General features: G+C 44.7%; 1 long non-coding RNA gene across 1 annotated transcript; it reads left to right on the forward strand.

Annotated features, from left to right (window-relative positions):
- Positions 1-12,857: 12,857 nt before the first annotated feature.
- LOC306665298 lies at positions 12,858-47,323 on the forward strand. Its single transcript, XR_013764962.1, has 4 exons — positions 12,858-13,971; positions 44,508-44,624; positions 45,009-47,086; positions 47,118-47,323. It is a non-coding gene; the product is annotated as an uncharacterized lncRNA (long non-coding RNA).
- Positions 47,324-69,051: the final 21,728 nt, after the last annotated feature.

The raw sequence follows: 69,051 nt of genomic DNA on the forward strand, positions 1-69,051 counted from the left end.
CTTCAACATAAGCCTCTCTTGATGGTTTGTGGATTCTTTTCAGAAGAAATGTAGATGCTTATGAAGTCCAACAGCATTTTGTTGGAAGGTAGAAGTCTTACTTTAGAAAGACTATTACATGAAGGCCTGTTCCTTGGAGGATGAGCAGTAAGCCAGACTGTCCTTGTTCTTATTTTAAAATAAACTTACTTATGGACTTGTGATCGGCTCCTGATGGACCATGTGCAGAGCCACTGAAGGTGTGAGCTTTGTGTTGGTGAAACCAACTGAGTAAAAACTGTTTATAACTTTGCAGACCTTCTCACATAAGTACCAGAGTCAATCATTTTTATATTAGTTTATATGTAACATCACATGTGAGCTTTTCTTTTACATTTCTTGTCATTTCTTGTGACCTGGATTGTTAGCTGGCATCCAGACTTCCTGATGGTCATGTTCTGTGGTCTCCTTTTACACCCCAAATTGGAGTAGATCAGAGTCGTTCTTATATTTGATGCTTGTCAAAGGATAGCAGTAATGCTATATTGTATCATAACCAGATTTCCCCTTGAGTACATTTTTTTTTTTTTTTTATCCTGGGGGTTAATCCGCAGAGTGCTCTACCACTGAGCTGCACCTCTAGCCTTTTTTATTTTTTATTTTGAAACAGTGACTTTCTAAATTGCCAAGGCTGACTTTGACCTCCTGAGTTGCTGGGATTACAGGTGTGCGACAATAGTTTAGTAAGCCAAGAACATTTTAAAGCTGTTTCCACCTGTATATAGAGATGTGTCCTTTTTTTTTTTTCTTTTTTTATTGTAAACAAATGGGACACATGTTGTTTCTCTGTTTGTACATGGAGTCAAGGCACACCATCTGTGTAATCATAAATTTACATAGGGTAATGTTGTTTGATTCATTCTGTTATTTTTTACCTTCCCCCCACCCCTCCCACCCCTCTTTTCCCTCTATACAGTCCTTCCTTCCTCCATTCTTACCACCCTCCTTAACCCTAACCCTAAACCTGACCCTAACCCTAACGCTAACCCCTCCCACCCCTCATAATATGTCCCCATCTGCTTATCAGCAAGATCATTTGTCCTTTAGTTTTTTGAGATTGGCTTATCTCACTTAGCATGATATTCTCCAATTTCATCCATTTGCCTGCAAATGCCATAATTTTATCATTCTTCATGGCGGAGTAATATTCCATTGTATATATATATGCCACAGTTTCTTTATCCATTCATCAACTGACGGACATCTAGGTTGGTTCCACAATCTGGCTATGGTGAATTGAGTAGCTATGAACATTGATGTGGCTGTATCACTGTAGTATGCTGACTTTCAGTCCTTTGGGTATAGGCCAAGGAGTGGGATAGCTGGGTCAAATGGTGGTTCCATTCCAAGCTTTCTGAGGAATCTCCATACTGCTTTCCAGAGTGGCGAGATGTGTCCTTTAAATGCATGCTTTGTGTTAAGGGACAAGGCAGTGTTGCTGCACTTACTATATCTCATCTTAACCCTCATTACTTTCTCTCGACTGAAACCCTCCATTTCTCAAGAGCATCTCTACAGAAGCAGAGCTACCTATGAATGCACAGCTGGCCATGAAGAGCTGGCCATGAAGGCAGGAGGTCACCTGTGAATGTTTTTGTCACTGTATCTAAGAGGACCAGGAGTGCTATACATTTTTAAGACTAAATTGTCAGTGTCTGTCCAATCATGCTTTACTTCTTTTTCTGCATTTATTGGACTGCATAAAAGCTGACCTTGGATCGTCATGATATAGGAAAGTGAGGTTTTTGAGGGGAAGTCTCTGAATGCAGTGAAAATCAGCATAAAGAGGAGATATCCTCAGCGTGTGGGGAGGTTGGAGTGACTAGTTGGCAAAGCTTAGATGAACAGTGTATCCACACCTGTTAGTCAGATCAGCACCCAACGACAAAGCCCCGGAAGAGGGAGGGTGTCAGATGTGCTCCTAAGTTTGACATCTGTAACACATGCTGTTTCTGCTTCCTGTTGGCATGTGGTCTTTCCTCCTGAGTGGATTTAATGGCTCCATACACCTACAGCCTAAAAAGCAAAGGCTCCAGGCTTGCCCTGGTGGGGCCCACTCTGCTTTCTGCCAGTGGTCTCCATTAGCTCTCTGGGGTCCTGAAAGTCAAAAACTCAGGATTCAAGTCTCAGCTCCTCATCCATGGACAGTGTCGTGGTCAGATCACATGACCTCTCTGACCCTTCACCTTCTAAAGGGTAGAAAAGGCCATCAACATGTTGACTTTTTTACTGTGATGCTGTGTGAGTATCCTCTAAGGACCTGCATTTAGACCTACTCTGTGGACACACTCTGGAGGTGCAGTGTGTACACACAGGCTCTTTGGAGTTTAAATAAGTATGCCCTTTCCTCCTGTCCTTGTTAGGTGCTAAATTCTTCTTTTTCTGTCCTCTAATATCAAACCCCTTTGGCCTCAAGCAAAGATAATTTGAATAATAGATTTGGGGTGAAAGGGCTCTATAGTAATCCTTTTGAAATTTTGCCAATCCTTTAATTTTTTATGTTGCTTAGTTATGAAGAGGGGAGAGAACATAAAATCTGATTTTTATTAGATGACTTATGTATGCTCAGTATTTTACTCTAGGAGGATATAAAATTCCCTGTTCTCAGATGCTGCACGCCATCTGTTTCCAGAATGAAAAATGAGCAGCATCTTATGCCTCTGCCTGCCTTTGAATGCCAGGGCCCCACCTAGGGAGGAGGCTGGCATTGTCCGCTGACCCGACAGGGCCCTGCCTTCCATGGCCCCTCTTCTCAGTACAGTTTTGTGGTCGCCCTCCACTCTTCTTTGGCCTTCTCATATACTTATTCCAACAGATTTTTCTTGGTTTAATGAAACAGAGAACTTGTCCATCAACTGTGTTTGATTTTTTTTTTCTCCAAAACAAATTTGCTTTCTTTGCTTATTATTATTATTATTTTTTTTTCCTTTCAAAAGGGAGAGCTTTTGACCTGGGAATGTGGCTCAGTGGTAGAGGGCTCGCCTAGCATGCACAAGGCCCTGGCTTCAATCCCCAGCACTAGAAAGAAAAATGGGGTGGGGGGAGAGGAAGTAACCAGAGACTCTTGGAAAACTGAGGTAATCGTGGCAAGCTTACAGATTTTGATGGGAATCAAGAGGAATACAAATTTAAAGATGCCATGGATTATCTGTGTATTGGGCTCTTCCATACATATTAGTTCATTTACCTTTTATCAAAGGCATTAATGAGGGTGAAGGTGCTTGTGACAGTACTGTTCTCAGTGGACAGAGTATCAAGTAACCAGGCTGAAAACATGCTAATAAGCACCCGTAGTAGGCTCCTTAATTGTTCTCTTGCACTTGGCTCAAAAAAAAAAATTGTGTGTGTGTGCCAGCATGTGGGTGGTACTGAAACCAGTGTGGTTTTGGTGAACGCAGTTGTAATTTCTCACCCTTCAGTGATTTTTGTCCTGTAGGGACGCAGGTATATGAACTGCCTTCGAGATGGTTCAGCGTGGCTTTTTGGTACCATGGTGCGGAAGCCATGGTCACCGAGTAGAAACCACACTGTAGACGCTGAATCTTGCTGTGGTCCTGGGCTAGCAGCCGGCAGTGTGACAGATACCCTGTGACATTGGGCAGTGGTGGCGAGCTCTGCTCCAGCTGGGCCTGAGGAGAGAGCAGGGCCACTGGCAGATCGGGGTGTTAGGTAGGTTAGGTATGCCATATGTGTCTATGCTTAGGATATTTTCATCCTGCAGTGGATTTGTTGGGACGTAACCCCATTGTCCGTCAAGGAGCTTCTATACTCTAGGATCAGATTTTTATGTTGCTTTCTGTGCCCAAAATAGCTGCGACTTCACGGCAGAGATGTGCCCCGAGGAACTTTTTCTCATCTTTAGGAATGTTCTTCGAAAATAACTGGAAGGTCAAGGCCATATGGAAGATGACCCTGCAAAACTCTCTGGCCATTACTGGATGCTTGGGGTCTGTAACGTCCGTGCGTTCGGCACAGAACCCCAGCTCTCCACCCCTTGCCCTGTGTGACACCGTGGGGGGGGGCACTGTTACGTTGCCATTCACACTGGAGAGGCTGGAACCCGGGCGGACTCGTCACTTGTCAGCCTCCCAGAGCTGGTGTGGGTTGAGTAGACGGTCCGGCTCCAGGGCGGCCTGCAGCACTGCCTCTGGGCCTGATGAGCTCATGACTCCTGGCCCCCAGAGAACTTTGACTTTGGCCTCAGCTGACTTGGGACATATTTTCATGTGTGTGTATTTATTTCCAAGCTTATATTTTTCATTAATTATAAGTAGTGGACATTTTTTAGGACAGTAGTTGTAAATATACAACTCAAGGCAGAGTAGGAGGGTTGGGGAGGACTTTAGTCACTTGGAACAGTTAGGAGAAGCTCACTGGGCACTCTTCCAGGAACTCAGAGTTTTGGCTGGGCATAGTCACCGTGAGTGTTGAGAGTGTGTGGGATTTTGTGTCTCTGCCTAACGGGGGCCTGGGTCATCTTGGTCTCCCGCTTGAACCACTCGTGGTGAGAAGCAAACCTTGGGAAGGATCACGGAACTTTACGTGCCTCTAGAGGACTGGAGTTTCATGGCGCTCACTTGAGAAGTCCACTCCTCGTGGTAATTTACATGAGGCTGTTTCTGTTTGGAAATTTATTTTCTCTTATAGTTGAAAATGCTCTGTCTTTTCAGTCCTTTCAAGTGGATGGTAGGAGGGAGAAAAGATGCAAATGACACTCTCAGCCTAGCTTCTTTGAGTCTTGGGGTAACCTGGTTGCTCTGTGCCCTCACACTTGTTTATCAAGGTCATGGAACACCTGCTGCGTTCCAGACCCCCCACAATCCTTGGGGATAAAAGAGGACAAGAGTCTGAGTCTGTCCCCAAGGCATTTGGCTTCTGGTGGCAGGAACTCCTGTCCCTAGTAAGTCCCCACGCAGTTCAAGAGAGCTGTACCAGCAGAAGGACTGCTCGGGGCGCGGCGGAGGGAGCGCGGGTGTGTGAGCTAACCTTCTGAAGATGCACGGTAGGGCCGGGTGGGGAGCCTGAGGAGGCGGCAGGCCCGGGGCAGGGAAGGGGCAGGAATTGTCACCACCATCTCACAGCCAGGAAAACTGAGCGCTAGCGGCTTGGCTGGACTCTGAAGGACAGGCCACTGCCGCCCAGGGCCCTGTGCCCACGTCCGGGCTGCTTTGATATCTGGTAAAATTGGGAGGTGATTCTGCCACTCTTCCTCCCCCTCCTCTTCCTGGTCCCTCTCTTCAGCCTCTTCTGGTTGCCTGATGGATCAGAGTGTGAGGTGGGCACTCTCCACAGCAGGCTCGCGTGCCATGCAAACGAAGCTGCCCGCTGTGACCCAGGGCGGTCAGGTTTTCTACCGTTCGTCTCCATGTTATTTTCATGGTTTTCTGTGATTGCAGTAGCATCGGTATCTGTGGTCACTATCCAAGCACCCATGTCACTGCCTCGATAAGCATGACTCCACAGTGTGGGGACTTCCTCAGTTGAGCACCTGAAAGTTGCTAATTTGGGTTTTTACGGGGACAGCAAAAGGTTCACATTTTAATAACATAGGATTCCTGGGAAAATCATGGAGCTGCCTACGTGATGCTAAATGGCTTGTGCCTGTAAGAAACTCTGCAGAAGGCTGAGGTGGGTACGGAGGGTGGTCTGTATGGTTCAACTTACTCTTTCTGCAGTTATGTTAAGAAAATCCAGCTGACTTGTCCAGGATCACGAGGGAGCCAGTGATTTTCCTGTGGTAGATCACTAACACCACAAACCACATGGCAACTGTTCTTGATGAGGATCAGCAGGTAGAGTTTACTTATATTCTCCAAGAAGGTTAATGGGAATATAGTAACTGCCATATTTATTTAGGGAAAAAAAAATCTTTTTAAATGAATAAAATGTCCCTGACGCTAATTACTGTAGTTAAGCAACTTGATTCTGAGCCCTAACTTTTCTTAGTAAACTGAACAGCTAAACCAGCTAAAGACCATAGATAAATAAGTACAGACAACTGGATCCATCGTTCACAGTGTTCTGATTCAGGGAAACTGGGGGAAGATTTAGAGATACTATGATAACTTCACATTCATTCCAGTTGAGGAGAGAAATTCGTTCTTCTTAGCATGCGACAGGAGCTGCCTCTTGTTTTATGATTTGTTCTGTGACGTAAATCTTTATAATTTTTCAACAAAACCTAATAACCAAGGAAGGCAGCATCGTGAGTTTAGCTTCATGAGTACCGAGCACCTGAAGGACCTGTTATTGTGCTAAAGCAGGTTCAGGGCTGCGGGTGTGGCTTGGGGAGTCTGTGCCGCTCCCCACAGCTGCCTGTGGTCTCATCCAGGCCCCTGCTGCCCTGACCCTGGATCTGAGGAGGCACCCTCAGGGCGGGCACCTCGGGAGTCGTAATGTCATTGCCTTCAGGCTGAGGTTCCCTCCATCTGGGCCTCCCCCGCTAATTCAGTCATTCCCCGGATTCTGCCCAGACCTGCAGACTCTCCTGGTGTCCTTAGCAGAGCGCTGCTGTCCCTGCCTCTTCCTTCTGGGGTTGAACAGGGCAGAACTTAGTCTTTTTTTTGGTGCTGGGGATTGAACCCAGGGCCTTGTGCATGCAAGGCAAGCACTCTACCAACTGAGCTACCTCCCCAGCCCAGGACTTAGTTTTTTTAATACATTCCAGTAGGCAGAAGTTTATTGGCTAGTAGAAGTTCTCTTAATTGGCCTGGTTGTAATAAAGATGATCCCGGCCCTCGCTCCTAATGTTTCTCCCCTTTCAAACCAGAGATGAATCACCTGCTCCTACCTCCAGCTTGCTGCTGAGAGATTTTGCCAGCAGCAGCTTTGGGTTAGATCTGGGGAGTGGGCAGGGTTGTAACCACACCGGGCCCTTGCTTTTCTTTTAAATCACACAGGGACAATTTCATCAACCAAGTTTCCCATTCCATTGTTTGTTTTCTAGCCACAGAAGAGGGAACATTTAGCTGAAAAACAGGCTCTCTTTGGATATGTTCTCCTGCTCTGAGGACACACCCCCACTGGTCTCCAGTCATTCCCATGCTCCCAGTCCATAGTCCCTGAATGGACCCTTTGTCACCCATCCTGTGTCTGTTCTGTGAGTGGAAATCTGCCCCAGAACAATGGCTGGCGGAGGTCTGCAGCCTGGGTGGATTTGAGAAGTAGCTTGCCCATCCTGCTGGGGCAGGGCAATCTCCTGGGCCAGGAAGTCACAGCTATCCCTGTCCCAAACTGCACTCTCTCCTGGTTGCCTTCCCAGGAGCTGGTGAGCTCCAGGAAAGCCGGGGAGCTGGCCTCCCACAGCCGCCCCACACGCAGAACCCAGAGCGAGCCAGAAGGATGGAGGCAGGCGAGAGGGGCCGACCAGTGAGAACCACATCAGGGTGAGGCCGTGGGAGGGGAGGCCTTCTTGGCAAGATCGGGCCGTGACCTGAGCTCACACGGAATTACCTCACAGCAAATTATTTTTTACCAAGCACTGTAAATGTTAGCATGACTCCACTGAGCTCTTGGGCTGAGGACAGATTAGTACATCAAAGGCCTGCTAATTAATCTCCAGGTGTGGTTGGGAGCATGGGATCCTCTCTTCCTTCAGGAAAGGGTTAAGTCCCGGCTCCCTTCTCCCCAGCCCTCAGGTGAGCTTCTTTTATTTCAAGCCAATTTAATTTTTACATAGAGTCCTTTTACCTGCAGTTGATTTACTTTAACATAGAGTCTCTGGTTTCAGTGTGTGTGGGGCGGGTGCTTTTGTGTGTGTCTCCATAAGAAGTGGTGAAGGACTTTTTCTTCTTTATAAACATAAAATTCATGTTGAGTCTTCGGGTCCATATATTTGAAAGCATCCTTCTAGGTGAATCAGACTGAAAAAAATTTTTTTTTTTTTTTTTTTTTTTTTTTTTTTTTTTTGACATTTCAACACTTAAATCGCTGGTTGGAGCCTGAGTGAAGTTTGGAGCTAAAATAGGGATTCACAAGGCCCGCACTGTGGTTCTGGGTTGGTTTTAAGCTTCGGCTCCTTGCCTCCCTTTCCATATGTTAAATGTTACTATTTGGAGAGAAGGGATTTTAATGATAGGAAGAGGTCCGTCAGAATCCTCTTCTGCATGACAATAAAACCATATAGAATATTACAATGTGGGGGGTTAATTTCTGAAATAAGTCTCTGGAGCATTTCTCAACCTCTGCGCTATTGACATTTTGGTCTGGATAATTCCTACTCGGAGGGGTGGCGGGCTGTCCTGTGCTTTGTAGAATGTGTGGCAGCACCGTGGGCTTCTACCACTAGACGCCCGTCTCCAGCTGTGGCAACCAAAAATAGCATCATGGAGAACAAAATCGCCCCCAGTTGAGAACCGCCATCAAGGGATGGATTTAACTAAGGAGAAGAGCACAGTGGCGGTGAAGAATCCAGAGCTGTTGTTTTTGTTGCAGTTATTATCTGTGCATTTCCAAAGAAGGTGAGTCTCGAGGAGATGGAGTCTGCCAGTGGAATTCCCATTATGCTACCAATTTTCTAGTCATTTATTGACTGGAATTTGGTTTTGATTAAGGCAATGATTGCAGCTCAGTCCTTGATGCTGTTGTTATCTCCTGAAGAGCTCCCAGGTGTGTCTATAACATGCAGAACTTTCTGGGAAGGGGTGCTGGCACAGCGCTGGTCTGGGGAAGTGTCTGGGGAAGGAGATTCAAATGAGACTCCGTTAAGCCTTTAATAACTGGCTGCGTGAGCTGAGTGGGAGACACGCTGTGATTCAGCATGTTACGAATGGCAGACCAGATGCGCGACTCAAGGACAGGTTTCATGGAGATCACTGCCGGTGGGCGCGGGTTCCTGTGTGACACTGCCGGCCGGTCTCCTGTTCTCACCTGTCCGCACCCCCTGCAAGTTTACTGGTACCGCTGTAGTAGAACGTGAGCTGCCAGACAAGCCAAGTCACGTCACCACTGTGACTTCACACTGAATGTCTCGTCGTCTCTGTTTCCCTTTTCCCTTTTGCTCTGTTCTCCGCACAGGGGCATGTGTGCTTGCCGGCACGTCCTGGCTTTCTCTTCCCGCTCTGGCTTCCCACCCTCCTGCCCTTGCTTTCTTCGCTTCTCCTCTGGCTGTGGGCCCTGTCAGGTGGCCTTGCTGGCGTCGTCTTACCTGTGTTGAACTGTGCTGCCCAGGGATCTCCATTTGTTATGCCTCGGGCGCTCTCTTTAATACTGTCTCTCTGAGGGATAGTTAATGATCTTTGCAGCAAATGAAGGTGAACTGTAGCCATTATTGTCATAATACAGCGGCTCTGTGAACAGATTGGGCTGAGCTCTGAACAGCTGGGGCTGGCAGAGTGAGTCTCGACTCCTCTCGGAAGAGTTCCAGAACTGCCAAATCATCAGACTTGAAGGGGACAGCGGGACAAGAGAGGTGATAGGGACAGTGGTTCCTGCAGGTGCTCTTGGCTTTTGTGCTCTGCCTTTTGGAAATGGATGTTAGTTTGTGGATCTGGCGCAGCTCTGGCTGACGGAGCTCCAGAGCCGCTGCTGTAGACTCAACCGCTTAGGGGCTGTGAGCGTGGCTACTATTCCTTTGCAGGTGCCAAACATGTGATCCCAAAGATGCTTTGGTGTTTCAAATGTGTGACTCTCATGGATTCATTGTAACTGTTATTTTAAGGAGAGTTTTCATTTGCAAAGTTATATCACTCTAACATAAGTTTAATAATGGTCCCCCTGGAATTTTGGATCAATAGTGTGGCTTCCCGGTGGACACAATAAATGGGCAGGTGGGAAAGGGCAGATATCATAAGCCAGTGGCCTGGAGACTCCAGTCCATCCTACAAATGTGGTGTGTACCCATTTGAAGAGGGGGTGTGTGCACGTGGGTGCAAGTATGTATGTTTAAATGACTTGCTGCCAATGTGTATTTATTTACTTACTTACTTACTTTAGGTACTAGGCATCGAACCCAGGGGTGCTTAACCACTGAGCCACATCCCCAGCCCTTTTTATTTTTTGAGACAGAGCCTCACTAAGTAGCTGAGGCTGGCTTTGATATTGCAACCCTCTTGCCTTGGTCTCCAGAGTCACTGGGATTGACTACTGCATGGCTACTGCACCCTGCAGTATTTAAATTTCTTTAATATAAAAGTGCGATTGGTTTTCCCCAAGAAGCCAGCAGATCTGGCTTCACCAGGAGCATGTTCTCCCATGGTCCATGCCGGCTGCGTTGGAGAGGCAGCTACCAAGGCCCGTCCTGGGTAGGCGGGGTGGGGGGGCCTCTGCAGGTGGCTGGGGTTGTCATCCCACATGCTCACAGCTCTCCACCAAGCTGGCTTGTGCAGGAGGCATCCAGTTGGCGTGTTTGGGAAGAACTGGATTTGAGCCTTAGCTTCACTACTAACGCTCTGTGAACTCGTTACTTCTGAGTTGCCTTTTTCATGAGCGAGATGGGCATGTGTTCCTTCACCTCACGTGGTCACTGGAGAGCAGGTTACCTGAGATGGCAAGTTCGATGTTTCTAAAACAGTTGCATACCTACCCAGGGGATTGCTACACACATCCGCTGTTATAATTTTTAGTCGCTGTGTGTCACAGGTGAATCGATACCAACCCTTTAGTGTCACATCGACCATGTTATAAAATTTGACAAGCATTTCCATTACTCAGGACAATGCGGAGGACTCGGAAGTAGACCTTCCATATTTCTGGTTTTGTCTTTCCACGTAAGCTATACGGTGCCTCTCAGGGAATTATCCAGCAGAAGCTGACATCTTCAGGTGGCACTAGCTGAGAAAAGTCTTACCCTTCCGTTCATTTAAGTAGACCCATAGTTTTCTTTTGACTGAAAGTGTAAATTTTGGACCTAAGCTCCCGGCATTTCTGTTCCCTCCTGCCCACCCCCCATTATTCCAATCACACTTAAAACAGGTCCATGACAACCCTGTCAACTGAAGGTGTTCAGAGCCCTCCTGAAAGGAAGGCGGAATTGAGAGTACAACACAAACACATATTTTCCTAAAGTCAGGGTTAGGCTTAGTTTTTGTAAGGCTTGCAAGGCCGCATTGAGAGTGTATTAGCTCTGTGCCCACAGAGATTTTAACATTTCAAAAGATTATTTCTGTATTATTGCATTGGGTTGGCACCTTTTCTCTCTCTAATGAGCTTTGACATCTCTCAGAAGTGTCCAGCACACAGTGGATGCCACTCCAGGTGGGGGTAGGGACTTCCTGGTTATTATGTACATGGTTAACAAACGCAGGGCTTTCCGCCTATTTTTCTACTTCCTGCAAAGATGGGTTGCCCTTAGATGTGGATATTTCGCTGAAGTGCCTGCTCTTGTTGCAGACTGGTGGCCGCTAACAGTGCAGTCTCTTCTCACGTTTCTGACAGTGACTGGGAAACTCGTGTGTGTTCCAGTGAAGTGTTTTTTGGAAAGAAGCAAGGCAGCTAGAAAGTGTAGAAGGAGGAAATGTCCCCACGAGGGTGGAAGGCCCCAGAATGGAAGACCGAGAGGAGAAAACCTCACATCTAGACCCCTGCATCGCCAGGTTCTAGGAACAGAAGTGCGGGCCTACCTGTGGAGCCTCAGTGGGGTCCATACCCAGGCTGGTCCGGGACCACTCAGGTGCCTTTCCATCCATGTTCCCATCTGGCCCTGCTCGCCAGCTGGAGGAGGCCGACAGTGAGAGGGAGAATCTAGGTGTAAAGGGGAGGACAGAGAATGTGTGCTTGACACACTTGTGACTGAATCACCAAATCCCCCAAAGTACCCACCACGTTTCAACCTACAGAAACATTGGGGGCGACCCTGGGCCTGCAGAACTGGAACTGTGCAGAAGTGGCCCTTCTCCTTGGGGTGGAAGACCATCACTGCAGTCTGTAGATCTTCTCAAGATTCCTGAGAAGGTACATGGAGGTGTTCACTAGGCCACGCGCTTATGGCCCTTCAGTGCGTGAAGTTGCTGCCAGTTGCATACTTTGCAAGTACACTTTTCTAGAAGACGCAGATATTTTCTGCTTGAAATCCGTCAGTTTTTCTTTCTTTCTTTCTTTCTTTCTTTCTTTCTTTCTTTCTTTCTTTCTCTCTCTCTCTCTCTCTCTCTCTCTCTCTCTCTCTCTCTCTCTCTCTCTCTCTCTCTCTCTCTTTCTTTCTTTCTTTCTTTCTTTCCTAAAATTGTGGTCACTGCCCCAAACCTCACAGTAGAGGAGGAGAGAGTGAGAGCAGAGCCCTGTGGGTCCTCAGGCCAGAGGGGGTTGTGCAGATCACTTGCCTGGGAGCCTGCATGGCAGACAGGTTCCCTGGGGGCTTCCTGGGGGCGTCCCAAAGGCCTGACATAGGGGATTTGCCCTTGCTGACTTAAATGTCTGTTTTGAAAGTAAGATGTGTAGTCAGAAGGTGGGAAGCTACACACTGGGCTACACTAGACAGGCTGGAGCCCTTCCAGACGCGGAGAGCTAAGGCAAGTGCTCCAACAGCTCCTGCCCCGATTTTTTCTGGATTAAAATGATTTTATGAACATCCTTATAGTTTGCACAAGAGGCAAATTTGCTTAGTCAAGAAAAATAAAGAGCCCAAAGGTGGTGCGATCAGTTGCCCATAGTGCAGTGTCTGTGTGTGTGTGTGTGTCTGTCTGTCTCTCTCTCTCTCTCTCTTTCTCTCATGGGTTATTTCTCTCTCTCTCTCTCTCTCTCTCTCTCTCTCTCTCTCTCTCATGGGTTATTTCTCTCTCTCTCTCTCTCTCTCTCTCTCTCTCTCTCTCTCTCTCTCTCGGGTTATTTCAAAGCCAACGAGACAGCTGCTTCCTTTGCTTGCTGGTTTCCTGGTTGTTAAAGCCTCTGTTGTTTTGTTTTATTTTAAGGCCCGCCCCTCTCGTCCGGGTTGAGGGTACCCAGAGGCTGCAGGTATGCGTGCGCCTTGGCAACGAGCGCCCATGTGGCTTCCCGTGCAAACGCCGAGCACCGCAAACTGCCCGGAGCAGAGCCCACTTCCCTTACCGGCCGCGAGTGTGCAGCAGTTACACCATCACCGACGTCGATCAAGGGAAACCTGCAGGCGGAGTCACACGGTGGGAGCAGGTGTGTGAGCCCAGGGCTCCGACAGGTGCACAGGATCGGCGCGGACCTGCGCATCTTGCCCCAGATGGCAGTTAGCTCACCGTGCAGGCTGTGCCCGCAGTTGCAGGGCCCTCTGAGCCGGCTGTGCCTGGGACAGGACGAGGAGCTGCAGCAGCTCGGTGGAGGGAGCAGGGCCTCTGTGCTTCAGCTGCGCTGCCTGTCCTTTGCTCCCTGACTTGCTAAGTGGCCTGGAGAAGAATCTGGAAGAACCAGTGTCTTCTCTTCTTCCTGTGGTGCTTTGCAGCGAGAACATCTCTTGCAGTGAGAACACTACTCCTTTATAATAGTAAACACGAAAATGCCAGCATTCGCTGATTTACTGAGACCCAGGGGAGAAAGGCAAGGTCCGTGCATAGGTGTACATCACTCTGTGAAACAGAAATGTACATGCATGTGTATATACACGCATGCCTATGCACAGACTGGTGTGCACACGTGTATGGGCATGCAGGCATGTGTGTATAGCAGGAGCTGCACACCAATTTAAAGCAAAATTCAAGTGAGCCCTGAGCCAAAGAGAGAGTATGAACATCTAGGACAGTTTCAAGTGCCTGGTGATAAGGTAAAGGTTTTCCTAAGAAAAAGAAGGAAAAACAACCTGAGCATCTCATTTTAAAACAGAATTCATCTGCTATAGATGGAGCTTTAGGAAATTGCAACCAAACTTTTGAGTTATCTTAATTTTAAAAAAAGATGGAAACTTTAGCTAGGAATTCAATATGTGTTGTACCTTTTACAAAGTTCTTAGTCCTCCAAAGTACTAGCACCTGTTCTTGGATATCTACTTTGAACTGAGGCTTCATAATATTATGCTTATGACTTACACTTAAGTAGGTAAGTTACTTCATGGAAACATGGAAAGACTTGTTTTTTAAATATTAAACTAAGTGGGAGAATGATCACAGAATCCAGTATCATTCTATTTGGGAGAAATTTTGTACACACTACCTGGAAGTTATTTTGTAATGTGAAAGATCAGAAGCAACAAAATGTGCTTACTCTTGGTTCCAGCAACTCAGCTTCGGGCCAGATTTTTCCTAAGACTATGATCAAATATGTAAAAATTTTTAATTAGAAGAATAACACAAAGTTCCTTATTTCTGACACACTTTGGTTAAATGTTTAAACAACATTAGGGCAATCATGCATTTTACTAATAACACACAAGAAAACACTGTGATGTGGGGAGGCATTGGATCAGTGGGATAGATTTTCTGTAATCCTGTTTTTAAAAGAACCCAGCACCATCTGTGGCTCAAATTCATGTATATACAGACAGCAAGTGGGGTTCTTGCTGGATGGTTTGTCTTTATCTTGCCTGTTTGTTCTTAATAATTTTCTAATATTTATGTGTATAACTGCATATTGTATATAGACGAGGACAAACAGGGAAATACCATTTTAAGAGTATATGCTCAGAAGTATTTAGAAATATTTGTAAAGACCAGGAAGAGAAAGAGCTTAAGAGCTTTCCTTTTAATTTTTTTTTTTTTGAGATAACTGCTTATCAGATGTCAAAGATGATTGATTGAAGGGACACATATTTTTGTGCCAGTGTGTGTCAGGCACTGTTTAGGACCCCCTTGTGCTGCTCTATGCTTTTCAGGTGGCGAATTGCTGAATGAGTTCAGCTCCCATGTAGTTTGGTAGCAAAGTTAGTACGCCAGTAGGAAGACACTGTGATAGCAGCATGTAAAAAGGACACTCAGCTCCAGTTTGCTTCATAGTTTTACGTGTGGGTCTCATCTGCTCTGTGCTGCTCACGTGGTGGAACCTTCTCTATCATGTAGGTAGTTGACAACTTCATCTATCTGGAAGCCAAGAGCAAATATGGAAGTCACTGGGAAGACTTGGCACTATTAATGAAGACTTTGAAGAACACTTAAGAGCTTATCTGTGCGTGCTTTGAAAACCTGACCCTTCCTTACTCTGTGGGCTCTCAGCTTTGAAACCGTGTCTCGGTTAATGTTCAGCAGGTGTTCTCTGGAGAGTCAGGGCAGGATCTGAAGGTGGGAGCTTAGTGTGGAGAGGTCAGCGTCCACCCGTCTGGATGCTGGGTCTGCAGAGGGTGAAGTAGGAGGCCTGGAGTAGGGAGGTCTGACAGCAGGCAGCAGGACCCGGGCTCGCGTGGACATGGTCACCAGATACTCTAAATGCGTCTTTGAGCTCCAGGATTGCACCCAAAGGATGCTCTTGTGATGGCCAACCTCTTTGTCCCCCAAATGGTCTTGGAAGTAAACCCTCTGAGCAAGCTCTCCGCACTCCAGCCCTCTCACTGGTATGAGATCAGAAATTTAAAAGTGCCTTCCATAAGCACCCAGGGCTGCAAAATGAAGAGATTTTTCATGAGTTTAGTTACAAAAATAGCAAAAATTCTTGAAAGGAGACGTTTGTGTTGGGTTAGTGCCAGTTTGCAATGTTGTTTTCTGTGTGTGTGTGTGTGTGTGTGTGTGTACAGGGATAATTGCGGCTTCTTGCACGTGGTGTGTTTCTTTCCTGGGGGTGAAGGGGAGAGATCTGACTTTGGACTTGGTTCCATTTCCACTGACCAGGGCATTGGGAGAGTCAGCCCATCTGTTCGCCTGCTGCTGGTTTGCTGTGATTTTGTGGGAAAATCAGTCAGATTCACTTCTCCCCATTTCTGTCTGTCCTTCCCTCCTGTTAAAACAGATAAGGTGCTATTAAGTAATTGCAGTTTGCTGCACAAAGGAGAGGAAAAGAATCTTTGCTCTTCCTGAGACAAGGCCAGAGTGGTAAAATCATTAATTCAAGAAATCACTTCATGTTAAAAAAAAAAAAAAAGAAGGACTTGTTTATAGAACAAGATTGAGAAAAACGTGTTTCAGGCTGGCTAATCTAATCACTCTCGGAGAGCAGCCTGTTTTCTCACTTGCTGGATCACTTCCACTTTATATTCTCACAGGGAACAATGTATTAAGTACAGTATTTAGAAATATTTGTTGAATCCTACTGTCTGATGTTGGCAAGTCCCAAGGAAAAAGAATCTATGTCTTGGACTGCTTGGGCCTTCCGGGGAGGACGGTGGAGTTTTCCCAGAGAGCCTGGCTTCCACTGTGGGAAAAGCTGGCTCGGGAGATAGTGCTGGGGCGGTCCGCTTTCAGAGGGCACTGGGTTTGCTTCAGATTTCTGAAGCAGCCATCGCTGATTTTGAGTCACGCTGTCTGAAGAAACATGTCAGTGCGGTCATTTCCTCCTGAAGGGCTGCTAACTTTAACCCACTCTTCCTGTTGCACAGCAGGCTGAGCTCACCAGCTCCAAAATATCCAGTGTATCAGAACAGAAAGCTTGACAAATGACAGTGGTCCCAAGCTGGGGCCCTCGGCATGTGGCACCTGTGGCTGAGGCGTCTGCTCCTGGGAGGCGCTGAAGTACCAGGACTCTGGTAAACCCCTGAGCTAATTCTCCTTAAATGTGGTCATCCCAGGGCATGGATGGAGTCATTCTGGTTTGTGGTGGAAATAACAGTGAAATATTTTGGACGTCATGTTATGGCCCCCGGGACTTAACCGTGTGCTAAAATAAAAGTGTTTCATTACTGGGGAGAGACGTGATATAAATTCTTTCAGCTTCATGTCGCTGGCATAGAACAGTTTTTATGAAATACTCAGGCAAGGACCTTGCTTGCAGTTGGATTGCACTGGTTGCTTCATTGGGAAGTGGTTTTACCTGCCCAGGTATTTTTGCTTTGGGGTGGTAACTTGGAGGAGGTATTTAACCCCTAGGTCTTCATCTTTACAATGGAGGTAAAAGTAGCAACCTCAGAGAGCTTTTTTAATTAAACTTTTTACTCTAGAATAGTTTGAGATGTTCAGAGAAGTTGCAGAGATAGGAAGAGTGAGTCCGTGTGCCACCCACCGGGTTCCCCTCCTTACCATCTCCCTTGCTGCGTCTGCTTGTGAAAATCAAGGGATCAGCACTGGTACTTGATCAGCACTGGTACTTGATTCCTGAACTTGACTGTTAATTTTAACTTCACGATTTGTTCTTAATGTCCCTTTGGGTTCCAGGACCTCTTCCTAGGTACCACGTCACATTTACTAATTGCATCTCTGGAGACTCCTCTCATCATGGGGTTCCTCAGACTGTCCCTGATTTAGGTGGCCTTGACAGTTTTGAGCAGCCTTGGCCAGGTATTTTCTAGAGTTTTCCTTACTGGGAATGTGTCAGACTTCTTTCTCATAATTCCACTGGGTCATGAGTTTTTGAGGGGAGGAGCACAGAGGTGACATACCCTCTTCGTGTGTCATGTCAAGGGTGTGCCCTGCACCATGACCTGTTGCTGCTCATGTTGGCCTTCACCCCCTGGCTGAGGGTCTGCCACTGCCAGCTTGCTCTTTTTCTTCCTTTCTGTAGTCTAAATCTTTGGAAGGAAGTCACTAGTTTACTTTAGAGGATGGTATTAAGGTTTAAGTGAGATGCTTTAGCTTTTGGCCCAAAGCCAGTGCTGAGAAAACAGTCATCAGCTGAAAAAGTTGCTCTTCTTCATGAGCCCTGGCGATACATAGAAGCCAGTTCTCTTAAGCACTGGTCCCTTACGGTTCAAAAGGCGCTCCTTGCTGGGTGCGGTGGCACACGTCTGTAATCCCAGCAGCTCAGGAGGCTGAGGCAGGAGATCACAAGTTCAAGGCCAGCCTCAGCAACTTAATGAGGCCCTAAGCAACTTGGTGAGACCCTGTCTCAAAATAAAATACATACATATTTTTAAAAAGGGGCTGGGAGTGTGGCTCCCTGGGTTGAAAAGCATCCCTGGGTTGAATCCCTGGTACCAAAAAAAAAAAAAAATTAAAAAGCCACTCCTCAATGTTGATTTAAAAGTTAAAAAGTAAGCGTGCCCCAGACCTTTCATTTGAGATGGCTGTACACAGCGGCACCCTAGGGCAAAGTGCTTGAGTTCAGTCGAGTTTCACCAGAGCAGACTGCGGCACAGGGATCATCCTGCCCTGGCCGTCCCGGAAGACGGGTGCAGGTGAACGAGCTGCCCCTCTTCCTGGGCATGTAGCGGGCAGGAGGTCAGCCGAGCCTGCGTTATGGTGTTGTGCTCCTTCCTTGGTCGAGTCCCATCGCTCTGAGGTGGAATCTAGCATTCTTAGAATAAGCCGCCTGGAGCTCCTCTCTAAAATGAGGCCCTTGTTCTGGGACCTGAAAGGCTTCAGGCCTGTGCAGTTGTTGCCAGGGTAGCTCCCGGAGCTCGGGTGATGGAGCCTGGAGCCCCGTGTGACATGTCTGTTGGAGGAAATGAGAACAGCTGGCCTCCTGTATGAACGCTGTTGGCATGAACTTTTATTTAAGTCTCTCCCTGTATCTAGTAAACAGTGAGCAGCATTCTAACCTTACTAAAAGCCTCCAAGTCCCCTTCCAATAAATTTCCTTCACTCCTCCCCATTGAAAAGTTCAGGGTGCAGGGCAGGGTTAATGTACCAGAGAAGGAATGCTAGGAAAGTATTTCTGAGCTAGAGAAAATAAGGTTCCTCTTCTGTCTCCTTTCCCATTTGACCCTCAGCTTCTCTCTCTAAGATAACAAATTTTTTGGACTGTTTCTTGGGAAAGCAAGATTTGTGCAGACATTCTTTTGCTATTCTGTATGTACTAAGAGAGACTCGTTCGCATTCAAGCGGAGACTCTGTCCCTCAGCGCCTAATGGGGAGAAAAATCTGAATCTACTTTAAGGGACAGGCAATGGTGAAACATTCTCTTGGTCCCCTGTAAATGGCTGGAAGGAAATTCTTTCCACGTCCCTTTACGAGGTGAGTCTTACCACGCTTACCAGAGACTAGCATCCCTCATTCTCCTGTGCAGGACCAGGACACACTCAGGGAACACAGATGATGGTGTCTGTTCCTTTCTTCTGTTATCTTCAGCAGCAGAAGGAATGTCCTCCTTCACTTGCCAGGCTGAGCCCAGGAGCTGGGAGTGTGGCCCCGCCGGATGCCTTTTCTAGGCCCGGCTCGTGATTCTTTGGCGGGCAGCTGTGCGCTCCCTGTGGTGCGCTGAGGAGCGTAAGCAGCAGGTGGGACGCGGATCTGTGTGTCCTGGGAACCCAGGAGTCTTCCTGGGCTCTGCGGTGGCTCCTGCTCTTTCCAGCCTTGGTAAGAGACCTGCGGTCCGTTAGGGGTGCTCCCAGATGTGGTGATGGCCTTCCTTGGGGACACGTGGTGCAGTTGCACTTTCTTGCCCCCCGACTCTGTGACTGGCTTCGGCCCAGGAAATGTGAGCAGAGGTCACAGGCGTCACATCTCGGAAGAGACCGGAAGAGTCACCGCGGTGTTCCTTCATCCCTTCCCGCCCACCTTCACACACGTGTGAAGAGCAGGCAGCGGGTGGTCTGTGAGCGACTGTCGCTGAAAGGACGACCCAGGCGCGTCTGCCACGTGAGAGAGCGAGCTGCGGTCACCTTGTCCTGAGGGCCAGGTGCTGGTTGCATGGCGTCATCGACCCCTGGCTAGGGCAGCGGCGTCTGCCTCTTCAGAGGGGCAGGAGTTATGGCCTGGCTGTTTGGTGGGTGGAAGGGACGTCACCGCTGTGGTGGTGGCGGGTGGAAATCTGTTCACACAGCAGTTGTGGCTGCGCAGACACTAGGTGTCCTTTCTTAGAGGTGCGACCTGTATTCCAGCAGGGCTGGGAAACTCAGGAGCGCCCTTCTCCCGACACCGAGTGTGTCATCGTCACCGGGCATCTTCATGTAATGGAGGACGATTCTAAAGAGGGAAAAACGGGGACAAGACACACACACGTGTACACACACGTGCACATGCATGCACACATGCACACACATATGCGCACACGCGCACACGTGGCCTTACTCTCTCCCAGGAATCGCAGGAGAGATTTTAATCCCACACTCCCGGTGGCGTGCCAGGAAGCACTTCTGGGGTGGACATAATGCTTAATTTATATTTAGGGAATTTCCACTGCTAAATCACAGAGCTTGTAAAATTTACAAAAAAAAGGAGAGGGTTGGAGAAGGGGGGTTACCGGACCCAGGGACGCGGCTGACAGTACTCCTCTTAATGCAAAGCCACCTGAAGGCTCCTGTTGAATCACAAGGCAGTTCCCGTATGGCTTCCGTTCAGGGCCTGGCCGCCCGTCCACTTCAGCCTTGGCTCGGGGCTGCCTTTTCCAGGCCCAGGGCTTCCGGGCTGCCTGCTGGTAGGAAGTGGAACCCAAGCCATCTGCTGGGGGACTGTCCCAGGCTCTGCTTTCTCCCAGGCCTGCGGCCTGCTCGTCTGGCACAGAGGACGCGCCCTCCAGGGCACTCTTGGCTGGCAGAGAGCCGGGCCATCAGGGAGGCCACTCTGAGGCGACCTCCTGCCCCGGCTGGTGCCAGGGCTGTGTTTCAGGCACTCTGCTTGGCCCCCTTCTCCCTCCTCTTTGGTTCTGTTTACAATAAACTTTTTCCCCCAGAGGAAAAACCTAGTGATTATTTGGGTTTTGTTATTTTCCCTTGAAAGAAGTTTCTGTGACCTTCAGAGTCGTTAGTGGGGCAAACCTCCCGTAAATCCTAGAACGCGAGCAGAACGATTCGGGATCATTTGCGCTTTCATGACTAAAATTCCACCTAAAGCCTCTTCCGTGCACCCAGCGTGTCTCCCCCTCTGCTAGCACGCGTCTGGAGTACCAAGCAAGTTTTAGAGAAGGGAAGTTCAGCTGAGGAACGCAGCCTCATTTTCAAAAGGCATCTCATTTTCAAAATGAGATCAATGGTGTCCACCTTCCACGTCTCACACTGTTGGAAAATGATCTTTCCTCGCAAGATGATCAAAACAGCGTGCGTGCATAAGTGGCTCGAGTCCGTGGAAGAAAACCCTGCAGAACCAGGTGCTGGAAAGATCCGTATGAGAGGAATATTTTATACTGGAGAACAAAGGAGCGTGAAGAGTCACAGGACTGCCAGGGCTTTCAGCGAACCAGGCCCATGGCTGAGAGTTACGCCATCCGCAGGCCGGGCAGGGAGGCCCTGGGGCTCAGGGGCGGCCCCGCGAGCCCCTCTTCATGTGAGCCCAGAAGGCACCTGTGGAGTCCAGACACACTAACGGCCAGCGCATGCCAGAAAGGTCTTTCGGAGCCTCAGGGATCGCTCCTGGGACACCCTCTCTGGCCTGTAGGACAGATCTTTTGTCTCATGCACAAAGTGTCCCCAAGTGGTGTCCTGTGGGTTTCTAGCAATGCCTTCTAAAAACTTGACACGTACACAGCAGGCGAGGGTTTTTCTTGGTTTTTAATTGGCCATCACTAATATAGTGACCTTGAATTGATTGTGATCGATCGTAAAACAGACTCCCACCCAATCCCAGCACCAATCCCAGGCCAAAGAAATGTCTCCATGGTTCATCAATTTCTTCCATACGAATTTTGACTATTTTACTCCTTTTTTAAAAAGCCCTATTTCTGGTTTCCTTGAAAACTTTACATAGTATATTTAGAATCTAGCCTATGAGGCAAAGGTGAGGCACTGTGCCCTTTTCTCTAGCTCGCTACCCTTCCACTTTCCAACCCGTGTAAACTGTGTGTGCACTTTCCCGCCACTTAGGTTGTCAACTGCATAACAACTCTAAACCTCACATTGCATATTCAGGCTGATGCTGAAAATTGAAAGCCAGTAATGTTTATGTTATATCTAAGGAAATACTATTCACTACAGGGCCAATTAATATGCTTTGATTACATTCTTTTCCAATTTCATGACCTCCACATCTTTCCGTGAAAGAGGTCAAATGCAAGCAGTTGAATAAAGACTCCTCGTTTCACTGTGACACTGATTGAAACCATACAAGGTTCCGTGTGCTTCAAACTTGACCTCTAACCCTGTTGTACGCCTTCTTAATCCTGAAGTTTTTGATCTTTGTTTTTTCTTGCTGAGAGAAGAAATACAAGCCTAAAAGAAAAAAGAATTCTCTTTCTAGGTTCAGTGTTGTTTTCTCTCATTACACTTTTGGGATCTCTTTTAATCTTGGTGTTCTCAAATTTCATAATGATGTTTGCCTCTTATTAATCCTGCGTGGCACTTGGAGCGATCTGGAAGCCACATCTCCCTTTGGCCCCAGGACCTGCTGTCTTGCCGTTTGGATGAGTCCCCCTAGGTTTTCCCTGTTCTTTCCTGGAGGCACCCTGTGGGTCAATGCTGGGCTCCTCCTCACTTGCTTCTCGGCCTCTCTGGTCTCTCCTGTGCATTTTTCATGGTTCTTTGTCTTCACTTTCTGGGAGACTTGGACTTTCTCTTCTACTTCTTTCACTCACATTTTTAGCAATCAAGTTTTTAATTTGCAAGAACTGTTCTCTCTCATTTTCTGTAGTCTGGCATATGTGTTGAAGTACATTCAACAGTGGTGTGAACACTAGTACCTTGCCAGGGATTCGCCTATTATAAAGAGCAAGATCAGAAAGCCAGGGTTCCCTGTGGGCGTTTCAAGACACTCTCATTACTCTCCAGGTTCATTAGTTGGCCATTCAGAGAACCATCTCAGTTGCTGGTTGGCCATCTGATTTGACTTCTGACTTAATTAATGAAGGGCAAACAGCAGCAATGTACAGAAAGATAAAAACAAAACCCTCAGTAGAGGCCCATTTGAGAGAAAAGACAAAGTCAAAACATCTTGAGAATAGAACACACCAAATGATTACACCAATGAGACTTTGCTGCTGTGGTCGACTAAGGTGAACTCTGGCAAGGCCTAGCTGTCTTTTACACTTTTTAACTTATTGAGTGTATTAGTTCATTTTGCATGGCTATAACAAAAATACGTAGGCTGGGAACTTTAAGGAATTTATTAGGCTCATAGTTCTGGGGCCTGGAAGTTTCAAATAGCATGGTGACCATGTTCCAGCAAGGGTCCCCTGACTGTGTCACAGTTTGGCAGAGAATACAAAGGGAAACGGCCACATGCAACAGACCCTGAGCACATTGAGTGGCCTCTTTAATGACTCATGACCACAAGAATTCACTCACCACTTATTCCTACAAGACCCAGCCCAGCCCTCGAGACCAGCATTAGCTCCCAATATGGTGGACTGAGTTACCTTCCACTGGCCCCTCCGGCACTGCCACACTGAGGTCCAAGCTTCTAGCACGTTCCTTCAGGGAACAGACCTTTCCCACGCCGTACATAGAGAGCTATGGAGCTGTCTGCCATTGTCGAATGGTGACTTGCTGTTGACGCCTATGTCAGTATTCCTTCCCAGAGCGTCTGCCAGCCACCGCCGAGTCAACTGTAGCTAGCAATAGCTATTGTGGCTAAAAACAAAACCAGAAGCTCTTCTGAGTCCCTTGCACGTGAGAAGCAGAATCTCACTGTTTTGGCTTTGGTAATTTAATTAGCATGATGTGGCCTTGTATCACTCACTGGCACTTACGTATAAAGCAAAGTCGAGCTGTTGCAAAAGCTACTCTTTCAACCTTCGTCCTCCTCCTCCTCCTCTTTGCCAACTTCCTTGCCCCCCCCCCCACCATAGTACAGGTATATGAATATTCCCAGTCCAACTGGCATCTGAATATTTTTAAATCATTTTCTATTATGATAACATGGGATTATTTCCTGGGGTGTGGTCTGAAGTACATTAAGACATGCTGATCAAATGATGGATTGCATCCCATGGTAAACAAAAAATACGGCAGTGAAAACGCATTTAGAAGGATCACCTACTGAGCACCATGTCTTGGCCATGCCACACGTTGTGGAGTGTGAGTGTCTTTCTCCCGGGGTCAGGTGCTAGCTGGGAGCTGCAGCTGAGGGTCAGCCCCAGCATCTCCTGGACGTATCACACTGCACCTTGCTGGCCTGGAAAGACCCACATTCAAAGCTGGAGGTACAGCTTTTGCTTGCATATGGCTTTCTCATCACCTGAAGTCACAGAACTCAGGAAAAAACCGTCATCAGACTCAGTTGAATATGCTTACTGTTGGTTAGAGGTTGGGCTGTGCTTGTTTTATCATTTACTAGTTCTATTGAAACACCTGGTCTTAGTTGGTAGGAGATACGAACGCGACTTCTTCTGTGTTAATAATAGTAGGACCTTCCTTGTTAGGACTTTCATTGGAGAGGAAAGGGTGTTTGTTTATAGCCTTGAACGTTCCCCTGAACACTCAATTCTGTGACTTATTTAAAATCTCTCATGATGTGGCATGGAAACCTGTGTTTGAACACTTTGGATTCTGAACCTGGTGTCAGAGCAGGCCTTAACTGAGTGAGCGAACTGGGCACTTTGTCACTTCTGCCTTCAAACTGCTCTACACAAATATATAGAATTTGACAATTTCACTCAAAGAGAAAGCAGCTGGTCCTACTTATGATATCTGAGTTTCCATTTCAATTTTGAAATGCAGCTGTTGGTTTACGTTGGCTCTGGAAAACTCTGAAAGCAATAATGTGCCTTAGAATGAGACACTGTTGGTCAGTTTCTCATCCATGAAGAGTTTTATTTCCTGCATGAACTTGATGTTTAGAACAACTCTGTGAGAAGAGGGACCTGGGGATGGGAAACTGGGCTGCAGACAGAGAAGTGGGACTGATACTCTGGTTGGGCATTGGTGGTTGCGTGTTGTGCTCTAATATTGATAGTTTCATCATATTTAAGTTTTGTATTTTAGAGATAAAAATTACTTTCTATATTTAACCCAGTAAAACTACCTTCAGCTTCCAAATAATTAACCTTTAAACATTTTGTGTACAGTGAAGGCGCGAGGTGAAGGCATGTTGGGTGTAGTGACCTGTCCATCAGCACACCTCCTGGGAGGAGTCCCGGGGTGCACATGTAAGAGGCATGGAGACAGGTTTAATCCATCAGACTTTTTAAATAAAGGAAAATGAAACTCTTATTTCAGGTTTGATGTAGATATGGACTCTATACCATTGTGGGATTTCGGTGATTAAAGCAGTCAGTACAATAGAGGACCCCAGATCTTGGCGCAGACGTGTCCTGAGCACGTGGAACTTCACAGCCTCTTGGTAGGATGGTGCTGATAATTGCATGATCGCTTTTGTTTTCCTTTGGTGGTAAGAGCTGGCAATAATTTATCCCTTGGCTTTCAGTCCAGCTTGAGTGTCAATAAGCAGCTGAACTGTCCAACAGGAAAAGGGCCTTCCTGTTCTCCCAGGAGCTAATGTCCAGATCTAGAAAGGGGACCTGGAGAGGGGACCAGAGCCGCCTGGGAGCTTTCCCACAGTCGGGACCCTACGAGGAGCTCATTACACGCCTGGCTCTGTCTGCTCCGTCAGCAGCACTGGTATCTCCATCCTTACCAGGTTCCTCTGCTGATGACTATGCTTTCAATTACCTTGGCTGCCAATTAACAATAATAAATAAGAAAGACAGATGATGAAGGCTGCCCGAGAGTGCAGCCCGGGATGGGGGTCCCACCCCAGCACAGCTCCAGACCCCAGAGATGGGGGTCCCAACCCAGCACAGCTCCAGACCCCAGAGATGGGGGTCCCAACCCGGCACAGCTCCAGACCCCAGAGATGGGGGTCCCACCCCGGCACAGCTCCAGACCCCAGAGATGGGGGTCCCAACGCGGCACAGCTCCAGACCCCAGCGATGGGGTCCCACCCGGCACAGCTCCAGCGCCTCTCACATCCCCTGTGGTGTCCACAATGGGAAATCTCCTCATTTTACCTCGCCAGGTTCCCGATTCTTGTTTCCCTGACTTCTTGCATCTCTAAGTAACTTGCAAGATCATGGAGACCATGTTCGCTGCGGTGGAATTGCTGAGAGCCTTTGTTTCCACCTGCTGTCCCGAGGAGTCCTAGGGACACAGGCACCTCTGGTCCATGGAGGGCAGAGGCAGGAGGAGGGAGCCGGAGCATTCCCCAAGCCGGGTTGAACTCTGTCCAGGAAGGGGTAATGCCGTCTCCGCGTCACTCATCAACTGCACACACCCAGTTCGGGCTGCCGTCCATGGAGAGCTTTTGTCCCTAATTCCTATCTGTACGAAACCTTCGTCGTCACCTCGAAGCCAGAGATATGAGTTGATAAATGTTCTCTGACACTGTAGAAAGACTTGCCTATTGAAAGTGAGGCGAGCAGTAGGTTCTCTGTCCAGGCGTCTCCCGCCCTGGGAACGGGACATTCATCAAGAGGACGCCTGCTTTCTCTGAGCCTGCTGTCCCTGGCTTGGCAGAATTGGGGGGTGATGGGACCTTTCGGAGGTAAGGTCTAGAGGGAGGTTTTACCCTCCCAAGGCGATTGCAGGACCCTACCCTCTTCCTCTTCCACTTCTCAGCCAGGAGGTGGGAAGACCTTTCCATCCTTCACACTCTCTGCTAGATGTGCTGATGACACAGGTCAAAGCAACAGGGTCACCCAACTGTGGACTGAAACCTCTGAAACTGTGAGCCCAAATAAACCTTTTCTCTTTTTAAGTTCATTAGCTAGATATTTGTTATAGCAATGAAAGCTGACTGACAGACATTTTTTTTCTCTCACTAGATTACCCAGTGGTGGCCAAAAGAAACGTAATGTGAACCTAAAATGCATCTCTTACCAATAAGTTTAAAATGTCGAGTAGCCACATAAAAAGCTGTAAAAAGGCAAAATAGGAGATTAATTTTAATAGTCTTATTTTAAATCAATATACCCAAGATACTGTGATTTCAATAAGCTGCCAATGCAGACTTACAGAGATATTTTACAGTCTTTATTTCCCACTGTCTTTGAATGCTGGTGTGTTCACTTGAGAAGCACTTGTTGCTACCTCTGGCTCGTGGCTGCCATCGTAGACAATGTAGGGATATAGGTTTAGAGAAGGCTCAGAATTCCACCTTCCCTGCTGATAAACATCCTTCTGTAGAAGCACTACCAACACTGGTAACAGAGCAGTTATTTTTAAGGTAATCTGTGACAGTGATTTACTCTAAGTGGGTTCATTCTGCTCCTTGCTGCTGTCTGAGGTTCATCAGCGATTCTGAAGAGCAAAGTCTTTCTGCGTCTCTCATTTCCTGGACCCCACTGTCTCCATCGACTTATCCATGTGCTTACCAGACTTCGGAACTACTTGGGTTGAGCCTCCCCTGCTCCCAGTGGCCTGCATGGGCCTTCTTCCCTTTCTCTATGCTGCATCAGGTTTCTCAGTGTGAAATAATTTGGAGATGGTAGTGGGCAAAACCCTAGCCTGTAAATACAAAATTAGCAAAATTAGTAAAATAGTCATTCTTCACAACTTAAATATATATATGTATATTTCCTTATTTATCTGTGATATCTGATTTTCCCCAGGAGATAATTATCTGGAATTTGCATAAGAAACAGAGTTGGTGTAAGTACAAAAATGCCTAAACTTTTAAGTGACTTTTAATGGACTTATGAGGACATGGAGTCTGGGAGTTGAGGACGTGGAGTTTGGGAATTGAGGATGTGGAGTCTGGGAGTTGGGAAACGTGGAAACATACAGAGGCGTCAGACTTCTGAGAAACTTACAATGCTTGGCAGCTGGCACCATGACAGGGCTCCTCCTTTGGCCTCTTACACCAGGAAAAGCAGCATTCCCGTCCCTTCGCCTGAGCCAGCCCTTTGGCTTTTACACCCTGAGTGACCCAGGCCTCCGTGGGAGTGCCCAGCAGGGCACACAGGATACCCCCAGGGAAAGTTGACCCTGGAACCGGATGAAGGAGGTGATGGTAAGAGTCATAGAATCCAAGTTGTCACCGTTTCTGTGACCACTTGGGATGCCCGGAGGCTGGAGGGTGCAGGTGTGTCTGAGGCGTACACAGAGGCAGTTAGGACTTGATTGGTGACTGCCAGGCACCGCCAGCAGTTGAAATAGCGACTCGGTTGTAAAGGGGCCGTTCCTGCTCTAAGCCTCTGTAGATTCACAGATGAAGTCTTAGTCATTATGTTTGAACCTCAGCCAAGAAATTTCAATTTCTTCAAGGAGGGGCTTTGGCAGATGTTACGATAGAAGGGTCAACTTACTTTTCTGGAATTCCCTGAAATGGAACACTCTGGAATCAAGTAAAGAGGAAGACCGTCCTTGTCGCTTATGGTCGCGAGTCTCACGTCAGGAGAAGCGACTCCTGCATACCTCCTCCTCCAGAAAGGCCGTAGGTGGGGCTCCCACCGCTGCCGCTCACAGCCAGCGGGGGTAGGAATTGCTCGTTCCTCATTATTCGCTGGAAGAAACTGATTCCAGCCGCGCTGCATAATTGGCCCAGGGTCACACAGCTGGAAGCTGGTGGAGCTGGGACCTGCGCCCAAGCCGCCGGGCTCCGGGTTCCCGCCTCAGTCACCACACAGAGCGAACGTCCAGGCGCACGGAGGACAGGGGCCTGAGCAGCGTGCACACCTGGACTCCTGCTAGACGCCCCACCGGGTTGAGACCTGCCGCCCGCCTCTCCTGCAGCCTCCTGAAAATGACACGCGGGACCTTATGAACTTCAAACCGGAGCTTTTAGAATCCTGCGTTTTAAGACACCATATTCCCCGTACAGCCGAGACCACAGCCCAGACCTCTGATGGCTGACTGTGTGCCTGAGGGAGCAGGGCGTGGCGGGGCAGCTGGCCCGGCCCACGCGGAGCCCGGGGTCAGGAGGGAAATCTGGGCCTCTCTACCGCTCGGTGCTGGCCGTGGGCCCGCTGGTCACAGAGGTTCCATGGTGCGAAGCTTGCGGAGTCCCCCCTGAGCCTTCCTTGGTCCCGTCCTCTTTCTCTAAAGCAGCTTCCAGCTTGCCTCCGATTCCCATCCACATCCAGCCTCTCACCCTCTGGGCTCAGTTTCTGTGTTTAGTCTTCCCAGTGTGGAAGTCAGTTTTCCTAAGTGGCTTCTGACTTTGGCCGGCCCTTGGGCACTGGGTCCTCGGTGCTGCTGGGGTGAGAACCACACCGGAGCCCACCCGCTTGCCTCTGTTTCTCCTGACCAGATGTGCTGGGGTGGGGGCTTACTCAGCGCCTTCTCCCTAGAGGTCTCCAGAGGCCCGTGTGGGCTCATGGCTCCCACCCACTTGACACTTTGCCCACCACATTCTGTGTTTCTTCCAAGGACTGAAATGTGACGTTTCTCTGACAGCATGGGAGACATTCGCTTGCTGTTGCTCTCCAGGAAAAAAATCTCATAATCTAACTAGACAAACCTTCACTGAAAAATTAGACCAAATGGCATTTGTAAACTCCGAGGAAAGCATTTTTCTCCTCTGAAGTATTCCCTAGCTGGAAGTGTTAGGAACTTTACATACACTGATACCAGTTAGGGTTATGGAAAAAACGAGAAGCCATAAACAGCTGGACATGCTGTCAACACCGAACCCGGTTGACCTAATTTTTTCCCTAGCTCTGCTTGCTGAGAAACTTGGAGCCTTCTTAACTCACATTTATGAGTGAGAAACATGGGTGGATAGAGTTTATTTCTTAAAAAAAAAAAAAAATAGCTGGAGCTCTCACGGGCTTCTTTTCGCTCCTTTGGTAATTTCGAGTGAAGGAAATACTATTTGGAGACGCAGGTTGCGTGATGTCCTGCCTCCCCTTTCTCGAACTGTGCTCACACACGTAGCTAAGTCAAGGTACAGTTCACCTTGTGCCTCATGCAGTTGGTGTTTAATTTGTTTTTCACTCGTGATCTAAATCCATTACCCAATGAAACATCTCATCTTAAGAAACAAATACCATCTGCCTCTTTGGGGTTCCCGGGGAACCAGGAAGAAACTGCAGATCTGCCGTGTTTGATTTTAGCATCGGATCAAACGTTAGATGTCCGGGGCCAGCCAGGCTGCACGAACGAGACTTTCTTTACAGTGTCCTTCTGTTCCTTAATTGGCCCTCTACTATTTAATTTATTGTAAATGAACTCTGCATGCCGTTTATGATGGAGAACTGGTAATGAAGGTATAAATATAGCCAGTAACTTATTTAACATACTGTGGGCTCTTGGTAAGCAGAGTGGCATAAATAAAATATTGAAACACAACTGAGCGGAGTGTTCTGCTCTGTGGTTGATAGTAAATGTGGCTAACTTTATTGTTCAATGTGCCACCTTTGGAGAATTTGGCATCTCTGAAGTTGGATTTTGAATCTAATACATTTTAGACAGATGATCTCTTTCTTGTTTTTAAAAAGCATCCTTACTATAGAGGCATGCTTATTTTATGAGTGCCATGAGTTAAAACAGTTCCATAAGTGATACTTACCTGTGCACCTTGCACACTGCCATGATTTTCGTGGGTGCAGTGCAACTCCAGAGCCACACCCCCCTGGATGTTTACCACGAACACACTAGCCTCTTGGGTAAGTTACTTAAGTAAATTCTGCCAATCCTAAATTTTCACTTACATAAAGTGGGGCTTTATATATTTGAAGAGTCGTTATGAATCGGCGATGTAATACAAGCAAGCTACTTAGGCAGTGCCTGGGCCACCCTGGTGACTGAACAGGAGCTACGGTTACATGTGCCCGTTGCAGTCTGTTCACCCTGGAGTGCAGGTTGGGTTGCTGTCACCTTCTGCCTGTGGTGAACTGTACTGCTGTGAACGTGTGTGCGCACACATCGATTCCAGACCCTGCTTTCAGTTCTTGGTGTTTCCCAGGTGTGGAATCACTAGGTCATATGATAACTCTCTGGTCTCTGGGGGAATCTCCAAACTGTCTTCCATATTAATTCTCCCGTCTTACCTGCCCACCAGTAGTGGATTGGGGCTCCTATTTCTCCACTTCCTTGCTAATAGTTATTTTGTGGGTCCTTTTTTCCTCCCTCATGGCCATCGCAATGGTTATGGGTGGTATTTCATTGTGGTTTTGATTTGCATATCTCTGGTGGCTGGTGATGTCGAACATCTTTTTATGTGTTTATCACCCATTTGTGTATCTTTGTAGAACTGTGTATTCTATGCTCTGTACATTTAAAAAATCTCAGTGTGTCAGGTGCAGTGGCACACACACCTGTAAGCCCAGTGGCTCAGGAGAGGAGCAGGAGGGTCACAAGTTCAAAGCCAGCCTTGGCAACTGAGCATGACCCTGTCTCAAACCATGAAAGGGCTGGGGTGTGGGCCAGTGGTAAAATGCCCCTGTGTTAGATCCTCAGTACCAAACAAGACACACACAACAAAAATCCTGTTTATTTGGATTTGTAGGGTTTTTTAAAATATATATTCTGTCTATATTAATTTCCTCTGAGATACATGAATAGCAGGTGTTTCTCCCATTCTCTGGTTTGTCTCTTTACTCTGATGATAGTGTCCATTGATGCACAGAAGGTTTTTAATTTTGTAGTTTAACTTATTTTCTTTGTTGTTTGTGTTTTGATATCATGTCAAATAAATTATTGCAACCCTCGCCCTGCCAAAAAAAAAATAAAATTAAATAAAATTAAAAATTAAAAAAAAAAAAAAAAGTAGCAGGGGAGTCCAGATAGTTTCACTGGAAAATTCTCTCAAACATCTCAGGAGTAAATAATACCAATCTTATGCAAAATTTCTCATAAAATAAAGGAAGTGAGAATGCATTCTTTTATATATCAGGCATAATTCAGGAACCAAATAAGATTTTAAAAAAATGTTATAAAAGGAATTTAGTAATGTATAATTGTGGAAATGTATCATGACCAAATTGAATGGAAAGTGAAACTCTTAGAAATCAATCTGTGTAATTCACCAAAACCACACAACAGAGAAAAGCCATATAATGATTTAAATAATGTAGAAAAATTATTGAGAAAATAGAACAACTGTTTATAATAAAAACTTGAAGCAATGTAGGAATGGTTGGGAACTTTGATACAGTGAATCTGTGAAACATCTCTAGCTCCATGTGTAATGGTGGAATATAGGACGCTTTTGCCCTAATATTGAGAACTAGGTTCACTCTCACCTCTTTCAATTATTATTTTGTTGGAGATTATGGCTAATGCAATAAGAGAAGAAAATTTTAAAAAATAGTTTGGAAAGAGCAGTAAAACTCTTTTTGGATGACATGGTTGACAGCAGGGTATCTTAAAGAATGTACAAATCAACTGTAGTCTAAAAGAACTTAGCAAGATTTCAGGGTAAATTGTTTACATACGAACAAATGTATTTTTACATGTTAGTACAAAGAATTAGAAAAATGATTTTTAAAATTTCACTTACAAGAACATGATGAGACCAATGCCTAGAAATAACTTTAATAAAACCCATGCAAAAATCTCGACACAGAACACTAAAACTTTGCCAGAAGTAATTTAAAATGACCTCACTATATAAAAAGAGTTTTCATTAGGGATTAGACGTCATAATATCCTTAAGGTATTGTTATTTCTAGATTCAATGTAATCCCAACTGAAGCACCACCAGGTTTCTTCTTTGTTTTGGGAACAAACTGGTTCCAAAACTTATAAGAAAATATACTAGAGCTGAAATGTCCAGAGCAACCTTGGAAAAGAAGAGCAAAGTCGGAAGGATCACATTATATGATTCTATGACTTATTTTAAAGCTATAATAATCAAAACTTTGTGATACCTACATAAAAAGAGACAAATAGATCAAAGGAACAGAATTGAGAGCCCAGAAATAGATCCCCATTCATATGTTGACAAGAGAGAGAAGAAAATACTTTTAGGTGTAGCAGTGGCCTAATGGGAACCTCAATCCCTACCTCACACCATTCACAACAACTAACTTGAGATGAGTCACAGACCTAAAAGCAAAATGATAAAGCTTTCAGAAGAAAACATGGGAATGCCTTTGCATTGTGGGGGGCAGTCGAAAATTTCTTAGGCCACAGAAAGCAAAAACCATAAAAATTGACAAGTGAGACAATCAACTGGAAAACTTGAACTAATTGAGAGACATTGTTAAGAAACTGATACAAAAGAAACATATCTGATGATGGGTATGCAGAATGCATAAAGTATTTCTACGGCTCAGAAATGAAAAAAATTCAGTAAAATGGGCATGATCTCAGATACTTCACAAGGGAAGATACACACATGGGAAATGAGCACATGAAATAAAATTGCCTCTACTCAGCATGCTCAGGAAATGCAAATTAAACCACTGGGAAAGACCTCAATGAGAAAGGCTAAATTTATGAAGACTAACAGCAAAATGTTGGGGAGGATGTGAAACAACTGGAGCTCTTACCTTTTGGGTGAGTGTGTAATTTCGCAACCACTTTGGACAAAAGCCTGGGAGTTTCTTATCAAAGTCTATCCACCTGTCCTCAACCTACAGTTTCACTTCTAGGTATTTTCCAGGGAGAAACAAAAGCCTGTGATCCACAAAAAGACCTGTACCAGAACGTTCACAGCAGCATGCTCAGCTGTATTTAGAATAGCCAAAAGTGGAAACAACCCGCACGTCCATCAAGATAAAAGTAGAAAACTACGGGATCATAAAGGCTATTTGTGAACCATAAAAAGAACAAACTACTGATTCATGCAACAACATTGATGGATCACCCAAACTTTTATGCTGCACAAAGAAAAAACTTACATAAAAGAGAAACAAACAAAAGTGGTTCCAATTAAATAAGTTTCTTGAACTGGAAAAGCTAATTAAGGATGAAAATCAAACAGGGGGAGTAGAGTAGAGATTGCCCAGGAAATGTGATGCAGAGAATTTGGGGTACGGGGGTGCTGTTTTGCCTCCTGATGGAGATTTGTGCCATACAGGTGTAAATATTCATCAGAACTTCTCCACTAGCACATTTAGAATCTGTGTGTTGTACTGCAGCTGAATTTTGCTTATAAAACACTAAGGAATTGTGAAGTGTGGGAATAGAGTTTACTGATATTTGTAACTTTGAAATGAATCAAAATTAAAAATCAGTTGATCAAAGGAGAGAGGGAAGATGCATAGGTATAGACAATATAACCAAATGTTAATTATGGACTCTGGGTGGTGGGAAAATGGAGTTCCTTCAGCTAATTCTCTCAATTTTTCTGCACATCTGAAAGTTTTATAATAAATATGTAAGGGAAGCAATTATTTGTATATTCCAACTTTCAAGGGTCGAAATGTGTGTGTGAGTGTGTGGTATTGTTGTTTCGGTCCTGGGGAGTGAGCCAGGGGTGCTTCACCACTAAGCCACACCCCCAACCCATTTTATTTTTTCGTTTGAGACAAGATCTTGCTAAGTTGCTTGGGGCCTTGCTAAATTGCTGAAGCCGGCCTTGATCACCTGATCTTCTCACCTGGGCCTCCCGAGTCACTGGAATTACAGGCATGCCCGCGGCTGCAGCCTGTGATTTTGTTTTTATGGGGTAAGGCATTGACTCCTCATCCTGAGAATCCCAAGTTTAAAGGACAGAGGTGGTGTTACAGTCCAGTTAGCCACCGCCCTGCAGGGCAGGCCCTTTCTGTGCAGTTTTTTCAAATCAAACACCCAGAGCCTGTCAGGTGAAATAGGAAGTGAACGTGGAACCTCACCTTTGCCTGGAACCTCTGTGGTCACCCTCCAATTGCTTTACTAAGTTTATTAACTGACCTTTTCTTAGAAATTATCCTTGAGGGAAGAAATTCTAGCAGTCAGATTATCGAGCACACGTTGGTTAAATATCCATAAAAGATACTGAGATGAAATGAATTATTATAGCTCTAGTTTCTCAAAGAATTATTTTTCTTCCTGACCTTGCTGCACTGGGAATTTTAGATGCAAAAATAAAAGACCCTGTATCTTGGAATCCTAAGCCCATGCCTGTGTGTTTTTTATCCTCCCTGTTCAGGCAGAGATTCAGGAAAGCCTTGCAGAAGATGAGTATGTGTCCCAGCACAGACAGGCTCAGGGAAGACTGTACAACCACTGGACTCTGATTCCAGGCTGGACCTTCGCTGGTTTTGTACCCTACACACCTCCTTAGATTTTCATCCTTTCATCCTGCTTTCCTAATGAGGCAGAATTGCAAAGTTAAAGAGTTAAAAGATAATCAAACCCCACCTCCACACTTTTTTGGTGAGAAAATAGGAGCCTGAAGCTTTGCTCCAGCTGACAGAGCTAGATAGAAGCAGCGCCATGTCTTAAAAAGTTCTCCTCACCGATGGGTAATGTAACACTCTATCACATTTACCTCCTTTGGATAGCTATGAAAACACTTCAAAAATAAACGTGTTGTAAGTATGCAAAGTGTTAGCAATATTTCTTTAAGTGAGGATGTATGTAATAGTGTATGTATATTTTTACCCAGTGAACATTGGTCCTTTGGATTATAATATGAATACAAAGATTTTCTGTTAAATCTATAATTTTGCCATGTAGGAAATCTGCATGTAGGAAAGTGGCCCCTTTGGTAAAATTCTTCATTTTTGTTAATACTCTACTCACTACTGCACTGCCCTTTCTATTGATTATGTGCAATATTCAATATGTGTAATAAATTATGAGATTAAGCATTTCAGTTGTAGGTGTCCCACTGGGACCTGGTTGAGTGGAAGTACATAGAGCAACACTGCACAGTACTGCATTTTGAAATAAGAAGACTTTTGCAATACTGTAACTGAATACAGTGGCATCTTTGTCAAGCGCATTGTTTTCTTTTCCTCCTTAGAAATCCAAAACCATTTTGAGTTAAAACAAACTAAATGAAATTTCCTTAAACCAAATATGCATTTGCAGCTTTAAAATTGTGGACTGTCTTTGTGTTTTGCAGAATATATAATATATATATTACAATCTTATTGAGGTGTAATTGAAATACAGTAAACTGCACATATTTAAATACCATCTCATCGGTTGTGACATGTTTGCACACTGAAACCACATCCACAATCAAGATAAAGAACGTTTCCATCATCTCCCAAGCTTTCCTCAGAGGTCCTCTGCAGTCTTTCTCTCTTTCTAACTCCACCCCACAAGGGATTTGCTGAGTTGCTTTTTTTTTTTTTTGGTATAAATTAGATTGCATGTTCTAAGAACTTCGTATCCATCCTGACTCTCTGGTGTTATTCTTGCCTGGCTTTTTCACTGTGAGGTTTGGGGAGTCACGGGTGTTATTGTGCATGCTGGCCTTTCCTTTCTTTTCTTTTCCCCTTTGCCCATCAGTGTTCATTACGTGCTTGAATACATCTTCCCAGGCTTTTCCAGTCTCTCCTGCTTGTTGGACATTTGTGTCGTTTATCATTAACGGCTATTCAGGTCAAGTTGCATGGTCATTGTGTACAAGTCTATGCTGAAAAGATTTTCTTTTCCCCCAGTGGATGGCCTTGAACGGGGTGGCCATGTTCATGAGTCTATTTCTGGACACTGTTTTAATTGGTAGAGCACACTTTTCCTGAAACTCACTTTCTTGATTATTAGCTTTATAGCAAATCTTGAGGGTGAAGTGATTTGTCCAACTTCTGATCATCTGGGTCTTTTGATTTCCATATCAGTTTTAGAATGAAATCATAAGTTTTACCGAACAACAACAACAACAAACCCTAATCACCCTATCCTGAATTTGAAATTATCTTGAATCTTAGACCAGTTCGAAGAGAACTGCCTTCCATGGACATTGTACATCTCTCCATTTATTTATATATTTAAAAATATACAACAATTTGTGGTTTTTAGTATAGAGATATTGTATATTTTTCCTTATATTCATTTCAAATTATTTTTCTTGCCCACTACTGTAAAAGAGATTTGAAAAAGCTTTTGCCCTTACTATGTCATTATGGAATACTTTATAAAATTAACCTTTATTCTGCACTTTGCTAAATTTTTTCATTACTTTGTCTAGATTTTAGAGGTTCTTTGTTATTTTCTATGCAAATAATCATATACTTTAAAATAATGGCAGTTTTTTTTCTTTGGGCCATTATCTCATTTATTTTCTTTTCCCTTTTTTACTTAATAGCTAAGTCCTGTGGTAAGCTGTTGAATAGGAATATTGAAAATTGCCAGAATTCATCATTTTGCCTGGAATTTTTCCTACATCCTTTCATTTTCCCTTCTTATTTTTTTATCTTGTGGGAAAAATTTTTCATCTTTTACCTTTAAGTGTGATATTGGCTGTTGGTTTTATGTTGGTGCCTTTATTCGTTTAAGGACGTTACCTGCTATTCTTAATTTACTAAGATGTATGTGTGTGCATGTGTATGTATGTGTATGCACTATGAACTGTTTTTGAATTTTGTCAAATAATTTTATATTTAGTAAAATGAGCATATGGATTTTCTGTATTTTGGTAATATGAATGATACGGATTAACACATGTTAATCTGACTTTGCATTCCTAGTGAATGCCTTCTTTAATTATGATGAATTGTGTGTGTATGTGTGAGAGAGAGAGATTGGGTTACATTTGATAAGATCTTGATAAGGATTTTTATATCTATAAGAGGAATGTAATTTTATTTTTTTGCAATTTGTTGGATTTTGGTATTAATGCTATGCTGATAATGATCCCAATTTCCTTACTTTCTGGAAATATTTTTAAAAATAAGTATAATTTCTTCCTTGAAATTTTGCCAGAATTCATCATTTGGCAATGGAATTTTCCCTCTGTCCTTTCTTTTTTCTCTTCTTCTTGTTCCTTCTTTCGGTCTTTCTTCTTCTTCCTTCTCCTCCTGGGGATTGAATCCAGGGCCTCACATATGCTAGTATGCTACCTTTGAGATACAGCCTCAATCCTTTTTGTTTTATTATTTTTTTTTCCTTAACCCTTTTCCAATTTTTGATTTTTGAGACAGGGCCTCACTAAGTTGCCCATTCTGTCCTTGAATTTGTGACCCTCCTGTCTTAGCCTCCTGAGTATCTAGGATTACAGGTGTGCACCAGCATACTTGGCTTGGAGTTTTTCTTAAGCATGATATTTGATCCTTTAATTTCATTTGTGTGTGTGTGTTTTCATTGTTTTAACTTTGGTGAGTATACTTTTCTAGAATCATATATCTTTCATGTAGTTTTTAGTATAATATTATTATAGTATCCTAGTCTTTTGAAGTTTCTTGGATCAGTGAGATGAACTCATTTATTCCTGACACCTGTACTGGTGATTTGTACCATTTCTCATCTTCTTGAACATTTCAGCTAAGGTTTTGTCAATTTTGTTAATGTTTTCACGTGACTAAGCTATTAGATTTCTTCTGTTTTATTTTTAATTGATATCTGTGTTTTACTATTTTTTCCCTTCTCCTTTGAGAAATTAAATTTGTTCCTTTGTTAAAACTTTTTATGGTGGGATCTTAGGTCATTTATTTCATGTTGTCTTTTCTAAAATAAACATTTGAGGCTATGTGCTTCTCTCTCAGCACTTCTTCAGTTTCATCCCACAACTCTGGAATATTTTGTTGTGTGCAGTTCAAAGTAATTTCTGATAATCTTCTATATTTTATCTATGCATTATTTCAAAAATTTTTTTTTTAATTTATACATCTTTGTACTTTTCCTAGGTATTATTGTTGTTTTCAGATTTGCATTGTGGGTAGAGTGTATACACTGTATGATTTCTATTATTTTTACTATTGGGACATTGTCAGTGGCCCACAATAGCATCTGTCTTGGTGAATGTACCATTGCACTTGACCATATATTCTGAAGTTGCTGGAGGAAGCTTTTATAAATGTCAATGAGACAAGGATAGTCAGTTATGCTATTGGGAACTCACGTGTCTTCTCTGCCTTTCTTTGAGGCCTGTGGGTTACTCAGGGAGGGACACTGTGGGGTGAAGTGCTATTGCTTCCCTAGCTATCCTAAGTGTGTCCATGCTTGTAGACTTTGTGAACCAGGCACATTAACACTGATGACTCTGCATGCTGAGCTGCCTCCGTGCCCTTTGACACACTCCCTTCAGTCTCTGGAGATAGTCTGTCTTTGTCTGATCTCATATTCAAGTTCCCCCCTCCTTGCTTGTTAACTGCATAATGTATGTATATTTTTTTCATTTACTACTGTAAACCATTTTCTTTATATTTAAGCACCCTTATAGCCGATGTGCTTTGTTTCTTATTTTTCTATCTATTCTGCTACTCTGAATACGTCTCTTGACCATGGTTGCATTTAAATTCAACATGGAATTGTCTGTTTTCTGTTTCTCCTCCTTTTCAACCCCCACATTCCTCTTTCCTCCCATCTTTTAGATTTTTTAAATATCTTTTCACACTCCATTTGAATTCATCTAATGTTTGTATTTTGGTCAAATCTTTTTATCTTTGAATATATTTTCTCCAAGAAGATTTACTTTATACATACCAAACTTTTCAAGTCTATTTAGAGTTCATACTGTACCATTTCACATAAAACAGAAAAAAACAATGTTATAGATTATTCCTCAGTGACCCATATGTTATAGTTTTCGTATATAGCTATATGCATTGGAAATCCCACTAGATATAAAAATATCTTAAATAATTATATGTATATAAAGGACTTAAGAAAAATACTGTTTGTACTTACCTAAAAATTTACCATTTCTGTTGCTCACGGTTCATTCTCAAAGATCCACGGTTCCCTTGGGTACCATTTTCCTTCAGTGTGGAGAGCTTCCATTAGTAATGTTATATACCGAGTCTCTTGGATGAATTATCTTACTTTTTTTTATCTGAAAGTACATTTATTTTAAAGAATATTTTCACTAGTTATAGAATTTGGGGTGGCCCCAGAGTGCTACCACCAGGCCTACATGGGGTCTACTGAGAAATTTTTAGGATTTTAATCCATTCCCTGAGTATAATGAGTGGACTCCATATTCTTACAGTTTTTAATAATTATTCTTTATATCTGGCTTTCATCAGTTTGTCTATGACACAGCAAAGTGTGGTTTTTTGAGTTTGTGAATTGCTGAGCTTCTTGAATCCATAAATTTATGTGTTTAGACAAATTTTTAGACAAAACTAATTTTTTTCCCTCAATTTCTCTGCTTTTTCTTGTACTCCCATTACATGTTTAAGACCTTTGGAAATTGTCCCGTGGGTCTCTGAGGCTCCGTTCACTTATTTTACTCTTTGTCCTTTACTATCATTTTCTGTTCTTTAGGTCAGATCATTTGTATTGATCTGTGTATAAATTTGCTGGTTCTTTTCTATATTATTTCCATACTCCTTTTGAGTTCAGCGCCGAGTTTTTATTTTAAATACTGTACTTTGGACTTCCACAATCTTTCATTTTTTTATAGAATATTCTCTACTGAGTATACAATTTCATTAATTTCAAGAGTATTTTTCTTAAATAATGGATCATAGTTGTAATCATTGCTTAAGTGTCATCAATAGCTCAATCATATCATGCTTTTGTCTTTTCTCTTGAGAACTCATCACATTTTCCTGGTTCTTTGTATACTAAGTAATTTTGGAAGATATGAATATTGTGGACCTTCTGTTCTGTAGAGTTCATTGGAACATTCCTATTATACTCTGTGGAACAGTCATGTTTATTTTAGAAGGTAGTCAAGTTTCTTAAATTCAGACTGCATTGCATCTGTCTCACCTTCTATGACAAGTGGTTAAATCTTAGTTCTCTAAGACCTGCCTTACTGGTCTGTCTGTCCTATGCTTGTGTAATTCAGTGGTTAGAATAAGATGTGTGCAGAAGGTTCAAGTCTGTTCAGCTCCCAAAGCCTTTGCTTTCTTCATGTGGGACAGTTTCATGCATGCTTAACTTAGCTCATTCTTGCCTCTCTTCTTTGCAACTGGGGACCCTGAGGGTCATACTACACAAGAAAAAACAAAGGTAAAAAGTGATATGGGAAGCTCATCACTTTATAAGGTCACTTTGTAAGTCTTATCTCTCGTCCGTGATCTTCCTGCTTCTGAGGAGCCTCAGATGATTCACTCTGACACTTTTTTTAGAAATTTTAGTTGTGATCAGTATGAGAAAGGAACCATAGTGAGCTTACCCAACATGGCTGAACAGGAACCCCTACTGAATTATAACTCCAGAAAAGAAATGCTTACAAGTCAAAGCATAGAACACATCTATTAAAATTAGCCCAACAATCAGGGCAAAAGAAATTCACTCTTTATGAACAAACTGTGCGGGAAAGAAGAGAAGTTATTACAGACTGCGTCCATTTTATAGGCACAGGCTTGCATACACAGTGTTTAAGAAAATAGCTGCTGTGTGCTGTGTTACTTTACATTTCACATCCCACAGTTCTCTGTCCTCATTTGAAAGGCGTGGAAGCTGATGCTCCACTTTCTTCTTCCACTAGTTTTTTTCTTTTTCTTTGGACTTTTTTTGCAGTGCTGGGTTGGTACGCAGGACATATTGTACATGCTAGGTAAGTGCTCTACCACTGAACTGCCAGCCCTGCCTGCCCCACTGGATCATTGAAGAGAAAATTGATTTTATACATGAAGTATTTGGAACCATCAGAATCAAGCTATATATAAAGTGACATTATTTAATGTTTAATCCTTGGATATCCTTTGAGGTAATTTAAATATAAGTTTTAGTTAAGAATAAAGACTTTAAAATTAACATCGGTGACAATATTTCCTTTTGTCTAGTGCAAATGGTTAGCTGGTGACAACTTCCTTATGAAGTTGAGTTTACATAATGATAAAACACAAACATCAAAGGGTAAATTACTTCGTTTGAATGATGTGCATTATGGAAGCGGTATGGTAGTTTTTCCCTTAGAATGTGATCAGGGGCTGATGTGAATCACACATTCCGTAGTTTTACCTCTTTTGGTAGGCAGTAGTGATTTTTAAGGAAATGAAGAATGGGGGCAGCAAGGCCAGTTTATATAACAATGAAGTCAGATTGTTCTTTAGAAAATAAAGGATGTATGGACATGTGATAACACAAAAGCTTTTCCATATGCTTAAGATGCCCTTCTGACCCCAAATTGGATTAAGTTATGTAAATATGACTCAGATAGGGAGCACATTGCAGTTCAGATGAAAGAATTACCTTGTGGGTACTTTCCAAGAGTTTATTATTCTTTTTTGTCCCTTGAAATTATGGGTAAAAAAATAGCAATTATCAGAATTTCTTATTTTTTAAATGATGAACTATTTGCTTAAACATTTTGTTATATGACTCCAAGGGTTTAAACATACCGGATTAGTCTTTAAATTATCATAACCCATGACTTTAATATTTTACATTGAAAAAGTTAAGATACGATTTGCATGCAGTGAAATGCACAAATCGTATATTAAAATTCATTGTCTCTCACTTATGTAAATACTAGAAACCTCCTTGGAGATGAGGACCACCTGAGGTTTACTCCTCCCTCCATCCTGGCACCCAGCACTTGGCCTCGGAACATGGCGGACACACTTTCTATGTTGAATGAGCTCAGCAACCGCCTTTTGTCTAGGGTTTGCATTTGCCTTGCCCAAGTTGTGTTCTGCTATGGAAACATAACACAGGCTTTGCTTTAGCTCAGGAGTTTACTATTCCCTTTATGTCTCAAGCCTTTTGTTTAATACATGAGCTGACTTACCCTAGTTCCTGTTGATATAGAACAGGCTCTTGATGAAAATATACACTACCGGCAACTTATAAGGGATTTCTGTTTTATGAGTTTAATAGCATTGTTAAAATTCACTGATGTGTCATTGAGAAAAACAACTTTAAGTGAATACGATATACACGCATGCTCGTAATTCATCTTCTAGAGTGTATTGTATTTAACACACTCTATACTTAGTGTGTAAATACAAATATCATTTATTTTTATTGTTGGTAAAAAGAGACGATACCTGTTTCATACAATTAAGAGATATTGAAATTATGCATGATTTTTTCATTATTACTAGGATTTCCATGTTGAATCAAAGGTCATTATTCTAATCGCCTCAGACTCTTTTTCCCCCCCTAATAGATCTTTGCAGTGCCCATCTGTCTGTGGCTCATGATGTAACCTTTCTTGATAGGGGCAGGATGGCAGATGGACAGCAGATGGGAGTTTTGCCCTGCCTCGTGGTTCAGAGCTTGGCCCAGGCACGAACTGTCAGAGACTGTCAGTTTGTCGTCTCAGCTTGTGGGCTCCAGCATTGTGCTCAGCATCTAAACCAAGGGTCCGAATTAATGCAGAGCCAGACCAGCTATTTGTCATTGCTACTAGTTAACGTTAATGACTGGCAGTGCAGGCAGGGGCACCCCGGGAGTCTATAAAATAACCAGGTGGGAAATGTCCTTTCTACCTCACTGTGTGCTAAATCACCAGTACTTCAGCATCAGCTCCTTCTCAAGACAGAGGTTGCATAAGTAGGAAAACAGTTGTCATATAGGTTTTTGCCTATTTTTCAAACATAACTCAGCTTCCCAAAAGTCCTTGTGTCTATGCAAAATCACATGAGGCAGCAAGTTAGAACAGAGACAGACAGTGGCTTGTGTTTTATCTGAATCACTGGACCATTGTCATCTTTCAGAAATCCTAAGGGTGGTGAGTGATTGAACTCAGACTGACGACACCATTTGGAATGGTCACTGTGACTGACTGCTCTTCCCAGTGTTGGAAGGTGGTTTGTGAGGATGCGAGTCTTTTCAAGGAGAAAGAAAAGGCTTTTAAAAACTTTTATTCTGAACTATCAGCATTCTCTTTTTTACTTATTCTTAATGTGTGCATGAATCTGCTGCTTGACAAGTGACTTCATTTCAGAGAAATAAGAGTGGAGTAAACCCAGGAGGCTGGGCCAGCCCTCCCCATGGAGGGTAAGCCATGACCGTGACCATGAATAAAAGATAGTAAGTCAAATTGGGCTGAGCCTTGATTTGGGGGGATTTTCCCTGATTTTATTTAGTTTCTTCAGGTTTTGAGCTTCACCCAGATGATGATATGCCATTTCCTCAGAGCAGCTGTGTCCCAATTCTGATTAGTAATTCAAGAGAATTTATGTAAGGAACATGTGACCAGAAATATCTAAATAGATGTCCGCAATAAATACAGAAAAACATGCCTTCTCTCTGCCAGGGCTATGCCTGTCTTTCCACCCAGATGTAGGCCCGCTGCTGAGTTCTCCCTTCTTCCCTGGCGCTGAGCTCCGTGGAGATGGTGCTCTGTGTTCAGATAGTGTTTCTATTGACACAGCAGGTAGATGCTGCAGCCCTACACGCTGGAATGTTCTCCTGTCTTCTGGGAGCGGAGAGTGTTTCTGCAGGTGTGTAATCACGACGAGGCTCCAGGTTATGTGAATAATGTTGGACGGTTGTAGTCAAACAAATTATGTTTGCATTAGTTCAAGAGATTCCTCAATCGAATTTGGAGGCCTGTAGTGCTGACCACCTCAAGGCCCTTTAAAATCTGGATTCTAGTGGATTGTTAGGCAATCTTGTGCCCGAACCTTGAGTAATCCCTACATTATAAAATAACGCAGTGCATTCATTAGGTATTCTTTTTTTCTCTTCAGTTTTCTTCTTTTGTGTTATATTTACATTTTAAAATTGTGAGCTTTCTGTGTTTGTACTTGTTTGTTTGTTTGTTCGAAATTATCCATCAGTTTATATATTGCACAGGTAACCGAAGTGGAATCTTGAAGTTATATCTGTGGTTTCCTTGAAACGAACTCATTTATTTTTTACGTTTAAGGGAATCTTGAAATAGAAAGAAATCCTGTTACGGCACGGGCTGGAATGGCCTAAAGGACTACTGCACCCTGCTAGCTGTAAATGTACTTCGACGTGGGTCCTGCTAACATGATTTCAGGTGAGCTGTGCACAGGATCTAATTAGTTATAAATCTGTAAATGCTCAGACAGGGGCTGACTTGAAATTCTCCATCTGACGGAGATTGCCAGGGTACGCTAATCTCAGAGAGCTGCCTTATAATGAATTCCCGTTAGCCATGGAGTTAAGGGAAAGCCATGAACTTGAAGAACGAAGCAATCCCTGTGACTTAGCTGGTTAGACAGAAGCTCTGCTTTTCCAGGGTACTGTCTGCCTACCCCCCATCCCCCCACCCTTGCTTTGGGAAGATAGTTCTTAGACCAAAGATTACAGCACAGTGAGCTGTCCTACAGAAATATCTAAGCTGCCATACCTTGACTGTCATCCATAAACAGCTAATATCTTGTATTTAATCTTCCTTTAGATTATATAGTGTTGATGGATCACAAAGTGCTGCTTCTCCTGTGGGTTTTCAAACCCTCCATTACACAAGTAGAGAAGAAATCTAAATAACCAAGAAAACCAGTCAAAGCTCAGTGTCCAGAGAGAGTCACTGCCGTTGGATATATTGTGGGAAACTAGAAGAAAGCCCTGCTCTTCAAGGAACTCATATTCCAACAGGCGGTACGGGCAGCGAATAGACGCATCCTAGAAAGTCAGGTCTTAACAAGTATCTAGGCGAAGACCGGTCAGGAAGAGTGAGGAGGAGGTGCCGGTTATGGAGGATACTCAGAGAAAGCCCCTTCTCCTACGCCTGTGCGTGTTCCTCTGTCTTTCACATTTACCTTTTGATTTGATGTGATTTAGAGATGTATACTATTAAGCACAAGTTTGATAAATTTCCATAACATATAGACTAATGCCACCTGCACCCCTCCCTCTGGATGTCTAGAACTTTCTATTTCTGGAGGAAGATCGCTCCTGCCTCTCCCCGAGTCCAGTCATCCTTGTTGCCCAGGGATGACCATCCTTCTGATCCTCTGGCTGTGGACTGGCATCGCAGGAGTGGCAGGGCAGGGCATGCACGCTTCCTGGCTGGACTCTGGTTCCTCTTGGGTTTGCTGATGCCCACATGGCTGTGCTCCATTGCAGTCCTTCCTTTCACCGTGGTCTGTGGATGTGTGGACCCATTGTTGGTTGGCCCATTCTCTGGCTGATGGACAGCTGGACTCTTTCCCTATTTGCCCATTATAAATCAGCTGATAGGAATATTTTTGTGCCAGATTTTTTCTGTGTATATGGACTTACCTTGCTCTTAGGTAAATACCAAAGTGTAGCTATTGAACCTTATAAGAAGCTTGCACACCAATTTCCAAGGAGATTGTGTCCTGTATCACCTAACAACAGTGCAGAAGCATTCTGGCTTTTTGTCATCCTCGTGAACACTTGGTGTCCTCGGTGGTCAAGTCTCAGCTCTGGCATGGGTGTCCAGTGGTATCTCGTGGCTGGGTGGCATTTCCGTGGTGACTAATGATAACAAGCAAGTCCCCTGGTCCCGCTGGCTCTTCATCCACAGTCCTTTGTGCAGTGCCTGTTCAAGTCTTCTGTGTGTCCTTAAATTGCGTTGTTTGTGCCTGCACTGAATGGTAGGAGTGGAAGTCCTTTGTCCCACATGTATATTGATGTTATCTTATTTTCCTAATGATATTTTCCCAAGAGTGAAAGTTTTAATTTTGATGAAATCCACTGTTACATTTTTCTTTTATTCAATATTTTCTTGTACTGCCTGATATTTTTGCCTTCTTCATATCACAAAGATGTTCTTTTGTTTCCCTGTAGAAGGTTTGTAGTCTTATTTTTATGCTTAGACCTTTGATAACCTAGGACACATTTTGTGTGTGTGTGATATGAGGTATGGGGAATGGTTCATTCTTCCCCCAAATAAAATGTTCCAGCCTTTCCATTTGAGAAGACTTTCTTTTATTTGTTGAAACTCTTGGGGGCCTTGACTGAAAATCAGTGTTTTGGGCTTTTACTTAGGGTGTAATGCTGAACAAAAGCAATGTTGCTGCCCTTAAAACAACACAAAATGGTAGAAAATGTATAAACACGTGACTTCTTGAACCTGTAAGAGTGCACAGGCCTCAGGGAAGCCAACTAAGCTAAAATCTAAGCAAGGCCAGGTATCTCCTTGGAGCAGGAGGTACCAGCCCTTGCTTGCCTAGAACAGGTTGTGTAAGGTCACTGGTAAGAAGAATTCCACTAAAGTGTTTAACAAACCGATAGAGGGGAAGTGTGGGCTAGGAAGGGTGCAGATCAGGGGGTTTCTACTCATTCACAGGCTCCTCCTCACTGATGCACTGGTTTGCAATAGAAAGATTGGACAGGGTCCCTTCCTTGTGTAGAGGCCTGAGAGGGTGCATCAGCTGGGGAGGAAAGGGATAAAGTCCCACTTATATCACTCCCCCTCTGTCCTGTGGAATAAAATCCTAAGCCACAGGAGGAAGAGCAACCACCCTGTTGTCCTTAGCCCTGGTAAAAACTCACAGTAGCCAGGGGAAGGTGCAGAACAGTCTCTCCACACCTGGGGAAGGGGCAGAAGTACAGGTAGGGATGGAGTCGGACCCACAAGGTCAAATTGCCAAGACCTCGGACTCAGTCATGGGCCCAGTGAGTCAGCCTAACAGACAGCACAACACCCAGCTCCATCACCTGGGCAGCAAGTAACGACAAGCTAATCACTGGCATGATCCCCAGTTTTCAGATTGGAAACTAAGTCAGAGGAATTAAGTGAGTGGCCCAAAGTCTCACCGCTGTAAATGGAAAAACAGAGACATGAGTCCTGATTGACTGGGCCAAAGTCCTCATGAGCCCCTTGTATGCCAGAGGCCAGAGGGTAGGGATGTTGAAAGGAATGTGACAGATCAGAAGGGTGGACCACTCAGACGTTGATGGAGGTGGCCAGGGCAGTGTGATTTTAATAAAGAGGATATAATCAAGATCACATGGGAGAGAGCCGTTGAAGCAGATGACAGGAGAAAGGGGTCCCCTGGATTTAGGGGAGCATCTGTAACTTGAGCGCTATCAGTTCCGCTAGAACTGTGAAGACAGAAACCAGAAGCCACTGGATACAGAAATGAGCATGGAGTGAAGAAGACGGGTCAGTAATAATAACCCATTTTCCCCAGAGGCTTGACAAGAAGAGAATTGGAGCCCAGGGCAGGAGTGGCCTGGGGACAGGATTGGGCTCTAAGGACAAAAGGGACTTGAGCCTGTTTACAAGATAAGATAAAGAAGCCCACAGAAGAGTGGAGGGGGTATTGGAAGTCTCGCTGAAGTTCCTGGGATGTGTTTTGTGGGAGTGTCCCAAGAATAATTCCCTTAGATTTTTCTAGCTGCTTATGATACTTCAAAAGATACACAGTTTGCTCATTTTCAATATAGTCCTTATGTGAATTAAAGATGAATCTCTATGTAGAGACACTTATTAAGCTTCACATTTCCCTGTGTAATTTTCTTTTTTTTCTGAACGTGCTAGCCAGGGAAGAGTTCTTCATCTTTGCTTGATGTGTGTTGATACACACTCTGTCAGAATACAGCTTTTTGGTAGTACTGCAGTAAACAACTGTCACTCTAACATAGTAATGTGTAACAGACACAATAGCTCCATCATGCCGTCTTCCCTGACATAAAGAAAGTGACTTGGAAAGGAGAGCCTGAGAAAGCAGGTAGACATTTAGGTAGCATGGGTTTAGGGTTTCTACTGAAATCTCTAGATAGATCACAGCAGTCTTTGAAGACAAGGATGTATAAACTCACAGGCCCCAATCACTGATGCCTCAGAATATTAAACCATGGCAAGAGTGTGCATTTTTTAAAGTTTACTATCAACATTTGAAAGCATGCGACAATTTTGAAAAATTTCAATCCCATATTTGACAACTCCTAGTGGCTCCAGAAGTCTTAGAATTTCAACGACAGTTGCAGAAGTTTCATCTGACGTCAGAGATTTACTCTTGATGTTCAGTTGTTCTGCACGATCTAGAAGGCATCATGCCAGATGGGAGCACAGGAAGTATCCTTTCTTTCCCCGATGCTTCTAAATCCTTGACTGCATAAGAGCAAATCCTCGGGTCCGTTCCCATAATATCCATCTTATTCTAAATACTCACCGTCTCCACTGATACCAGTGGTGTATGTTTGTTATTTTTACTCCAAACAGGTGAATTGGTTTTGTTTATGTCTGTATGTTAAATATTAACACATACTACTGGAAAAGTAAGGTTTTCATTTGGAAATTGAATTGACATTGGGAACTTTGGATTGGCTGTCACCCGTGCGTCACATGAAAGAACTTGGCCACATTCATCGGCCATATTTGGCCTAGTTTTCTGCATATGTTTGCCAAATGCAAAAGCCAGTTTATTGCTGGAGGGCACAGAAACCTGGAAGAAAGGCTTGGAACTTGTGCCATTTAACCCACCAGGTACCTTGCTTTTGCCTGATATTTTGCCTACAGAGGTCTGATTACACCAATAAAATACGAATGGGAGGATGGGGCTTCCCTCACCCTCCACCAGCTACAGAGTTTTGCAGAATGCTCTCGTCACACATTTTGGGAGAGCACCACTATAAATTTAAAAAAAAAAAAAAAAAAACTAAAAATGTGATCTCTGCTGTGAAAAATGGTTGAACAAATGAATCAATCAGCACACATACGCCGTATTTAGAGGGTCTTGTTTCTTGGAGAAGTCATCATTTCAACTTAGAAACCATGAAATATTTGTGTTCGTAGGAAGTTAGTCTCCAGTGTAAAGTATTTCAGGATTCTTGACAAATCAGTCACACAATTAAAGTCATATATTTATGGCTGATTCAAAACCCCCAAACAATGGAGATGTCAAAGCCTTGCGCATATTGGGTGTTTACACATGAATAAGCAAGATGGCAGACATTGTTTTCAAGCAGACCTGTTCTTTTGCCTTTGCAAGTTTTTGGGTAGTTCTTCAACTTGTAATTTCCATATAACATTTTTTTCATGTTTACATTAGCATGTGATTAGCATATATATAATTCCATAGTGGGATCTGTAAATGCCTCCACCCCTCCCGGAGGAAAAATGGCTGTGGGTGTTTTATTTCCTCTACTAAAATATTTCTGAACTATTCGGTATTTAGGGAATAATTGTACTTTTTCTTTTTTAATTAAAATTAATGGTTTAAGTGATACATCAGCCTATTAAGTTCCATTTTTAAATCAAGGACCTTAATGTCTTAGAAAAGGTATTTCAGTTTCAGCTTTTGGAGGAACAGAATTTGATGTATTTATTTTACCATATGTGGTGTTTGAATACAGTAGTTACTCTTTAGCTACCAAAAAAATTTATTTGCATTATTCTCATCTAACCTTTATGTGACCAGATACTTAAACACTAACGCGGTCTTAGCATCCCTCTGGAGGGAGTCTCAGATAACTGGTAAATGTCATAGTTGAGGAAAATGAATGAGTAAAACATGCAGGAGAGAAAACCAGTTGAAGTCTCATTTCATTGGCTGTACTGTCTTTCACCCAATAGAGATGCATAAGAATTATGAATGGGCCAGGCACAGTGGGCACACCTGTACTCCCAGCAACTCGGGAGGTTGAGGCCGGAGGGGTCCAAGTGCAAGTCCAACCTCAGCAATTTGGTGAAACACTATCTCAAAATCTACAAAAAGGGCTGTGGATGTTACTGAGTGGTATTACACCCCAGGTTCAATCCCAGTACAAAAAAATCTGAGAAAGAATTGTGAAGTTTTACATACAGGTATAAAGAGATGTGTGTTTATAGTGTAAATATATATGGAAACGTGTATGTATATCCACATACGGATATACATGTATAGTTATATGTATGGACGTGTATATATTGATATATATAAATTATACATATGTATATTTAAATATAGTCCCCAACGGCCTCTTAATCATACACAGCCTTTGCAACCCACTTTGGGTCAGCTCAGCTCAGCAAATCATTAATGCACAGGTTAATACAGATGGAAGGCTCGTGCGATCCCCCACACGGGTACAGCCTGCAGAATAAGGCAGTTGTGGTTGCTCTGAGAGGAGGCGCGGGTAGGGCACTGAGATCCTGGGAAACCAGTGAGGAGCGGGGGGGGTGATGAAGAATGCCTGGTGGCGGCTCCAGGGCCTTTCGCTGCGCGCTCTCTTTCTGTCTTCTCCTCCTGGTTTGCAGGCTGAGGAGGCGAGCGTTTCTACCACCCGAGTCATCGACCACATCTCAGCTTATGTAATGAATCTCTTACCTGCAGGACTTAGGTGTACTCCTGTGACCATTGGAGGTGAGGAGGAAACAATGGATTGGGGTAAACCCTGTGGCACTAGTCACACGACACCCACACAGCCCTGGATTTGAGCAGGGACAATGATCTTGCTAGATTTCCTAGCACAGTGAATTATTTGTTACATCAGAAGTGTTCAGTAAATGCTAGTGGAATGAAGAAGAGCGAGTGAAGAAGTTTAATGGTGCGCCAGAAATCTCCTTGTCTTCAACAAAGCTTGTGTGTGCACATGCATGGCTGTGCTCTGAAGTATTTGGCGGGAGTGTCTATTCATATTTTCTTCTTTTGGATTGACAGATCTCTTAAAGATTCTTCTAGTGAGGAGAATCCTGGGGTAACAAATACAGATCCTTGAGCTTAAATTTTGGTGTCACCTGGTTCATGCTGTGCTTCATTTGGAGAACCCTTTATCTTCTCCAAGTCCCCTTTCTTCATCTATAAAATGAGTTGATAATGTTTACCCATTCAGTTGTTAATTCCACAAAGTTATCTTTCTTTGTTCAGGAATCTCTTGGAATTTCCCATAGTCCTAGAATGTCTAATGTAGTAAGGATGAAATTTGAAACATTTCATGATGATTTTTAAAATTTCCTGTAAATTTACCCTGCAGCTGCATACTCACGGGCAGAATAGCTTTTACTGTTTTAGGAGTAGGGTAGATGATTCTAGAAAGTTCTAAAACAAATGTCACTGTCAGAAGTTCTTTAAAAAAGTCAGGATTTGTTGAAAATTCTAAAGCTTCCATTTATATATGAAGGAGAAAACCTGAGAATCTAAGACTGGAGTTTATGTACATGGAGGCACAATTGCATAGGAAGGGAAGACCCTTCCAGGGGAGCAAAACAGTGCCCAAGGACACATAGAGGGTAGGGATCAAGAGCAAGATGATTAAAAACAAAACACAACTCTTGAGATCATGTTTGTCAGCTTCCCATCACTGTGACAAAAGAACCTGAGAAAATCAACATATAAAGAGAAAAGTCTGATTTTGGCTCATGGGTTCAGAGGTTTTGATTTATGGTAATTTGGCCCATTGTTTTGGGCCAGTGGGAGGCAGCACATTATGGCAGAGGTGGAGCAAAGGTGCTTGCCTTGGGGCAGTAGGGGAGCAAAGAGAGGCAGGAGGAGTCTAGCCTCCCAGTTCCCCACCCGGGAAGGCACGCCTGGTGACCTGACTGACTTCTGCTACGCCCACCTCTCAAAGCTCCCGCCGCCTCCCAGTGACTCTGCAGGCAACCAGGCCTCCAGCATCTGGTCCTCTGGGGAATAACCCAGCTCCATGGTTCAGTGGTCAAGCGGGGCTCGAGCACTGGAGTGGGCTCCCGTCCCCTCTGGAACCCCCAGAGAGCCTCACGCAGTGTCAGAGGAACCACCTTGGCAGAGGCAGTAGGGGTAAAACGTGACCAGCTGGAAAAAGCCAGTCTAGTCTCCTCTCCCCCAGGTTCCCTAGAGTCAACCCAGACATCCTGCTGGGTGGGGATGAGGAGCTGGGCTCACAAGCACAGTCCTGACACCTTGCCGGCCGCAGCGGCACAGCAGGGAAACCCTCTGCAGGACCCCAGGTCTCTCTCCAGCTGAGGTCCCCTCAGGGGACACAGGGGCTGAGATAAGCCTGGTCAGTCAAGGGAGATGGTCAGAGCAATCGAGGTCCAGTACTGACGCCAAGGGCACTAGTCCTGACTTCTAGGAACGCGGTACAGGGAGGGCAGAGACTCGGCGCACAGTGTGACCACGCAGGACCTGGGCCTCACCCAGACCTCACAGCCCACACCGGAGGCAGTAACGGGAGCAGGCGGTCCTCTGTCCGCACCCCAGCATCCCACGGACCTTCTATTGAAGAGATACCTTGAGTCAGGAGCAGAGGGAAAACCAAAACCCCAAATATTTACCAAATCCAATTGTCTGTTTTTCGAAGAACCTGATTTAGAGCAACGACACCAGCTTAAAGTTTTTGTTTTGTGTTTTTAACGCCACATGAGTTACTTTCTAGCAACATGAAGTCAATCGTGATGGGAAAAAACATTTTTTAGAAAAAATGGCTTTTGCACATCTGTGTTATAATGATTTCAAATCAACTCACTGGTCTGCCTTCCTCCTCGTTTATAACTTACACATGTAGCGTGTTCTCCTTTGTAATTGATGTGCTTGTAACGTTTTATGGAGCGCAGACAGCCTTCACGCGGAGCCTCGCATCTGCTCCCCACCACAACACGGGGTACCGTCAACATTATCTGCTTACCTTTCAGGTGAGGAAACAGGAACTTTGTCCAGGAGCTGACAGCCCATGAGAGAGAGAAGTGGAGCCACCTTCAGCTCAGAGTCTCCTTCCACGGTCGGTAATCACCACAAATGCCCTTATAGTGGGCCTCCTTATCTCTCCCTCTGGAAACCACGTGTGTGCTATTTGTAACCATATGGCCATATGCTTATTTTTTAGGTCCTTTTACACATTTTTTTTAATTTAAAGAAATACTGCCTCAAAGTTTTATCAGGATGCATTTATAATGGAAATACCCTCTTGTTATCTAGCCTGCAACTGATTCTTTCAATTTGATTTGTTTTGACAAAATCTTTCTAGAAGAATCTGTACAGGTGACAGCTTTGGAGTACCACTAGGCAAAACAGAAACAGTCCATGGAAAACTTCTGATCTCTTCACATCCTAGGAAAGATGGAGAGAACAACAACAACAAAAAAAAATCAATGTTTTATAAATTCAAGGTCAATATTCTATGTCACTGTCAATAGTGTGTGAGTTCAAAGGATTTGTGTCACTATTAAATTAGAAATGATCCACTTTTATGTATCATAGATATGTCCATACAATGGTCAGAAAGAAAAGCAGGTCACAGAGACTAGACAGCAAATGTATTCTGTAAGACAACTGCAAACAGCAGGTGGGCTTCAATACCAAGTAGGAGAGATCACCTCACCCTCCAGCTATTCATTTGCCTTCAGCATTGGTGAATTTATGGCTTTCATTCTTGACCCAGAGTCCTGCAGAGTTGTGTCTTTGCCCTGCTTTATTAGGCGCAGTTGAGAAAAAAGAGTGTTACTTATCCGTAATCTAGATCTTCCATGGTGGATGCGTATTGGTCTAACTGGGAGAGAAGGTATAACTTTGAGCTCCTCCGACATCTCCCCTTGGCCTGTGTTTGCATGCTGTTTGTTACCTTCCATCGTAGTTTTTTTTTATCCACACTATTGAGTCTAAGTGAATCGGCTAAGATATTGGTCATGATTGTGGAAAGAAAGATCCTTAGGCTTTCTCCATGGTGTTTTTCATTGCAACTATGTTCTGTAAGCAGCTGGGTTTATGAACACTGACATCTGTGTGTTTCTCTGAGTGGTGCATTTTTATTCCTTGCTTAAGAATCTTTATTTTCCAATAGGGTTCAGTGGACCATACAATACCCTCCACCAGTCATAGAACTTGCTATTAAAACAATTTCCTTTAGGATGGTAAGAGAGTGGGTTGGCCCTTTTATATGACTTTTCAAAGTCAGACTGTACTGTCATTAGAGTACTCTAAATTTGCATCTTACATTTATTTGCAACTTTTTTCTATTTAGTATTTTTGGAGTATTCACACTCAAGCAAACTTTCTCCAGCCCACCTCCACTAATCGCCACTAATGAAAAGGTGTGGAGTGAGCACGCCCATGTCTTCATGTGCCTGCAGGGGCCAGCTTTCTCCTCATTATCGGATACAGAAACAACACATTCTTAAAGGTGTGCGAATTAAATTGAATCTACTTATCTATCACATTAGAAAAATGACAACACATCACATATACTATCTAAAGTGACTTGTTGGAATATTGGTAGCTTGATTGGGAGAGTATTTCTACCGGTAAGAAACCCAGAGTTACTATTTGTTAATGAACTCAACGTCCTTAATGTCCACAGCTCATTTTACCCATGGATGGCGACTCCACTGTGCAATGTGTAAATGTAATGAAAAGTATCTTTACCTGTGTTAAAAAAATTGCAAACCCTCATTGAATTCACAGATGTGTTGTGTGGTTCACGTAGGCTGAAGTTACATAACCTGAGCTGTTATTGGGTCAATGAGATGGGGTCGTGTTGGGACATTGTGAGAGAACACAGGAGATGGGACCTAATGAGTGCGCCCCATTCCTTCAGATGAGGCTTTGCTTTTCTCTTTTATGTTTTGTGCATTTGACATGCAATTGCTTCTTCCTCTGGTTCTCCGTTTCCACTGAGCTCTCTCAGAGTTACCATCTCTTTTCTCCACTATTTAAGTCTCTCCCTGTATCTAGTAAACAGTGAGCAGCATTCTAACCTTACTAAAAGCCTCCAAGTCCCCTTCCAATAAATTTCCTTCACTCCTCCCCATTGAAAAGTTCAGGGTGCAGGGCAGGGTTAATGTACCAGAGAAGGAATGCTAGGAAAGTATTTCTGAGCTAGAGAAAATAAGGTTCCTCTTCTGTCTCCTTTCCCATTTGACCCTCAGCTTCTCTCTCTAAGATAACAAATTTTTTGGACTGTTTCTTGGGAAAGCAAGATTTGTGCAGACATTCTTTTGCTATTCTGTATGTACTAAGAGAGACTCGTTCGCATTCAAGCGGAGACTCTGTCCCTCAGCGCCTAATGGGGAGAAAAATCTGAATCTACTTTAAGGGACAGGCAATGGTGAAACATTCTCTTGGTCCCCTGTAAATGGCTGGAAGGAAATTCTTTCCACGTCCCTTTACGAGGTGAGTCTTACCACGCTTACCAGAGACTAGCATCCCTCATTCTCCTGTGCAGGACCAGGACACACTCAGGGAACACAGATGATGGTGTCTGTTCCTTTCTTCTGTTATCTTCAGCAGCAGAAGGAATGTCCTCCTTCACTTGCCAGGCTGAGCCCAGGAGCTGGGAGTGTGGCCCCGCCGGATGCCTTTTCTAGGCCCGGCTCGTGATTCTTTGGCGGGCAGCTGTGCGCTCCCTGTGGTGCGCTGAGGAGCGTAAGCAGCAGGTGGGACGCGGATCTGTGTGTCCTGGGAACCCAGGAGTCTTCCTGGGCTCTGCGGTGGCTCCTGCTCTTTCCAGCCTTGGTAAGAGACCTGCGGTCCGTTAGGGGTGCTCCCAGATGTGGTGATGGCCTTCCTTGGGGACACGTGGTGCAGTTGCACTTTCTTGCCCCCCGACTCTGTGACTGGCTTCGGCCCAGGAAATGTGAGCAGAGGTCACAGGCGTCACATCTCGGAAGAGACCGGAAGAGTCACCGCGGTGTTCCTTCATCCCTTCCCGCCCACCTTCACACACGTGTGAAGAGCAGGCAGCGGGTGGTCTGTGAGCGACTGTCGCTGAAAGGACGACCCAGGCGCGTCTGCCACGTGAGAGAGCGAGCTGCGGTCACCTTGTCCTGAGGGCCAGGTGCTGGTTGCATGGCGTCATCGACCCCTGGCTAGGGCAGCGGCGTCTGCCTCTTCAGAGGGGCAGGAGTTATGGCCTGGCTGTTTGGTGGGTGGAAGGGACGTCACCGCTGTGGTGGTGGCGGGTGGAAATCTGTTCACACAGCAGTTGTGGCTGCGCAGACACTAGGTGTCCTTTCTTAGAGGTGCGACCTGTATTCCAGCAGGGCTGGGAAACTCAGGAGCGCCCTTCTCCCGACACCGAGTGTGTCATCGTCACCGGGCATCTTCATGTAATGGAGGACGATTCTAAAGAGGGAAAAACGGGGACAAGACACACACACGTGTACACACACGTGCACATGCATGCACACATGCACACACATATGCGCACACGCGCACACGTGGCCTTACTCTCTCCCAGGAATCGCAGGAGAGATTTTAATCCCACACTCCCGGTGGCGTGCCAGGAAGCACTTCTGGGGTGGACATAATGCTTAATTTATATTTAGGGAATTTCCACTGCTAAATCACAGAGCTTGTAAAATTTACAAAAAAAAGGAGAGGGTTGGAGAAGGGGGGTTACCGGACCCAGGGACGCGGCTGACAGTACTCCTCTTAATGCAAAGCCACCTGAAGGCTCCTGTTGAATCACAAGGCAGTTCCCGTATGGCTTCCGTTCAGGGCCTGGCCGCCCGTCCACTTCAGCCTTGGCTCGGGGCTGCCTTTTCCAGGCCCAGGGCTTCCGGGCTGCCTGCTGGTAGGAAGTGGAACCCAAGCCATCTGCTGGGGGACTGTCCCAGGCTCTGCTTTCTCCCAGGCCTGCGGCCTGCTCGTCTGGCACAGAGGACGCGCCCTCCAGGGCACTCTTGGCTGGCAGAGAGCCGGGCCATCAGGGAGGCCACTCTGAGGCGACCTCCTGCCCCGGCTGGTGCCAGGGCTGTGTTTCAGGCACTCTGCTTGGCCCCCTTCTCCCTCCTCTTTGGTTCTGTTTACAATAAACTTTTTCCCCCAGAGGAAAAACCTAGTGATTATTTGGGTTTTGTTATTTTCCCTTGAAAGAAGTTTCTGTGACCTTCAGAGTCGTTAGTGGGGCAAACCTCCCGTAAATCCTAGAACGCGAGCAGAACGATTCGGGATCATTTGCGCTTTCATGACTAAAATTCCACCTAAAGCCTCTTCCGTGCACCCAGCGTGTCTCCCCCTCTGCTAGCACGCGTCTGGAGTACCAAGCAAGTTTTAGAGAAGGGAAGTTCAGCTGAGGAACGCAGCCTCATTTTCAAAAGGCATCTCATTTTCAAAATGAGATCAATGGTGTCCACCTTCCACGTCTCACACTGTTGGAAAATGATCTTTCCTCGCAAGATGATCAAAACAGCGTGCGTGCATAAGTGGCTCGAGTCCGTGGAAGAAAACCCTGCAGAACCAGGTGCTGGAAAGATCCGTATGAGAGGAATATTTTATACTGGAGAACAAAGGAGCGTGAAGAGTCACAGGACTGCCAGGGCTTTCAGCGAACCAGGCCCATGGCTGAGAGTTACGCCATCCGCAGGCCGGGCAGGGAGGCCCTGGGGCTCAGGGGCGGCCCCGCGAGCCCCTCTTCATGTGAGCCCAGAAGGCACCTGTGGAGTCCAGACACACTAACGGCCAGCGCATGCCAGAAAGGTCTTTCGGAGCCTCAGGGATCGCTCCTGGGACACCCTCTCTGGCCTGTAGGACAGATCTTTTGTCTCATGCACAAAGTGTCCCCAAGTGGTGTCCTGTGGGTTTCTAGCAATGCCTTCTAAAAACTTGACACGTACACAGCAGGCGAGGGTTTTTCTTGGTTTTTAATTGGCCATCACTAATATAGTGACCTTGAATTGATTGTGATCGATCGTAAAACAGACTCCCACCCAATCCCAGCACCAATCCCAGGCCAAAGAAATGTCTCCATGGTTCATCAATTTCTTCCATACGAATTTTGACTATTTTACTCCTTTTTTAAAAAGCCCTATTTCTGGTTTCCTTGAAAACTTTACATAGTATATTTAGAATCTAGCCTATGAGGCAAAGGTGAGGCACTGTGCCCTTTTCTCTAGCTCGCTACCCTTCCACTTTCCAACCCGTGTAAACTGTGTGTGCACTTTCCCGCCACTTAGGTTGTCAACTGCATAACAACTCTAAACCTCACATTGCATATTCAGGCTGATGCTGAAAATTGAAAGCCAGTAATGTTTATGTTATATCTAAGGAAATACTATTCACTACAGGGCCAATTAATATGCTTTGATTACATTCTTTTCCAATTTCATGACCTCCACATCTTTCCGTGAAAGAGGTCAAATGCAAGCAGTTGAATAAAGACTCCTCGTTTCACTGTGACACTGATTGAAACCATACAAGGTTCCGTGTGCTTCAAACTTGACCTCTAACCCTGTTGTACGCCTTCTTAATCCTGAAGTTTTTGATCTTTGTTTTTTCTTGCTGAGAGAAGAAATACAAGCCTAAAAGAAAAAAGAATTCTCTTTCTAGGTTCAGTGTTGTTTTCTCTCATTACACTTTTGGGATCTTTTAATCTTGGTGTTCTCAAATTTCATAATGATGTTTGCCTCTTATTAATCCTGCGTGGCACTTGGAGCGATCTGGAAGCCACATCTCCCTTTGGCCCCAGGACCTGCTGTCTTGCCGTTTGGATGAGTCCCCCTAGGTTTTCCCTGTTCTTTCCTGGAGGCACCCTGTGGGTCAATGCTGGGCTCCTCCTCACTTGCTTCTCGGCCTCTCTGGTCTCTCCTGTGCATTTTTCATGGTTCTTTGTCTTCACTTTCTGGGAGACTTGGACTTTCTCTTCTACTTCTTTCACTCACATTTTTAGCAATCAAGTTTTTAATTTGCAAGAACTGTTCTCTCTCATTTTCTGTAGTCTGGCATATGTGTTGAAGTACATTCAACAGTGGTGTGAACACTAGTACCTTGCCAGGGATTCGCCTATTATAAAGAGCAAGATCAGAAAGCCAGGGTTCCCTGTGGGCGTTTCAAGACACTCTCATTACTCTCCAGGTTCATTAGTTGGCCATTCAGAGAACCATCTCAGTTGCTGGTTGGCCATCTGATTTGACTTCTGACTTAATTAATGAAGGGCAAACAGCAGCAATGTACAGAAAGATAAAAACAAAACCCTCAGTAGAGGCCCATTTGAGAGAAAAGACAAAGTCAAAACATCTTGAGAATAGAACACACCAAATGATTACACCAATGAGACTTTGCTGCTGTGGTCGACTAAGGTGAACTCTGGCAAGGCCTAGCTGTCTTTTACACTTTTTAACTTATTGAGTGTATTAGTTCATTTTGCATGGCTATAACAAAAATACGTAGGCTGGGAACTTTAAGGAATTTATTAGGCTCATAGTTCTGGGGCCTGGAAGTTTCAAATAGCATGGTGACCATGTTCCAGCAAGGGTCCCCTGACTGTGTCACAGTTTGGCAGAGAATACAAAGGGAAACGGCCACATGCAACAGACCCTGAGCACATTGAGTGGCCTCTTTAATGACTCATGACCACAAGAATTCACTCACCACTTATTCCTACAAGACCCAGCCCAGCCCTCGAGACCAGCATTAGCTCCCAATATGGTGGACTGAGTTACCTTCCACTGGCCCCTCCGGCACTGCCACACTGAGGTCCAAGCTTCTAGCACGTTCCTTCAGGGAACAGACCTTTCCCACGCCGTACATAGAGAGCTATGGAGCTGTCTGCCATTGTCGAATGGTGACTTGCTGTTGACGCCTATGTCAGTATTCCTTCCCAGAGCGTCTGCCAGCCACCGCCGAGTCAACTGTAGCTAGCAATAGCTATTGTGGCTAAAAACAAAACCAGAAGCTCTTCTGAGTCCCTTGCACGTGAGAAGCAGAATCTCACTGTTTTGGCTTTGGTAATTTAATTAGCATGATGTGGCCTTGTATCACTCACTGGCACTTACGTATAAAGCAAAGTCGAGCTGTTGCAAAAGCTACTCTTTCAACCTTCGTCCTCCTCCTCCTCCTCTTTGCCAACTTCCTTGCCCCCCCCCCCACCATAGTACAGGTATATGAATATTCCCAGTCCAACTGGCATCTGAATATTTTTAAATCATTTTCTATTATGATAACATGGGATTATTTCCTGGGGTGTGGTCTGAAGTACATTAAGACATGCTGATCAAATGATGGATTGCATCCCATGGTAAACAAAAAATACGGCAGTGAAAACGCATTTAGAAGGATCACCTACTGAGCACCATGTCTTGGCCATGCCACACGTTGTGGAGTGTGAGTGTCTTTCTCCCGGGGTCAGGTGCTAGCTGGGAGCTGCAGCTGAGGGTCAGCCCCAGCATCTCCTGGACGTATCACACTGCACCTTGCTGGCCTGGAAAGACCCACATTCAAAGCTGGAGGTACAGCTTTTGCTTGCATATGGCTTTCTCATCACCTGAAGTCACAGAACTCAGGAAAAAACCGTCATCAGACTCAGTTGAATATGCTTACTGTTGGTTAGAGGTTGGGCTGTGCTTGTTTTATCATTTACTAGTTCTATTGAAACACCTGGTCTTAGTTGGTAGGAGATACGAACGCGACTTCTTCTGTGTTAATAATAGTAGGACCTTCCTTGTTAGGACTTTCATTGGAGAGGAAAGGGTGTTTGTTTATAGCCTTGAACGTTCCCCTGAACACTCAATTCTGTGACTTATTTAAAATCTCTCATGATGTGGCATGGAAACCTGTGTTTGAACACTTTGGATTCTGAACCTGGTGTCAGAGCAGGCCTTAACTGAGTGAGCGAACTGGGCACTTTGTCACTTCTGCCTTCAAACTGCTCTACACAAATATATAGAATTTGACAATTTCACTCAAAGAGAAAGCAGCTGGTCCTACTTATGATATCTGAGTTTCCATTTCAATTTTGAAATGCAGCTGTTGGTTTACGTTGGCTCTGGAAAACTCTGAAAGCAATAATGTGCCTTAGAATGAGACACTGTTGGTCAGTTTCTCATCCATGAAGAGTTTTATTTCCTGCATGAACTTGATGTTTAGAAAACTCTGTGAGAAGAGGGACCTGGGGATGGGAAACTGGGCTGCAGACAGAGAAGTGGGACTGATACTCTGGTTGGGCATTGGTGGTTGCGTGTTGTGCTCTATATTGATAGTTTCATCATATTTAAGTTTTGTATTTTAGAGATAAAAATTACTTTCTATATTTAACCCAGTAAAACTACCTTCAGCTTCCAAATAATTAACCTTTAAACATTTTGTGTACAGTGAAGGCGCGAGGTGAAGGCATGTTGGGTGTAGTGACCTGTCCATCAGCACACCTCCTGGGAGGAGTCCCGGGGTGCACATGTAAGAGGCATGGAGACAGGTTTAATCCATCAGACTTTTTAAATAAAGGAAAATGAAACTCTTATTTCAGGTTTGATGTAGATATGGACTCTATACCATTGTGGGATTTCGGTGATTAAAGCAGTCAGTACAATAGAGGACCCCAGATCTTGGCGCAGACGTGTCCTGAGCACGTGGAACTTCACAGCCTCTTGGTAGGATGGTGCTGATAATTGCATGATCGCTTTTGTTTTCCTTTGGTGGTAAGAGCTGGCAATAATTTATCCCTTGGCTTTCAGTCCAGCTTGAGTGTCAATAAGCAGCTGAACTGTCCAACAGGAAAAGGGCCTTCCTGTTCTCCCAGGAGCTAATGTCCAGATCTAGAAAGGGGACCTGGAGAGGGGACCAGAGCCGCCTGGGAGCTTTCCCACAGTCGGGACCCTACGAGGAGCTCATTACACGCCTGGCTCTGTCTGCTCCGTCAGCAGCACTGGTATCTCCATCCTTACCAGGTTCCTCTGCTGATGACTATGCTTTCAATTACCTTGGCTGCCAATTAACAATAATAAATAAGAAAGACAGATGATGAAGGCTGCCCGAGAGTGCAGCCCGGGATGGGGGTCCCACCCCAGCACAGCTCCAGACCCCAGAGATGGGGGTCCCAACCCAGCACAGCTCCAGACCCCAGAGATGGGGGTCCCAACCCGGCACAGCTCCAGACCCCAGAGATGGGGGTCCCACCCCGGCACAGCTCCAGACCCCAGAGATGGGGGTCCCAACGCGGCACAGCTCCAGACCCCAGCGATGGGGTCCCACCCGGCACAGCTCCAGCGCCTCTCACATCCCCTGTGGTGTCCACAATGGGAAATCTCCTCATTTTACCTCGCCAGGTTCCCGATTCTTGTTTCCCTGACTTCTTGCATCTCTAAGTAACTTGCAAGATCATGGAGACCATGTTCGCTGCGGTGGAATTGCTGAGAGCCTTTGTTTCCACCTGCTGTCCCGAGGAGTCCTAGGGACACAGGCACCTCTGGTCCATGGAGGGCAGAGGCAGGAGGAGGGAGCCGGAGCATTCCCCAAGCCGGGTTGAACTCTGTCCAGGAAGGGGTAATGCCGTCTCCGCGTCACTCATCAACTGCACACACCCAGTTCGGGCTGCCGTCCATGGAGAGCTTTTGTCCCTAATTCCTATCTGTACGAAACCTTCGTCGTCACCTCGAAGCCAGAGATATGAGTTGATAAATGTTCTCTGACACTGTAGAAAGACTTGCCTATTGAAAGTGAGGCGAGCAGTAGGTTCTCTGTCCAGGCGTCTCCCGCCCTGGGAACGGGACATTCATCAAGAGGACGCCTGCTTTCTCTGAGCCTGCTGTCCCTGGCTTGGCAGAATTGGGGGGTGATGGGACCTTTCGGAGGTAAGGTCTAGAGGGAGGTTTTACCCTCCCAAGGCGATTGCAGGACCCTACCCTCTTCCTCTTCCACTTCTCAGCCAGGAGGTGGGAAGACCTTTCCATCCTTCACACTCTCTGCTAGATGTGCTGATGACACAGGTCAAAGCAACAGGGTCACCCAACTGTGGACTGAAACCTCTGAAACTGTGAGCCCAAATAAACCTTTTCTCTTTTTAAGTTCATTAGCTAGATATTTGTTATAGCAATGAAAGCTGACTGACAGACATTTTTTTCTCTCACTAGATTACCCAGTGGTGGCCAAAGAAACGTAATGTGAACCTAAAATGCATCTCTTACCAATAAGTTTAAAATGTCGAGTAGCCACATAAAAAGCTGTAAAAAGGCAAAATAGGAGATTAATTTTAATAGTCTTATTTTAAATCAATATACCCAAGATACTGTGATTTCAATAAGCTGCCAATGCAGACTTACAGAGATATTTTACAGTCTTTATTTCCCACTGTCTTTGAATGCTGGTGTGTTCACTTGAGAAGCACTTGTTGCTACCTCTGGCTCGTGGCTGCCATCGTAGACAATGTAGGGATATAGGTTTAGAGAAGGCTCAGAATTCCACCTTCCCTGCTGATAAACATCCTTCTGTAGAAGCACTACCAACACTGGTAACAGAGCAGTTATTTTTAAGGTAATCTGTGACAGTGATTTACTCTAAGTGGGTTCATTCTGCTCCTTGCTGCTGTCTGAGGTTCATCAGCGATTCTGAAGAGCAAAGTCTTTCTGCGTCTCTCATTTCCTGGACCCCACTGTCTCCATCGACTTATCCATGTGCTTACCAGACTTCGGAACTACTTGGGTTGAGCCTCCCCTGCTCCCAGTGGCCTGCATGGGCCTTCTTCCCTTTCTCTATGCTGCATCAGGTTTCTCAGTGTGAAATAATTTGGAGATGGTAGTGGGCAAAACCCTAGCCTGTAAATACAAAATTAGCAAAATTAGTAAAATAGTCATTCTTCACAACTTAAATATATATATGTATATTTCCTTATTTATCTGTGATATCTGATTTTCCCCAGGAGATAATTATCTGGAATTTGCATAAGAAACAGAGTTGGTGTAAGTACAAAAATGCCTAAACTTTTAAGTGACTTTTAATGGACTTATGAGGACATGGAGTCTGGGAGTTGAGGACGTGGAGTTTGGGAATTGAGGATGTGGAGTCTGGGAGTTGGGAAACGTGGAAACATACAGAGGCGTCAGACTTCTGAGAAACTTACAATGCTTGGCAGCTGGCACCATGACAGGGCTCCTCCTTTGGCCTCTTACACCAGGAAAAGCAGCATTCCCGTCCCTTCGCCTGAGCCAGCCCTTTGGCTTTTACACCCTGAGTGACCCAGGCCTCCGTGGGAGTGCCCAGCAGGGCACACAGGATACCCCCAGGGAAAGTTGACCCTGGAACCGGATGAAGGAGGTGATGGTAAGAGTCATAGAATCCAAGTTGTCACCGTTTCTGTGACCACTTGGGATGCCCGGAGGCTGGAGGGTGCAGGTGTGTCTGAGGCGTACACAGAGGCAGTTAGGACTTGATTGGTGACTGCCAGGCACCGCCAGCAGTTGAAATAGCGACTCGGTTGTAAAGGGGCCGTTCCTGCTCTAAGCCTCTGTAGATTCACAGATGAAGTCTTAGTCATTATGTTTGAACCTCAGCCAAGAAATTTCAATTTCTTCAAGGAGGGGCTTTGGCAGATGTTACGATAGAAGGGTCAACTTACTTTTCTGGAATTCCCTGAAATGGAACACTCTGGAATCAAGTAAAGAGGAAGACCGTCCGTGTCGCTTATGGTCGCGAGTCTCACGTCAGGAGAAGCGACTCCTGCATACCTCCTCCTCCAGAAAGGCCGTAGGTGGGGCTCCCACCCGCTGCCGCTCACAGCCAGCGGGGGTAGGAATTGCTCGTTCCTCATTATTCGCTGGAAGAAACTGATTCCAGCCGCGCTGCATAATTGGCCCAGGGTCACACAGCTGGAAGCTGGTGGAGCTGGGACCTGCGCCCAAGCCGCCGGGCCTCCGGGTTCCCGCCTCAGTCACCACACAGAGCGAACGTCCAGGCGCACGGAGGACAGGGGCCTGAGCAGCGTGCACACCTGGACTCCTGCTAGACGCCCCCACCGGGTTGAGACCTGCCGCCCGCCTCTCCTGCAGCCTCCTGAAAATGACACGCGGGACCTTATGAACTTCAAACCGGAGCTTTTAGAATCCTGCGTTTTAAGACACCATATTCCCCGTACAGCCGAGACCACAGCCCAGACCTCTGATGGCTGACTGTGTGCCTGAGGGAGCAGGGCGTGGCGGGGCAGCTGGCCCGGCCCACGCGGAGCCCGGGGTCAGGAGGGAAATCTGGGCCTCTCTACCGCTCGGTGCTGGCCGTGGGGCCCGCTGGTCACAGAGGTTCCATGGTGCGAAGCTTGCGGAGTCCCCCCTGAGCCTTCCTTGGTCCCGTCCTCTTTCTCTAAAGCAGCTTCCAGCTTGCCTCCGATTCCCATCCACATCCAGCCTCTCACCCTCTGGGCTCAGTTTCTGTGTTTAGTCTTCCCAGTGTGGAAGTCAGTTTTCCTAGTGGCTTCTGACTTTGGCCGGCCCTTGGGCACTGGGTCCTCGGGGCTGCTGGGGGTGAGAACCACACCGGAGCCCACCCGCTTGCCCTCTGTTTCTCCTGACCAGATGTGCTGGGGTGGGGGCTTACTCAGCGCCTTCTCCCTAGAGGTCTCCAGAGGCCCGTGTGGCTCATGGCTCCCACCCACTTGACACTTTGCCCACCACATTCTGTGTTCTTCCAAGGACTGAAATGTGACGTTTCTCTGACAGCATGGGAGACATTCGCTTGCTGTTGCTCTCCAGGAAAAAAATCTCATAATCTAACTAGACAAACCTTCACTGAAAAATTAGGACCAAATGGCATTTGTAAACTCCGAGGAAAGCATTTTTCTCCTCTGAAGTATTCCCTAGCTGGAAGTGTTAGGAACTTTACATACACTGATACCAGTTAGGGTTATGGAAAAAAACGAGAAGCCATAAACAGCTGGACATGCTGTCAACACCGAACCCGGTTGACCTAATTTTTTCCCTAGCTCTGCTTGCTGAGAAACTTGGAGCCTTCTTAACTCACATTTATGAGTGAGAAACATGGGTGGATAGAGTTTATTTCTTAAAAAAAAAAAAAATAGCTGGAGCTCTCACGGGCTTCTTTTCGCTCCTTTGGTAATTTCGAGTGAAGGAAATACTATTTGGAGACGCAGGTTGCGTGATGTCCTGCTCCCCTTTCTCGAACTGTGCTCACACACGTAGCTAAGTCAAGGTACAGTTCACCTTGTGCCTCATGCAGTTGGTGTTTAATTTGTTTTTCACTCGTGATCTAAATCCATTACCAATGAAACATCTCATCTTAAGAAACAAATACCATCTGCCTCTTTGGGGTTCCCGGGGAACCAGGAAGAAACTGCAGATCTGCCGTGTTTGATTTTAGCATCGGATCAAACGTTAGATGTCGGGGCCAGCCAGGCTGCACGACGAGACTTTCTTTACAGTGTCCTTCTGTTCCTTAATTGGCCCTCTACTATTTAATTTATTGTAAATGAACTCTGCATGCCGTTTATGATGGAGAACTGGTAATGAAGGTATAAATATAGCCAGTAACTTATTTAACATACTGTGGGCTCTTGGTAAGCAGAGTGCATAATAAAATATTGAAACACAACTGAGCGGAGTGTTCTGCTCTGTGGTTGATAGTAAATGTGGCTAACTTTATTGTTCAATGTGCCACCTTTGGAGAATTTGGCATCTCTGAAGTTGGATTTTGAATCTAATACATTTTAGACAGATGATCTCTTTCTTGTTTTTAAAAAGCATCCTTACTATAGAGGCATGCTTATTTTATGAGTGCCATGAGTTAAAACAGTTCCATAAGTGATACTACCTGTGCACCTTGCACCACTGCCATGATTTTCGTGGGTGCAGTGCAACTCCAGAGCCACACCCCCCTGGATGTTTACCACGAACACACTAGCCTCTTGGGTAAGTTACTTAAGTAAATTCTGCCAATCCTAAATTTTCACTTACATAAAGTGGGGGCTTTATATATTTGAAGAGTCGTTATGAATCGGCGATGTAATACAAGCAAGCTACTTAGGCAGTGCCTGGGCCACCCTGGTGACTGAACAGGAGCTACGGTTACATGTGCCCGTTGCAGTCTGTTCACCCTGGAGTGCAGGTTGGGTTGCTGTCACCTTCTGCCTGTGGTGAACTGTACTGCTGTGAACGTGTGTGCGCACACATCGATTCCAGACCCTGCTTTCAGTTCTTGGTGTTTCCCAGGTGTGGAATCACTAGGTCATATGATAACTCTCTGGTCTCTGGGGGAATCTCCAAACTGTCTTCCATATTAATTCTCCCGTCTTACCTGCCCACCAGTAGTGGATTGGGGCTCCTATTTCTCCACTTCCTTGCTAATAGTTATTTTGTGGTCCTTTTTTCCTCCTCATGGCCATCGCAATGGTTATGGGTGGTATTTCATTGTGGTTTTGATTTGCATATCTCTGGTGGCTGGTGATGTCGAACATCTTTTTATGTGTTTATCACCCATTTGTGTATCTTTGTAGAACTGTGTATTCTATGCTCTGTACATTTAAAAAATCTCAGTGTGTCAGGTGCAGTGGCACACACACCTGTAAGCCCAGTGGCTCAGGAGAGGAGCAGGAGGGTCACAAGTTCAAAGCCAGCCTTGGCAACTGAGCATGACCCTGTCTCAAACCATGAAAGGGCTGGGGTGTGGGCCAGTGGTAAAATGCCCCTGGGTTAGATCCTCAGTACCAAAACAAGACACACACAACAAAAATCCTGTTTATTTTGGATTTGTAGGGTTTTTTAAAATATATATTCTGTCTATATTAATTTCCTCTGAGATACATGAATAGCAGGTGTTTCTCCCATTCTCTGGTTTGTCTCTTTACTCTGATGATAGTGTCCATTGATGCACAGAAGGTTTTTAATTTTGTAGTTTAACTTATTTTCTTTGTTGTTTGTGTTTTGATATCATGTCAAATAAATTATTGCAACCCTCGCCCTGCCAAAAAAAAAATAAAATTAAATAAAATTAAAAATTAAAAAAAAAAAAAAAAAGTAGCAGGGGAGTCCAGATAGTTTCACTGGAAAATTCTCTCAAACATCTCAGGAGTAAATAATACCAATCTTATGCAAAATTTCTCATAAAATAAGGAAGTGAGAATGCATTCTTTTATATATCAGGCATAATTCAGGAACCAAATAAGATTTTAAAAAATGTTATAAAGGAATTAGTAATGTATAATTGTGGAAATGTATCATGACCAAATTGAATGGAAAGTGAAACTCTTAGAATCAATCTGTGTAATTCACCAAAACCACACAACAGAGAAAAGCCATATAATGATTTTTAAATAATGTAGAAAAATTATTGAGAAAATAGAACAACTGTTTATAATAAAAACTTGAAGCAATGTAGGAATGGTTGGGAACTTTGATACAGTGAATCTGTGAAACATCTCTAGCTCCATGTGTAATGGTGGAATATAGGACGCTTTTGCCCTAATATTGAGAACTAGGTTCACTCTCACCTCTTTCAATTATTATTTTGTTGGAGATTATGGCTAATGCAATAAGAGAAGAAAATTTTAAAAAATAGTTTGGAAAGAGCAGTAAAACTCTTTTTGGATGACATGGTTGACAGCAGGGTATCTTAAAGAATGTACAAATCAACTGTAGTCTAAAAGAACTTAGCAAGATTTCAGGGTAAATTGTTTACATACGAACAAATGTATTTTTACATGTTAGTACAAAGAATTAGAAAAATGATTTTTAAAATTTCACTTACAAGAACATGATGAGACCAATGCCTAGAAATAACTTTAATAAAACCCATGCAAAAATCTCGACACAGAACACTAAAAACTTTGCCAGAAGTAATTTAAAATGACCTCACTATATAAAAAGAGTTTTCATTAGGGATTAGACGTCATAATATCCTTAAGGTATTGTTATTTCTAGATTCAAT

The sequence above is a fragment of the Sciurus vulgaris genome, assembly GCF_902686455.1.
Source record: "Sciurus vulgaris genome assembly, chromosome: 7".
NCBI classification, from domain to species: domain Eukaryota; kingdom Metazoa; phylum Chordata; class Mammalia; order Rodentia; family Sciuridae; genus Sciurus; species Sciurus vulgaris.